This window comes from Sinohyriopsis cumingii, chromosome 17, assembly GCF_028554795.1.
Source record: "Sinohyriopsis cumingii isolate HCF-2022 chromosome 17, ASM2855479v2, whole genome shotgun sequence".
Taxonomy (NCBI): domain Eukaryota; kingdom Metazoa; phylum Mollusca; class Bivalvia; order Unionida; family Unionidae; genus Sinohyriopsis; species Sinohyriopsis cumingii.
The window spans coordinates 98,337,738-98,409,826 of NC_142977.1; the positions used below are offsets into that span (position 1 = coordinate 98,337,738).

The 72,089-nt window shown below is 37.0% G+C and overlaps 1 protein-coding gene across 1 annotated transcript; it reads right to left on the reverse strand.

Moving 5' to 3' along the window:
* Positions 1-29,363: 29,363 nt before the first annotated feature.
* On the reverse strand, positions 29,364-51,623 carry LOC149779514 (uncharacterized). The gene is made up of 2 exons (XM_089940225.1): positions 50,760-51,623; positions 29,364-31,983 (listed from the first exon to the last, which is right to left on the reverse strand). The coding sequence occupies exon 2, from the start codon at positions 31,938-31,940 to the stop codon at positions 30,525-30,527; it is 1,416 nt and encodes a 471-aa protein (XP_089796351.1). The 5' UTR covers positions 31,941-31,983; positions 50,760-51,623; the 3' UTR covers positions 29,364-30,524.
* Between the last annotated feature and the right edge of the window lie 20,466 nt (positions 51,624-72,089).

Here is a 72,089-nt window from a genome sequence, read left to right on the forward strand (position 1 = left end):
TAAAGAGCATCAATCAAACATTCTTATAGCTAAAAAAAAGACAAAGGCATTTTTTTCAAAACACAACATTTTTTATTCAAAAATCACTTAACACTAAACAACAACATTTCTAACATTTTTAACAATAATCCAACATAATAACATCAAACATTTTTTCTTCAAAAAAAAAATGACAGACATTTTTCTCAATTCACACTCTACTTTAAACAGGGCTGACAACGTTGTGAATGAAATTGTGATTTCCACTGTTGGAAATCATTAGGCCATTGATGGACACTACGTTTCCTAGCTTGAGACAAAAGATAAGCATAATGGTCACAAAACCATCGATCTACTTTCACATCGTTTCTTGAAGAAGAACGAGGATCAAAATGAGTTACTAAATGTTCTAAGGAATAACCCAGGCTGCGATGATGCAGAAAATATACACAATATTGTCCACACACCAAGGAATATGTGCCTTGTAATTTCACATTATTGAATCGGGTGGTCTGAGCATTTCTTCTCATAAAGTCAATGATATCGTCTTCCAAAGGGGGCAATCCGTACGAATCGAAATATTCCACACATCCTTCATGAGGAAAGTAGACGGCTACCCAGTGGGTTCATGGGAGATGACTGTCGTCCGTGTTGATTACGTAAGCTAGATGGTCTTGAGGTTTGCGATGAGGGAGTTCATCTTTAGCACAGACGACAGGATTCCAAGAAGCCGTATACGAACTGTGGTTCAAAAGGTAATAAATTTCCCAGGTATCCATGTTTTGTGTGTTTTTTTCTTCTTCACAGGTAATAATAAGTCGTCAATTCGATCCTGACTTTTTGCTTGAAAATGTCTGACAAATAACCGTTTCTTCGTTTCGTCTCCTCACTCTGATTCAGGAGAGCTTCGATACGATGGATCTCTTGAGTGGTTAATGGTGGACAAGAATGTTCACGCAAGTCTTTATACCACTGGTGCCACACGTCTTCGTCCGAGATGAGACTCCAAGCTTCGTCCAGATACTCGTCCAATTTTTCTTCTTGACTCAACATCAGGCATTTATCGTGTTGAATTTGACTGGGATGATCGTTTTGACATCCATAGCAATTTTTCTTGATCAATTCCGTCATTTTTTCGACCAAGTGTTTGGCAAAACAGCAGACTAAATGGGCTTCTTGTTCTGGCCATCTTGACTTCATCATGATATCTTCTTCGTCTTTGTCTTGGGATTCTTCTTCCACGGTCTCCTCACATTCCATCTCCAAAGTTTCTCCACTAGGTAAAGAGGGATAACAGTCTTCCATGGTTTCTAGTAATCTAGAATGACTTCTCTCAAACTGTTAATTTCTATGGTATTATCGAATTCTGCATACAGAATGACGTTCACCGTTTCATCAGGGTCTCGGTCTTTAAACTGAATTTCCACACGAATCTGGCCGGATTTTATAGGGTGGAAATGTCCCTCGTCGCTGCCTTGGTCTGGAGTGAAATCAAAAGCCCACAAAGCATAGCCTCCTGCATAATCCTCGTACGTAATACCGTGACTTGTATTGGTTCCTAACTGTCCGGTGGCTTCGTACAAGGACAAGTACGATCTCAAGTAATTCTTCTTGGTAAAGTCAGGTTCAAAAGGTCGGGTACACAAGGTTTTGCCATCGCGACTGACTTCGATTTTGGACACGCCAAAATGTTGAAAGTAGAAAGGATTTTTTTTCGGCAGCTCCGTTGAAGGCTGTATTCTCGACGATACCAACGATCAAACGTTTGGGTAACTGTCCTTGGAACAGATGATCTTCGATCATGGATTGCAGTCCCTTGGGAATGGTGAAGGTTTTCACTTCCACGCGTCGTATGGGATACTTGGCGGTCGTTCTGCTCAACGTCTGACTGATGTCGTTTCCCACTTTAGGTAACACTTCCACACGGCGTACGTAGAGTCTGGCTTCTTGGATTTTGGTTTTGTAACCGTCACTATCAGCCATTAAATGGAAAGCAGTACTGCTACGATTCAGTCTCAGGCAGACATCCACCCCGTTCAGCAAATACTTTTCTTGCAACCACATGTCCAAATGCAAACGATCCATCAGTTCTAAACTTGTGTCGACTCCCGTGATTCTCTTTATTCGTTCTAGAAATCCATCACTGTTGTCTTTCTTTTCATCAGTTTCCAATATTTCAAACTTGGTAGGTTCGTCAGCTTCCCATACCACACAGGCATTGAGATGAGTGTTCTTGGCATCTATTCCGTACGTCAAGAGATTTTCCAGGTAGGCACGATAAGGGTAAGTATCCATGCTGCTACTGACCAGTTTGTTATTCAAGTACAAGTCCACTCCACTGAACAAGGAATGCATGAAATTGTTGACAGGAGCTACTGCTTCATCGTCTATAGGACCTCCAGTCTTATCTAGAACTTTGACTTTCAGGTACAAGTAACTGCTATTCAGATCGATGTAAACTTCGGGCTGTCCTTTGATTTCAAACTCGATGGGAGCGGAATCCGTCAAAGAGGAGACGGGGTGAAATTCCACCCACTGGGATTCTTGCATGGTCATCATGGTGGGGGGCATGGCAAACAGATCCAGTTCCGACTTGGAACAAGCGCAAGACTCTCGGTGCATCATTTTTTTTTGTTCTTTCTCAATAATCGAAAACGTCTAAGTCTCGAATGGTTCTTCTTTTCTTGGCCTTTCTAGCTTGAAGTCTGGTGAAAGGGTGTTTTCTGCGTCGTCTCTTTCTGCCTTGTCCTTGCTGAATGCCTGACTCGGTAGCGTGCAGGGCATTTATAGGTGTTTCTCGGCGACCCAAAATGTCTTTGCCCGTTTGCAGCAAGACATTTTTGCCTGCCCTCATGAAGGCTTCTTTAGGGTTTTGTTTGTCGATGATGACATTTTGGAGAAATTCTTTGCCTTGCGTCAGTGCCGCATCTTTCAAGGCGTGCAATCCGCGTGTCACCATCGGTTTCAACACCGGGGCCACCGAACGAAAGGCCGATTTTAACGTATCTCCTTAACCGTGTCCTCGCTGTCGAGCAACCCCTCGGTACACTGGATACATGACTTAAGAGTCGTGAGAAAACCGTTTACGAAAATGGAGTTTCACCGTGACTTTTCCTTTGGTGAATGAAATATTTTGTCCCAAATCTCCTTTTATGGTAATGTTGACCTTGTCCAAATACGACTTGCTGACAGGCAAATAGTGAGGATGGACAAATTCGCGGTGGACGTGGTAAGTGTTTCCACCTTCCTCGTCAGCGTTCGTGGCAGAATCCACTTTGAAAGGAATGACACGCAGTAACGGTACGGAGGTGTGTCCCACCACGTTATACTCCACCACATCGGAGTACACGAACATCAAATTCAGTCCTTGATTCAGTTCTACTGGGATACGAAATAACTTGCTAAAAGACTCGTTGTCGTAAACGATGGGTAATTCGTTTTTTTTCATCATGGCCATTCTCATGTTCATGTCTCCGCCCAACATGTCAAACAATTCAGGACAAAATAAAATGGACATGATTTTACTCCGTTCAAATTTCATCGCGAAGCGACGAGCTGCTTTGTGGTACTCCATGGTGACACTTTTGTTGACATGCTCCAAAGCTTTCAGAAACACGCCATTAAACCTGGTGGCTATGGTGCTGACCAAATGTTGACCACTAAAATAATAGCCTGGGGGAATGAACAAGTGATAGGTGGTGTACTTTTGATTTTGTGTACGGGTTTTCTTGTCATATTTGACATTGCTATCCATCCACTGTTGCATTTGCTCGTCATGAACTTCCACATCAAAAAAATTTTGATTGGGAAGGACATTGAGGACTTGGGTCGGGTGAATGATTTCTACTAAAGCCACTTCCCAATGGGCTTCGTGATCTAAGGGGATGCCCTGAGGTAATTTGGCCGTGTAACAGCACAACGTGTTGTGGGGAAACACCTCCATGGAACTGTCACTGGGTAAGGTTAAGTAAAATTGGTTTTGGTGACTCATAATTCCAGAGTTCTGTGGCTGTCCGAGGGGTTACTGGACGTCAGAGGCGTGTCTCCGCCCAAAATGGGGTTCTGGTTGTGGTTGGAGTGGTGACTGACACTGGCACTGGACACAAGGTTCCCATGGTTCCCGTTCGAGGAGAATTTCAGGGAGGGATTGGGAAGCAGGTAACCGATGCAACTGCTCAATAAAATGGTCCACAATTGTTTGTCTCCTTGTTGCAAACTCAAATTGGCAATGGCTGCCCCGATGACACAATACACCACGAAGATTTGGCAGAAAAAGATGATTTGCGTTTTAGGCACATGTTCTCCACACCACATCCACAAGGGTTGTTTTTGTAAATCTTGCACAGAAGAACTATGTGAAGGAGTGGTCGACGTAGCTGCATCTGTGTGAAAGGGCATGATGGTCACTTCTTTTTATAGTCGATGACTTGCGAAGCCTCGATCCAAGAATCAAAACTGGGTGGATATCCTTTCCAACGTACTTTGACTTCTTTGACACGTCGTTTGCCCACTTTACGGGTTCTGCGTTCGAGAATGCATTCGATGTCGTACACGTCGTCTTCTTTTTTGGTGACACGTTGTAACTCGGGCAAATAAAACGTTCCTTTGAGCACTTCTCCGTTCATGTCTTCCAATTTATAGACGGCAGGATGACGGCCATGCACTCGTCCAGTGACGCGAAACAATTCGGTCGTCCAGTTAGGTAAGTAACCTTTGTCGAAAGTGCGTTTGGTTTTACCAATGCGCACCCAATCTCCTACGGCCAACTCTCCACTTTTCTTGGGGACAGCCCTCGTCGGGGACGTACCAAACAGGCGCTCAAACACCAACACTTCGTTGTCGGAAGTCACCTCTTGCGGGGCACGTCCGGTGCTTCGATGGTAAGATTGGTTGTACGCTTGCACCAGGTGTGGTAAGATGTCGATGTACTTCAGAGTGTGGTGATGCGTAAAATATTTCCACATGCGTTCTTTCAAAGTGCGTTGAAAACGTTCCACGATGCTGGCTTTGGTTTCGGGATTCTCGGTGGTAAAAAAATGAATGTCACGTTTCTTTAATTCTTTTTGGAAAGCTTGGTTCAGAAATTCGGTGCCTTTGTCCGTTTGCCATCGAAGATGGTGACGACCGCTTTGTTTCAACACCCGTTGCAGGGCTCGCACTAACTCGCTGCTCGATTTGGAAGTCAAGGGCACGACCCAGGCAAATTTGGAAAAGACGTCGATGACACAAAACAAATATTTGTAGCCACGATTGTAGCTGGCCAAATGAGAGACATCGGCTAAATCGGCTTGCCATTGATGATCGATGCCTTCCACTCGGGTGCGACTTCTGGCAATCTTGCGTCGAATGGGTTTGTATGAAGTGTAGGTAGCTTGTTCTTGTAACCATCGTTGCACTTGAGGTAAACGGAGACTTTTCAGTCGCGTTTTGGCAGCACGATACAATTTTTGAACTCCTGAGTAACCTGCAGGATGCGAGAGATCGTAGTAAATGCTGGCTAAGACTTTTTCCATTTTTGGTGTGTTAATAAGTCACCCACTCTTCGGTGATGCTACTTTGGGTGGGCCGAAAGGGTGGTTTAGAAACGGATTTACGTGTCCGATGGGCTACGGGAGTAGAAGTCGAAGGTAGTGGTGGTGGTGGAGATGGCAATGGAATGGCTTTGGTTTTCTTTTCTTTTATCACTTCTGGTTTCCCTTCTTTCTTTTTGACTTCTGTCGAAGGAGGAGTGGACATCATCTTTTTAACCCAAGCTTTCATTTCTTCTCGTTGGGGTGTGGGGGACGGGGTCAACAAGGATGCTGCAATCTTACTCGAAATGGGAGCTGCTGACGGTGTTTGAAACACTTCTCGCATCTCTTCTTCCTCAGGTCTTCGTGGGGTAGCATCTCTGGTGACCCCTGGGGATGGTAGTAGTGGTGGTGGTGGTAGTGGTAGTGATGATGGTGCTGGACTTTTCATCAAGGTCTTAAAATCTTTCAAAGTGGGTAGAGCTGTTTCGTCAAAAGCTTTCTGGTGAAAGAGTTGCAGTCGTTGCAAGAGTTGACCGTACTTTTGCGATTTTTCTGTTTCGGACAAATCTTGGCGATCCATCAAGGACTGCAATTCGTGTTGTAACTGGGACATCTCGCTCAAATTGGGATTGGGAGGTAAATGCGGGGTGCGTTGTTCTTGCCACCGATGGTATTCCATCCATCGTTTGTAAGGCACTAAAGCTAGTTTTCGTCCTTCCATGGGGTTGTCAGGGGTCGATTCTGAGATCTTGGGACTTCCGAGGGCCTTTTTATCTTGCTCCCACCAGTCCTCCCAACATGGTTCCCAAGACTCCTTTCAGCAAGGGGCCTAACAAGAGAGGTAAAATGCCTCCACGTTGGACCAACATCTTCTTCTTTTGACGAATGGGAATTTTCTTTTGAACCATTTGGCGAAGAACGTGACGATGTTTGCTTAAGCATTGTTTCTGGTGTTTGGACAAAGGGATCGTGCCTTTCAAGACGTTCAAACAACATTCGCACACGGTATCGATGACCTCTTTGGAGGCCGATTGAATGAGTTTTTTTCGTAGAGGTGGAGAAGCTTTGGACAGGACAGATAACATGTCCCCATGTTTGACTAAACGTGGTGGCAGTCCTTTCCTTTTCTTTCCTTGGGGTTTTCTGGAGGGTGACATCTTTGAGTCTTCAGAAGCACCAAAAAACACTGATACCCTACTTGGTCACACACCTTTTTTATACTGGAACGCGTCGCCACTGATTGTCTTTACGTCGTATCAGTTTGAGGACAGGCATGACACGTCGTGCAGAGGTTCGCAACGGACTAAATCGAGCCAGTTCTTGCTTGGACAAATCCAGTAAACTTTGTAACATGCCCGATCTTTCTTGGACTTTGATTTTGGGAGAAGGTACTTTGTGAGCAGCAGCCACTGCCACTAAATTGGAGGGTCCTGCCAGTGCGGAAGTTCTTTTTGGGGTCATCAACGGAGAAGTTCTTGGTGTGATCAACGTCTCCAAGTACTCTTCAGTTCTTGGTGTCATCAACGGAGAAGTGGATGAACGTGAGGCTGTCGGAGACGCAATCACAGCCGTGGCAGGTCGTGGTTTGCGAGTGTAAGGTTGTGTCCTGGCCGAAGTGCCTCTCTTTCGACTAATTTTGTTCTGTGGACTTTTCTTTTTCTGGGGACTTTTTCTCTGTTTCTTTTTCTGGGGGCTTCTTTTCTTTTTCCGGGGTGGTGTCTGGTAAGAGGAGGGTACCGCCACTGGAGAAGTTCTTCGTGGGGACCTGGTCTTTTTCTTCTTGGGGCTTCGTTTGACTTTTTTCTTGGGGATAACTTTGGGGGCATTAGGATCCCATCTTAAGAGAGAGCGAATGATGACCCCTCTTAGAGTACCGCTCCCTCCAGGTTTCAAAATGATTTGTTTTTTGGTTTGAGTGTCGATGCGGAGATCGGCCAGTTGGACCAAAGCGACTTTGTTTCGATCGAAAAAGCGTTGGGTTTGATGAGGAATCTGAATGATTCCTTGGAGTATTTGACGTGCCGTCACCGTGAACCATCGTAAGACTTCTTTGAGACTAGCTTCTAAGACACGAGCTCGTATTTGTGGATTTTTTTCTCGACTGATGCCATTCAAGGCACGAATCAATTTGACGGGAAGATGCGACTGAAGGGACGTCATGTTCAAAATGTGTGTGAGACAGACGAAAAGGGTCTGAGGTTTTTATAGATTTTTTTACGTGGAGTGAAATTAAGTCGAGGACGGAGACGTGTACAGGCCCTCCGTCTTGGCACCAGTGGTGAAACAAGTGGGTACGAAATCGCAAATCCTCGGGGGTTGTAGGTTTCAAATCGACGAGCAAATAGGCGTGTGGAGTTTGAGTGGCATCGTCGTACGCCTGAGTCAGCCAAGGCGTTCCTAACTGTTTGGCTAAGACTTGCACTTGCGATTTATCTCGAGGGCTTTTAAACAAGACCACGTAATGCGCATTGAGACTGATGGTGCGATGGGCTTTACTTTGTTGAAACAAATTTTGGGTGATGTAAACGACACTGGCATTACGGTGATGCCCTTTGCGCGTGAACCACAGTTTAATTTCTTCTTCGTCTTCTCCTAACATGTCGTCGAAAATGACCAAATGGGTTTGACGGGAGTCAGAGACGATACCGTCGTCTTCTTTAGGAATGCCTTCCACAAACACGATGGAATCGCCTTGACTTTCTCGCAAGAGGCTGTACGCCGATTGCCACTCTTTGTAACACCACACGATCCGCTGAGGTGGCCGATCGATGAAATGATGTTTATGTTCGATCAAACGTTTGACGAATTCGGTTTTGCCTGAACCGCTAGGTCCAGCAATGAGCATGTTAAAGGGATGGCGAAGATACAAAGCCTCCCAACTGGCACGATCTAAGTGTTCGTCGATGACTTTGACAGTAGAGGAAGAGGGAGCAGAGACAGCAGAGGTAGCCATGGTGTGAGAAATGTCACTTGTGACACGAAAACAAACAAGACGAGAGTTTATATACTTTTTTCAGAACACGTTTATTGAATGTTTCAAACATGAATACGAAAGACAAAAATACATAAAAGCCAGAGGCTTAAGTACAAGGATAAAAGGCACATGATAACCATTAAGGTGGAATAAACACAAGTGTCTGTACAACATGTTTTGGGTAATGTTCTAACCAGTTCTATAGTAGGGGGTAAGGTCACACAAGTGTCCTCCCGAAAGGGTCTTTCAGGCCTGTCCACGACAGTTCCGTCCTGGGGGACGGGTTCTTCTGTCACCGTCACTAACACGGGTTGAAATGTAACCTTTTTCCTTGAACAACTCTCGTGCATACTGGGCCACTTCTTGGGTCCAAGCCTCAAAATCCCATTCTTTCCAGGCACGGACATCTGTCCAATGGGGATGTAAGTCACAAGCTACACACACATCGTCATACACGTCTTGGGTAGCTAAACGTTGACGAATCTTTTTTTCCCGTAGAGGTCGAGAAGTATCCAGATGAAAACGCAAGGCTTTGAGCAAAAGGAGTTTTTCGTGACCATTTAAGGCCATTGAGGTGGTAAGTACTGATTGTAAAGAGTCCACAAAGAATCGGCTGGTAAACGAAATCCCAGAAAACAAATCACTAAGACACACACCACTTGTCGACCCAAATTGAATGGATACAGTTCTTGTAATAATCGATGGTAATGATCCACGGTTTGAATATGGTCATTAAGTTCCTTCCACGGAATCTGTTCAATGACATGTGACATAAGTCGTGGCATGGCAGCCTGTTTCTATATATTCTTTTTTTCGGATGCAATACACGTACTTTCTAGCGAGAGATCTTCGTTCTCGAGTAGGGAATTTAAATGTTACATACTGTAACCGAAACGTCAGAGTTCGTTTAGAAGTTTCGTCTTCCGCTAAGCAGATTCCACGTAACAAATGTTGGTAATCCTTTAACTCGTCTTCCTCAATACGTTGCAGTAAGTGAATGTCGAAGTAACCAAAATTATGAACATGTACATCATTGGCGACCTCAAAGTTTTGAACAATGTCTGACCACTGAAACAATTTCTGACGAATCAGTTTTCTTATATCATTCAGGTACCAGTGGTTAAAGATCTGGTGACGTAACGGATGCAATTGTTCTTTACGTTTCACTTCTATTTTCATCAGCTCTCGGTAAATCCTTTCTCTCAACTCCTCAGGCAAGCCCAAAATGTTCTCTTGCAAAATTATCCATAAGTTTATACACTGTTTTTGGAATCATTGGGTAGTGGCCAATATCCTTGTTTACCTTAGTGCCTGATGTAATATCCACTCATAATCAGTCTTCTTATACTTTGAAACAGGGCATAATTTAAAAACGGTTCAATAACTTTGAGTTTGCGTTTCACTTGTATTTTGATCAGTTCTCGGTAAATGCGTTCTCTCAACTCCACAGGCAAGGCACGAATGTTCTCTAGCAATGTTGGTAATTCGTTAACTCTTCCTCTGGAATTCGATGCAGTACGTTTACAATGTAGTAGATAGAATCGTCCATACCAAACCATTCCTTTTTATAACCAGGGGGTCGTTGATCAATGTCTGTCCAATGGAACACTTTCAACTCAATCAGTCCTTGTATAGCATTCAGGTACCAGTGGTTCAAACACCGGTGACGTAACGGATGCAATTGTTCTTTACGTTTCACTTGTATTTTGACCAGCTCTCGGTAAATGCGTTCTCTCAACTCCACAGGCAAAGCACGAATGTTCTCTTGTAAAGTATCCATGAACAGATTATGGTAAGTTACTTCAATGTCTCGGTCCCACTAAGGGTAAGTAATGACAATTTGGTGACCATCGAGCATGTTCTACGTAGGCCGAATCTTGCGGTTCCCAGTGGTGAAGTGACACACCGCAACTGAAGCACTTGACTTTATCTCCTTCGCCCAAGTAGAAAAATCCGGCTCTGGCTAATTCTTCGGGGGTCGGTCCTCCCAGATACTTAGGCCATTTTCCTTTGAACGATTGAAGACGATTTTCAAAGTCGCAGTATTCCGACAAACGCACAGGAAACGAATATTCGTCTTTCACAGGTTCGTTTCGATGAGGGTTGGGTGACATGAACAGGAGTTTGCTCAGGGCTGGATGACATCCGTAGGGGGGTAGACGTGAAGGTGAACATTCCCCTTTAAAACGAAACCCAGTAAAATGTCCAAGAGGACGAGCGGCATCACTTTCGCATCCCTCAGGTTTGACACGCACAGCATCACTTTCCATGATAGGGGTAGTGACACTAAAGTTCCCATGATGCTTTACGGCATCGCTAAGGTCACAACGTACAGCATCGTACCCATCGCAAGGCTCACAATCGCATTCCACTTCAGAAGCCTCACACTTGAATTGTGCCTTTCTGAACAACTTGTTTTGTGTTTCTCTGAAAGTATTCATCTTGTTCGCTCGGTCTTGGTAGTCACAATGAACTATCGATCTTGCCTAGGGTTCCTTTTTATATACAGACCAATACCGACGTGTCCATACGGTAAGGTGAAATGATTGGGAAGTCGAACTCGCTTCTGGTACACGATTTGATAGACTTTTTCCAAGGGCCGACTGACGATGTGGTGAGTGGGTAAACGTACAATCTTGTTCGGTTGATAGGTGGTCACTTTAAAGTGTTCATCCTCTCCCGATTGCAAGGCTTCTTTCAATACCCCAAAGTTGACCACTCGACTGGTACGATAATTCAGAGTCAGTCCTTTCACTTTGCACGTCGTGTGCACTTCTCCTTGTTTGTCACGGTATTCGTAGCCGTAATTTTTGGGACCGCCACTGACGAAACTTAGAATCTTGTCGTCGGGATGCTCGTCTGTCCAGGCTCCTAAACGGTCTCCTTCGATGTTAGGGTGCTGTTGACTCGGGTGATGGATGTAAATGCAACTGTCCATGTCAAAGTACAGGACGCGTTCCCCTAACAGTTCTAAAGCTTCGTACAATTTTAAGCGAGCATGGGCTGTCACGTAAGCCGCAATGATGACATTTCCAAAAGGGTCGTCTTGTACAAAGTCCAGATCTTCTTCGTAATTGACCAAGATCAAATCCTCACGAACGACGTCCACGTGTTTCATGTATTTGGTTTTGTCGTGAATCATTTGGAAGTAGCGGGAAGGTTTCTGTCAAATACTCCGTCTTGGGTAAACACGGTCGTTGTGCCATTTTACCCCACAAGCAATTTAACATCACTTTGGCAAACGATCGCCTGCCTTCGTTTTTCTCGATGTGGTCTAAAGAGATGCCTTCTTGTTCATAGTATTTCTCTTTGAATTGTATTTGGTCTTCGGGAGTGTGACACCAGGACGGATAGCCGCTGGCTTCTTGCTTCAGTTTCAAAAAGGCATCCACGTAGTCGGCGAAAATGCCTTTCTGACTGGGGTCACCCTTGCGGTATTGTTGTGTCTTGGGAAAGTGGCAAATTTCGTACACTTCTAACAGTTGGTATCCCATGTCCAGAGCTTTGAACAATTCTAAGCTGACCCAGGTTCCCGTCAAGGCACGTTCTTCCTGGGTGTGCTGACAAGGTTGGTCTTGGTTGCACGTTTCGGCACAAGTACGGCACAATGGAAACATCAGTTTGCCTTGACAATGGTGAGGTAACACGGGATGGTACAAGTCGGTGGGAGGCAAAACTTTGCACTTGATCAAACCTTCGTATTGTCGAATGTTTTTTAGGTCGATGTGTTCCGTTAACAATTGTGGGTGCCCTACAGGAAAGCGACAATATTTGCACACGTAGGGATACAGCGAACACACGTCCAAGTATTTGATTTCTTCTCCTTTCTCTTCGTCGGCTTGGTACAGCAAACAGGTGGCATTGGTCCTTCCTCCGTACAAACTATCCCTCGGGTTCAGCGGGTCCATGAACTGGTAACTTTCCACGAGGCGTTTAAACTCGGGATCGGTTTTCATGCGGTGAACGTACTCGTGTTCCCACATTTCCACCACTTGGTATCCTTCCTGTTCCAACTTTAGGCGCCGCTGACAAGTGTCCTGGTACAAGTCTTCCATGGTTCGTTGTAAAAACTGGTTTTTAGTGCTACGAGCAGGGTAACAGACGGGACATCCGTGAAATAAACAACCGTTAAACTCGTACACGATCTTGGGGTTTTCTAAGTCCCAGCCATCGACCGAATACGTTCCGATGGTCTTTTCACCCCCTCCGTTGCGGGCATGCTGAATCCACTTGTCTTCCTTGTCACACAAGTAATGTAACCAACGTAGGGCTTTGACCGAGTATTGACGTTTGACAAAGTGGGTCGTTTGAGGGCTGATGACAGCCACGGTGTTTTCAGGCATGAATCGTTGTCGATACACTAAGGAACACGCTTTGGCAATGGTGCAAGCTTCTTTCAAAAGGATCAACCCCTCCGTGTTCCATGAACAGTTCTCGAAATTTTCCACAGCAACGCCGTAAAATGTCCACGTCGGAACGACAATACTTTAGCATTTCTTCCTGAAAGTCGAAAGGGTCCGAGGCGTGAGCCTGGTACCAAGCGTAGAAAGCTTCTCGTTGTTCGGTACGCATGTTGTCCGGGTCGTAATAGTGAGCCTCAGGCAAATGGGGTAGAACGGCGTGTTGGTTGGCTTCCGTATTGAAAAAGTGTGGAAAGTACCCTTTAGCCATTTCTGTCATTCCAAACGTTTTAGGCATTCGACTCAAAGGCATGGCCAAATAGCTCATCGAATCTTTAAACTGTACTTGTCCCACTTGCATTAAAATGATTTTGGCTCCGTTCAAAGTCACTTTAGGACGCTCGGTGCCTTGTTCCGTATAGTACCTCAAAAGAAACTGTCCATCGTATCCGGAGAAATTGTGAGCCATCACCGTGGCATGACGATGACAATCTTCGTAACGTTCGATGTCCTCTTGGCTCCACGTCTTGTCGATGGGGTCTAAAACCCATTGTGCAAAATCGGCTAACGTGTTCAGTCCCCGAAAGATTTTTTCACGCCCTCCAGGAATATTGCTGCAGTGAGGGCAATGACTGAAGATAGGTTCTTGAATGCACTTCTTGCACGCTCGATGAGCCACGCAGAAATTAGGAATGTGAATGCCGGTCTCTTGCATGCATTCGAAATCGAAAAAGATGAAATTGCCTTTCTTCTTGTGACCGTCCTCTTTCTCTGGTGGGGGTTGGTATTTTTGCACGTAGCATTGGTGTTCCAAGTCCACGACGTGGTGACAAATGTGACATTTTTTCTTTCCTGAACATACGTGTGCCTTGGCACTATTGGTACGTATGCTTTGTCCACAGGTAGGGCACAATCTCAGCAGTTGACAAGCACATTTCTTCTGTGAACCTTGTGTTTTCAAATGTTGTTGGTAACAGGTAGGGCTGACAAACATGCGCAGACAAGTTGAACAAGGCACTGGTCCTTCGCTCAGACAGGGTGAAGAGGCCAAACATCCTGGGCATTTCATTCCACAATGTTTGTGTTGCTCTCGATTGTTATAACCATAATCACATTTCTCACAATAATAAACATATCCCAGGAATCCGGTGATATTGGTAATGGTATCGAAATGGTCATCGTGATAATAAACATGAATGTATTTTCCGTCCTTAAAATCTTGGCCTCGAAACAACAGAGGCCCGCGCATTTCTTGAGGGTGCACTTTCAAGGTGTATCGTGGAGCTAGGACATCTTGCAATTTTTGCATTTCAGGAATGCCACAGGGTGTGTCTTTGGACAGGCCAGCTTGTTGTAACAGGAGTTCTGCTTCGTTTCGTTGTTTGGCTCGGTCCGATTGTCGAATAGTTTTCCAGGCTTTTTTCCTTTCTACCGTATCGTTCTTGTTAGCATAGGTTCGTCCCACCACGATGGCACGGGCTAAACACATCTGGTCTTGAGGGTTGTTAATTCGGACGAGACTTGTTTTGGTGTTGCGAAGGTCGTCCACCAATAAGATCTTTTTGCGTCCAGTCCCTTGAGGAGGAGAGACGTGGGTCATGTCCAGTGTGGCTTTTCCATCGGTGATGTCAAACTGGTCATTAGATTGTTGTACGTGTTGAATCTTGTCCATGACTTTGGAAGCGGTCAATTCTGCAGGGGTGCTAAACTCGATCCAAACAGGGGATTTCAAACCGTCGTGTTGTATAGAAAGTCTCAAGCGATCGTCTTCTTTGGGTTGACATTGTCGCTTGAGTGCGGTGAGCAAAGAATCCCACACCCCAGTGATGAACACTTCTGCTTTCTCTAACGGTACTTCAGCCTTGAAATCTTTAAACTTCACCGTGTATTTGTAAGCCGTGGTTCTAAATTTTCTAGAGGAGCGCTTTTCCGTCTCTCGAATGGAATAGTATTTTTCAGGGTTGACTAAGGGTGGTAAACTTGGTTTAGAGGGTTCGGATTCTGGTTCACTCATGTCCTCTTCAAAATCTCTGGCATGAATTTGTGCCAAGACTTCAGCTCTGGTACAAGGCGATAGATCACGTTTCTGCCTCTTACTTTCTTCTTCTTCTTCTTTCTTCTCGAATGAATAGGATCGTTTCATCTTGAGTGCAAAACGTCAAATGACTCAAGTGTAAACACCATAGACTAATTTATAGTCATGGCAAACCAGCGTATATAAAAAGGGTGTGTGTCTTGTTCTTTCACTATTCATTTCACTCTCAAGCTGAGCACAACGATGGAAGAGACTAACCAAATCGAACGTTTCGTCAGAGCTTTGCGAGGGGTCATTAGAAAATTCTCTTCAGACCAGCCGACTGACTACTCTCCTTCCTTTCGAGATAAAAGTCAAGATACTTGCTATATCTGTCAGAAGAAAGGGTATTGGTCTTCAGAGTGTCCAGACCGTCAAAAAAGAACAAAAACAGGGGCTAAAAAAGACAAAAGTCAAGATACCTGTTTTTGTTGTCAAGAAAAAGGACATTGGTCTCCAGATTGCCCAAAAAAGAAACAAGAGGAGTCAGAAGAAAAGAGGAATTCTTCAGAAGAAGAGAGGGATTCTTCGGAAGAATAGAGGGATTTTTCAGAGGAAGAAAGCAGACAGGTGAAGAAAAAGAAACAGGAGAAGAAAAGAAGAAGGGAAGAAAGTGAGGAGGAAGAAGAGAAAAAGAGTGTGACGGTGAAGAAATTTAAAAAACAGAGAGACTAAACAAGGAGAAAGAAGAAGTCAATGAACTTTTTATTAAAGTGTTGTGTTGTGAATTGTGAATTGGATTGTAATAATGGATAAAAGAATAAATTAATGATATAAGGTAAGTGTCTTTGAGTTTTGATTTTAAAATAAGAAGCTACACTCACGCACTCATACAAAGACACGTACTATGGGGGGGGGGGTAAAATGGGTTGTTTTTGAGTTATTGGCAAATTGAAAGGGCTATCTCTTTTCGAGAAATGTGGGTGGCCCTGAAAAGGGCCTTTTTTGGTGTAGGGGTGAGTTTAAGCAATCAACTTTAACTGCCTTAAGCCTTTGCCACGGCCAAGGCCTACTTCTGGACTGCGTAATGTTGATGATGATTGGGTTGAAATCACTAAGGGTGGTACGGTAGGCTTAGTCACAGGGTTAACGTGTTTAGCTCGGGAAGGTCGTATTCTCTTCGGTCGTAATAAAGAAGTCTGATACATTTGTTTCAGACTTCTTAACTCAGCTAAAATGTCCAACAGTACGTAACCGTTTGATTTTCACCCTCTTGTTTCTTTGCTGCTACTTCTTCTTGCTGTTGTTGCTGTTGTTTTTTTCTTACCTCTTCTTCTTGCTGCTGTAGGAGAAAAGCTTGTTCCACTTCCTTTTGTCGTTGTATAAATTTCTCCAATTCTTCTTTCTGTCTCTGTCTAAAATTCTCCAATTGCGGTAATGAAGAAGGTAACTAAGGTTCCGGAACAAATTCTTGCGAGGTAAGAAAATCCACAAAATCCCAATGTACCTCTTCTGAAAGTAAGTCCGGGTTCCCTTGGGCAGTCTCCCCTGCTGGTGCACTCCAATGGATCGTTTTCTGAGTTTCCGTCATGTTGAATCACTGTCGCATAGATTGACTGCACACAAGCGCTAGCGAATCTATATAGACCACGTGACGTCACAGACTGCTCTCTTCGGATTGGATGCGGGCTGACTGAATTTTGTAACGCGTGTTCGGATTGGTGAATGAACTCAATCCGTTTCAATCCTTCCTCTACCTATAAATAAGCGCAGTTCACTGCATTGATTCACCTGTTCTCGTCGCTTCAAGATGTGGACCACAGTCGAATCATCCACCCTTGTGTCTTCCATGATATTTAGGACGGACATGCTCATGTATGTCCGGTCCAAGTGGACCGTTGTCGACAAGTCAGACACCAGTCTGTGGATACGAAGAGTGTACGTAGAAAGACAAGGTTGCCTCAAATGGACACTGATTTATGGCCCTCGAGTAAGACGCAGCTTGAGGACAAGAAGATGCCGCAGATGCCCTTTATGTTAATGGATACATTAACATAAACCCAAAGGCCCTTTTCAGGGCCACCCATATTTCTCGAAAAGAGAATGACTTTCCATTGCCTACCCCTTTTTTTTAAATTTAAAAAAAATAAATAAAAAAAATCCCATGTTCAATTCCCCCCTTGTCCCTAAATAGACCCATACTTTATTCCCCCCCCATGTTCAATTCCCCTTGAGGCTAGAGTGACCCAAGACTTTTTTCCCATGTTCAATTCCCCTTGAGGCTAGAGTGACCCACGATTTTTCTCCATGTTAAATTCCCCTTGAGGCTAGAGTGACAGACGATTTTTCTCCATGTTAATTTTCCATTGAGGCTAGAGTGACCCAGGGGTCTCTATAATGATAATTCCCATTGAGGCTAGGGTGACCCCATTCACTACTTATATATATATATATATATATATATATATATATATATATATATATATATATATATATATATATATATATATATATATATATATATATATATATATATATATATATATATATATATATATATATAATAAGTAAGACTTATGCTGAAATGTATGTACCTGTGTATTGAATATTGTTCATATTTGTATGTTTCCCAGTACAGTCACACATAGTCATTCATGTTAAATATGGGGGGGGGGAGAGGGGGAGGGGGGAGGTATTGCATTCTTTCTTGCCTATCACGTTGGCAGCATGTCTACATGTCTTTGCTCCATGGATATTCATTGGCTGAGCAAGTTTGAATCAGTAAAAGAAAGAGTCGCAGACATAATTAACTGAATCCATTGTCAAATGGCTATCATACATAAACAGTAAAGTACGGCCAGTGTAGTGTCTTTGCGTAAGAAAAGTCCCAAAACCGCTGTGTCAAACAAAAGTCCTTATATTTTTACTCTTTACTTTAAAGTAAATTTTAGAAGTTTGTATATAAATATGTAAATATTGAGCAGCATGATGTAATTTCAAATAATCGGTATGGTTTTCACCGGTTGATTTGATAACACATTTACGATACAATTGTTTTGTGCCAGACCAAGGGAAGTAGGTTAGACATTGTTATGTGATATTAGCAAGATTTTGACATAATGGGCTACAAGCAAAAACTAAAATGCTTGTACTTGGAGCAATATTTTAAAAGTTATTCATTTTCAAAGAAAACAACTAGTTGTTATGAAAACAACTAGTTGTTATCAGTGCTCAATCCCGAGATCCCCGACAAACTGAATTAATGCAGCCCCTCCCCCACGCTGGACATGGGCGGTCTTAGGCCGATTAGACTGATTTGGCCCAATCGGGTCCTGCGCTCACAGGGGCCTTGCGCGTTAATGAGTTTTAGAAATATATCTTTAGAGAGAAAGTAATTTTAAATTAAGAAAGAAATTTTCAAGTTCAATTTCATATATAATTTGTTTAAAAGTTTATTTCCAAATTCCGTGCTAATGGGGGCCCCGCGCGTAAATCCCGGGGCCCTGCCAAAATGATCCAAATCGGGCCCCTCGTTTACTAAGGCCGGTGCTGGGTCCGTTCTGGAACCGTTCATAGTACAATTTTCATCAAGTGTTATTCGATTAGATTCATTTCAAATAATACAACATCATATATGATAATCAAATTTATCTGGTGAAATCTTAAACTCGGTTATTGAAATGATACACGAATAGCTCAGCCGATTGCTGGTTGCATTTAATCCGGATAAGACTGGTTCAATGCTAATAAATTGGAAAGGGATCAAGAACCAACATACTATAAATACATGGCCGAAAGAAGCAGAGGTTATTCGACTCAATCCTATACATGGCCAAAAGAAATGTACAGGAGGTTACTAAGCTAAATCAGGTGGGCAACACCTTAGCCTGTGATGCCACTTGTCACGAGCATATTAATTATTTTCAGATAAAGCCTTCGAGAAATAAACTGCTTTTAAAAAGTTTTAAATTGAAACTGTATTGTGCCAATTTCTGATTACACTTATGACAACTGTACAGTGCAGTAGAAAGAAATCCAATAAATAAATATGGAAGCCAGAATAGCGCGTACAGCCAAATGTACATTCCCCACACAACTGAACAATAAAATTAATTGGGAAAGCCTAAACACTCGCCATAGCAAGCATAAATTGGCTTAATTATTAAATCTTTCTATCGGATTACCCGCTGTATATTTTCAACATGTGACCTTTACATATAGAAAATGAAATCAACTCCACGCGCACAATAATGTCATTCGGCCTCCAATGCGTAGAACAACATTATTCAGTGGTTCGTGTTTTTACTAACTATGATTCGAACATGGAAGTCGTTACCTTTACAATTCAGAACAAATCACTCAGTACATAATTTCAAAGCTTAATTGAATCAAGAAAACTAAATCATTATTTGCTACTTATATGTGGGTGATCCAATGTCACTGATCACGCATACTATGCTAAGAACAAAGCGTTCTCGTTGTAATTACGATTTTTATTCAACTTTTGTATCAAATAATAATGAAATAATAACGTATTGTTCTTATGTTGAAATAGAGAACGCAAAACGCTTTCTTTTAGCCTGTCCAGAATGTTCTAATTATAGACAAAACAAGACATAAATTCCCTTTCTCTCTCACAAATGAACTTTATTTATTTGGTAATCATGTGTACTCTACAAATAATACGTAACATTTCTGTGCGAAATTTCATCAGGATGACTAAATAATTTAAGTAGCTTATAAAATCAAAACCTTTCTTTGTTTCGTTTGTTTGTTGTTGCTGTTGTTGTTTGCCCTAACAAGTATTATTATCGAAACTATACCATATATACTTGCACTTGTAGACATTGACACAGTATCACAAGACAACACATAAATACTAGTATACCATCTTACACTACGTTTTGTTTTTGTTAAATTGTGACAAAACTTTGTTTGCATGTCACAATAGTCGATAGAAAAAATGCATGTCTGTACCTCAGTCGTACCACCCGGTTTTAGAAACAAATACATTTGCATCCGATTTTAGACAAATGCTTTTTAATTTTCTCCCTTATTTATTTTAAAACGCAGACGGCTTATTTATACTTTACAAATCAGTTAACTGGATGACGCGTCACACCAGTCTTAAGACATAGAGCAGCTGCTCATGTTTGGTAACAATAAGACAAGCTGTTTTCGTAAATTGAAATGTCATACGCAATTAGATACTGCCATCTAGTGGTATGTTGGTTTCAAGTAAACTATCTTAGATGTTTGTCAGAAATACGTAATGCCGTGAGCTGACTAACCAACCTATCGAATTTGAGTTTTTCCCTTACCAGCTAAAGGTCTCTGTTTACCATTTGTGCGTTTTCTTATAACTTGCCCAAAATTCAGAGCAACAGCGCAAGAGAACATTTACGTTATTATGACTGGACCGAATAAAATATTACAACAGGAAAGGTGAAATATCAGTCTTAGATTTACAGTCAAAGAGAAGAGAACGCATCAGTTATTCTAACACAAGTAAATTATTAAACGTGTTAACCTACTAAAAACCAGGTCTTGACTTATAAATAATAGACGAATGAAAGACTACGATTCATCTGCTCAATATTCGATGACAATAACTATTCCTTTCCACATTTATCTTCCGAAATGAATTCAAAAGACAGTAGATAATGGACGTGAGAAAATAAAATTTGAATTATTTCAAAAGATAAAAGTAAAAGTATGTGAAAGTCACAGTTTCAACTCGGAGGTTATATACAGTAAATGCATATCCGTTTAGGACTGGCCTGACAGATTTATCAATTTTTCTCTACTGTCAAACTGTGTGCCTTAATTCTTGACATGTCCTTTAATCGAGCCTATCAGATAAGAGATAGCATTATGGTTTTATACGTGTCAGACTATTTAACGCCAAAGATTTTACGACTTCATTTTCTTCGCTATGTGCGCGAAGTATATACTAGCACAGTTCAAATTTCGCCTCGTTTGCATTGGTTTGTTGATTTCAGACAAAACAGTTACGGGACCAGTCAAGGGGTGTAGATAAAGGACTCGCATAACTGATTCAGCTGCATTGTAAACCGATGCAAACATGATATTCAAAATTTCAATCATTTTAAATTTCTGTATGCTCATCATCAAGCTTATGTTTATTAGCATAGATAGTATATTGATACAAGCTTCTGTGTGGAGAAAATCATATTAGCCGCTGCACTGTTTTAAATCTACATGTGCTTGAAGCATGCGTTTTCAATTCCGCATCATAGAGTCAGGTGCCGAGTTCAGTAACGAGTTTTCCAATCTCAAGTCTGTGAATGGACTGAAATTCAATTATTGAAATATTTTGTCTCTATTTTTTTTCGGTTACAAAAATGATAAACTCCCAATAAAGTCTTGTTATTAAAATTGTACTTTTGCTGTCAACCAATGCTTTCCTTTCTCTCTCTCCCCCCCCTCTCTCTCTCTCTCTCTCTCTCTCTCTCTTAGGGCCGTAGAGAACGAACACGGACCCTGGGGTAAGAAACATTCGGGCCTATCATTGTTCTCGTTCAAAGAAACTTTTTTCTTTTATAAAATTAAAGTGTTGTTCGACCCGATCCTCCTTATCGGTTGCCCCTCCTTTCCTTCTTGTCGGCCCTACTCTCTGCCTCTGTTTCTGTCTCTCTCCCTCTCTCTCTCTCTCTCTCTCTCTATATATATATATATATATATATATATATATATATATATATATATATATATATATATATATATATATATATATATATATATATATATATATATATATATATATATATATATATATGGTTCCCATTCTTCCATTTCATTAGTATTAGTATCGTGAATCTTCTAGACCTCTCAACTGCTTGAGCTCGATATGGGTAATAAAATGACAACATTTGGTCTTATTTTATGGTAGCACGTGACCTTTATATATATATATATATATATATATATATATATATATATATATATATATATATATATATATATATATATATATATATATATATATATATATATAATCCAACTGTCATTTGATCTTCTTTTATGGTAGCACGTGACCTTTATATATATATAAATTAAATCCAGAAAATCACGGATTAACTTATAAAAATGATTTTGTAAGTTTTTGTTTTTTTAAAAATTGAGTACTCAAATAAACTAAACTGTAACTGTTTACAGTACAAAATTATATTAGACTCCGTACTCATTTCTGTATTTTTCTTTCGTCAGGATGGAAATTGAGTGACTTAAAATTGTTTCAAAATAGCTTTGAACTTTTATTGCCTTAAAATGATCTTTTATATTCCTATATTTTCAAATGTGATTTGTTTTTGTGTTTTATTTTGTTTATATTTGTTAATGAAAGCAATAACAAAGGGACTCTTCATTTAATTTTTCAAAGATGACATAAAACTTAATTTCTTTTAGTCATATCTTAGCTGTAAGTATGAGGGCAAAGATAATCTGATAATAATGTGCAATGTAGCAATAAAAATAAATGATCCATGTTTTATTTACTCAAAACAAACATTGCATGATGTCAAATAATAATTTATATTTTTTTTTTCTACAGTGTTACTATTTTGCTGCACAATGCATTAGTCCTAGAATCGACTTGAAAAAGTGAGGAAATGAAGGAAAACATTTTTGAAACAAAATCGTGTACAATCCTACCCTCAGTAACTACGACCCAAATCTCAGTTTTGAACCCAGAGACCAAAGTTTTCTCTAACATGGTTTTAAGAAATTCCTATTCATCTAGAATTCATTCTTTGCACCATAGCATGTAATGTGGGACATGACATCGACATATTATCATCTAAAACTGCTTATTGGCGTCTTGATCTTCACACTGATAATGGACACCACATAAAAAATTGCTCAAACAACCGATTGGAAGTTATTGTCACGTTTGCACGTGTATTCTTTATAATAAAGGTAAGACGCGTCTTATGAAAACATATGCGCAGCTTTAGCGGATTAGTGCTACGCTAATCGGACCGCTTCTTGTTGTCATTGTCACAAATTATTTGAATAATTTCATCCGCTATTGACATTCAAATAATCTGTACTAAGCCATACTTCGTGAAAATATTCATTTATTACTAATTTTCGTTTGTGTGTCAGACAGAAATTTAATAAGTCCAGAAGAAGCTTACATGTTATCCAAAATCGATAAGACAAAAATGTCATCACAGAGTTAGAATATGCATACCATAATATAATGTGCTTATCTATATAATTGAACTAAAGGCTATGTGCTTGACACGACATTAGCTTTAAGAGATGACAAGGGAGAGTAGTAGCGTGAAGGACGTTAGTTAATATGACTGACTGTAAGTGTCAAAAGAGCTTATTTTAACAACTATATTTTATTACTCCGTGGTTTGTCAAATTAAGAAAATGAATTATATATTATGTGCGAATATAAATAAAACACAGTAGAACATTAACGATAAACAACTGACAGTATCACGCCGGATCTCATACGAAATCCGCTACTTCATTATGTTCTAAATACTAATAGCCAATACGTTTGAGTATAAAATAAAATACTTTCTCATTCTGGGTCAATACCGGGTTTATTTCATTTCGTGGGTGAAAACTCAAGTATTTTTACACACTCGTTAAAACAGATCCACCATTCTCTCGATAAAGCATGTATCTGGTATTTATTTAGCTGAAAGAGACTTGACTGCGACCATTTATTTTTTGTACGTTTAACTATTTTTTATAGTGTAACAGCAAGGACATACAAAAACTAAGAACTGCGTAAAGAAAAGGCCAAGGTACTTCGGCCGAGGTTCCTTCTAATTTAACGAAATATTGTTCATCTCTTCCTAAGTAATTATTTTTTTAGAAAAATATTTGGTTTTGTTCTTACTTGATTGAATTCAACTTCCTATTATTAAAAATATATTCAAACGGTTTACTAATTTCCTTCGTCTGCAAATAAAATAAAATCACCAACATGCAATAATGTTATCACCTTTTTCATTTCCACTGATATTTTGTATCATTCGTTAGTCAGTTCCTCTTTTAGATCGTTAAAAAATACGTTAAATACAGTAGGTGGTAATACACACCCATGTCCTACACCTTGTGGACAGTCGAAAATGTCAGTAACATTAGGCGGTGTTCTAATGCTAGCCTAAACATTTGAAAGCATTGATTTAACTATTTTAATTTGCACTTTTTTTTAGCCCAACAGACTGTTGTAAGGCGCTGATCTGTCAGCCTTATCGAAAGTTTTTCGAAGTCTACCAATAAGCAACCAAGCCTTCAGACAGTTTTCATGGGGCATTTAGTGTTCAGAGTATGATGGGTGAAACCGTTAATGGCATTTGCTTTTGAGCGTTTTTTTCTGAATCCAGCTTCTTCCTCACCAATAACAGTTTGTACTTTTGCCCATTTCGATAACATGGAATTGAGAATAGAGGTAAAATGTTTGCTTATAACTGATAAAAGACTAATACTTCTAAAGTTATTTGGATCATTTGTGTTTCCCTTATTCAACCCTTATTCAACAAAGATACTATAAGTACAGTTGACCAATCTACCGGAAATTTACCACCAATACATTTTTGGTTAAACAGAGCAATAAGGGATGTAATTAAACTATCAACAACATATTTTCTTTTTAAATTCCTCGAGTATACCGTTTAATTCGGGTGAATTCCTATTTTCTGAAATTAATTATAGTTCGTAAAACTTCATTCATTGAAGAAGCAAACATAGCAGCCTTTATATCTCATTTTTATTTCTTCTCTAAAATCTATCAAAGGAAATAATTTGCAGTGTTTAAAGATAATAACATTTTATGATTACCTGGTGTTAGTCAGTTCCAAAAGTAAGAAAATAAAATGAACAAAACCAATATAGGATGGATTTACATTATTGGGGCTACAGCAAACTACGGTAATAAAATGAGACTTTTAATGGCTAATACTAATTCTGTATGTATTCCTGCTGAGACAAACTTTTCATGTGGACATTAAAAATAACATCATATTAATGACGCTGGCCACTGTTCCAAAGACAACATATTCGATTTACCATAAATGAATAAAATGTTACTAGACTTTTTGAAGGATGAACTGAATATTATTCCAATAAGAAAACCGAATAGTACTCCAATGATAAAACTGAATATTATTTCAATGAGAAAATTCAATAGTATTCCAATGAGAAAATTAAATATTATTCCAATAACAAAACTGAATAGCATTCTAATGATGAAAGTGAATAGTATTCCAATGAGAAAACTGAATAGTATTCCAATGAGAAAACTGAATATTGTTTCAATGAGAAAATTGAATAGCATTCCAACGAGAAAAACTGAATAGTATTCCGATGAGAAAACTTAATAGTATTCCAATGAGAAAACTGAACAGTATTCCAATGTGAAAATTGTATGGGTTAATATCAACAAGTTATTCATTTAATATTGATAAATATGAGGAAAAAAAAACAATTGCAAAAGAAATTGTAAAATAGTGTTTGATGAAAAAGAATTACAAATTACAAATTAACAAAGATCGCTTATTTAATCATTAGAAATTATACAGTTCATATGAGAATGAGATTGTAACATCCGAATACAAATAAATTGCAATATCTGGGTATGACGATATGATATATATATGGTACATGTGGCTTACAGTGGCACTTTAAACCTAAATGAATACTCAATCCACATTAAAAGTTTATTTCATTCGCTGTTTTAAAAAAGAACCTCGCAGTTTCTATTGTCATTTCATCTACAAACAATTTTGCCTGTGCCTTTCTTGACACTAAAAATTTAACATTTTAGAGTGGACCGTTCATTACAGAGTTGTACTTTTCTGCATTGGTACACACTGATATTTTAAAATAATGCACAAAATAAAAAATGCTCTAGCGATCTTTTAATTGTTGTTTTAGTTGTTCTCGTATCCCTAATCGAGAACATCAGAATGCAAAATATTTCATCCTGGTGGCACCTATCTACTTTATTAGGATTTTTTCTGTCCTCAAGAGTGCATTTTTAATCTTCTCATTTTTATATATATTCTTTGATACAAGTCAAACTTGTGTAAATAACACCAGCTCTTAAATTATCTGATTTTCACCAAGTTTCTTTGTCAAAGTTTATTAAAAATACACCAGGAGTGTCCTTATGTATCTTTCGTGGAATAAATGTTCCAACCCATTTAATCTCTACTTTAAGTCATCTAGTCCAATCTTTTTCTAATAAATTAGTTGTCATTCATTGAATAAACGTTATTATGAATATATAGGTCCTACAGGTTTTATTATTCATAAACGTCTGCCAGACGAATGATTTTCAATGGCTTAGATTAAGTGTCGATGTAACACCTGGATATCATTTGCACCTTGCACACGGTGTAGGAATCTTTGTTCAGGCCTAATTGATTACCTAAGAAATAGACGGATAATTAACAAATAATTCGCAAAAAGGCATGTTTTTATCGACACGGACATAAACGTGTGATCAGTGGGCACCAAAAATAATGCAGTATATGAATCCGAATAAAGCAGGACAAAATAAAACTAACAAATCAACAAAACAAAAAAAAACAATTGCGTTCCCAAACCAGCTGGAACCCTGAATGATTATTTAAGAATATATTGCTACAAACTGTAACATATTTCTGTTAAGACATAATGTTTTCCTTCGGTGTGTGTTTTTTTGTCTTTGTGGCCGACTCCACTACTTTGCGCTATTTGAATATGTATTGTTCTGTAAGGCTTACAAAAAAAATTCTTGAAATAAATGATCATATTTGCTTGCAAGAAACAGGGCAAACCATGAAATAATGCAAACTTGAAACGGTAGTCATCACCTCTGGCAGTGTAATTTGGGCACTCGTACATATTTTCTTATTTGTAAAACAAATTGTCATCTTGAACAGAAACTGTTACACCAGTCAGAAAATAATTAATCTGAATGTATTTGAAAAATTAGTAAACAGAGCAATAAAACATGTAGAACAAGAGTAGGTGGTGCCAAACTCTTCCAAAAGTATGCCATTTTTGTTATTTCTTGATTTCAGTAGAAACTTACTTGTCTTTAGTCTTTTATTCTGAACTTCGCTTCGCGTTTTAAATAATTCTTATTTGCTCCTTTGTTTACTTTGGGTTTTTCTCTTTTTTGTTTGTTGGGGAGGTTTTTCTTTTTATAAATACAATCATTATACGTTATGTTTACCGACTAACAACCCCGCAGACATGAATGGAGCCAATATAATATGATGGAAACTTAAATATTTGAAGCATTAATTCTGACGAAATCCAATACTTTGACACATTACCATTTCTTTTTTAGACTACAGGTGCGTTGTTCTATTGGCAGTACTTCGGGTCACTAGGAGCGTTGTTATCCGCAGGAAAATTTAATGTATGTCGTTAACAGGGTCAAATAAGATTCTCCACTCCTCTGATGTATTGTACCGTATATAGGTGTAGGCGTTTATGATAGTCAAATTTAATTTTGTAAAAAAAAATTTAATTGTTTAAGTTTTGGCTTTCATCATTATTCTAAATATCTCTTTTCAGCTGGAACATTTGAATTACACAACTGTGAAACGTGATTTAAAACGTCATTTGTAAGAGTGTAATTATAAATATTGCTATGTTTCTCTTTTGTAACATTTTATATCCTCAATCAGATTTTTATTTTTTAAACTTATCTGCATGCAGAACTAAATTAATAAGCACAGTAGGTCAATTGCCCTTCATTGTAAATGTGTATTTTATGAGTCACGAATGAATGATCACTCTGTTTGGCTTCCGGTATTTGGCTGACCCCTCCATGAACCCTTCGACATCTATCTATCTCTCTATCTATCTTTCTATCTATCTGTCTATCTGTCTGTCTGTCTGTCTGTCTATCTATCTATTTATCTATCTATCTATCTATCTATCTATCTATCTATCTATCTATCTATCTATCTATCTATTTATCTATCTATCTATCTATCTATCTATCTATCTATCTATCTATCTATCTATCTGTCTGTCTGTCTGTCTGTCTGCACTGGTAGTGATAGAAAGATATCCAGGGCCTATAGTAATGTGAAATTTGGATAAACGTAGTACACACTGTGGCAGCGAATTCGAACTTTTCATGAGGTGTGTATGGTAAGGGCCGTATCGGTTATATTTACCATAGGTAATAAAGACATATTTTGACACATCTAGAATAAATCAAAGACACAAAGTATGCTGCAATTCAATACCCAAAATACTTCTGAAATGTACTTAATATAGACAAGTCAAGAATCAATTTTCTCAACATATATTTTTATATACCTAACTAATATCGCCCGTTCAGTTGCGTAGATCAATAGTACACAGTGAATGTGCGCGATCCGGGATAAACATAAGTGTTAAAAAAATATGTGACCGGTCCAAAGTTCGCTAGAGTTGAATAGCTTTTAAAATGCACTTATTCTGTATTGAATGATACTTACTGTTACCTTATTCCAGAAAACACAGTAAATCGTTGAAACAAATCAGCCTCATATACATGTACAAAACGTTCCTTGAAATATCTGTGTATGTATGTATACAATAATATATATGTATGTATGTATCTATGCATGTATGTATCTATGTATGTATGTATATATGTATGTCGGTGAGATACATATGTGTGATTTGGATTTTTAACGTAGCTTTAACAATTTTTCATAACAGTCATATCGCTACGTTGTCTGCAGTGTGGCAGTTTATTGTGATGTCTAACACTGCATCATGCCGCCGACACGTAGCACGATGTCCCACCTAGTCACATTATCCTAACACCAGGCCGATCAGTCCTAACACTAACCTCTTAATGTTCAGCGCCAAGCGAGGCAGCTGCTAATACCATATTTATAAGTCTTGGGTATGACTCGACCGGGGTTCAAATCCGCGACCTCCCGTATCCCAGGCGGACGCTCTAACCACTAGGCCACCGGAGCAGTATGTATGTATGTATGTATGTATGTATGTATGTATGTATGTATACATACGCCTGTATGTTTGTATGCATGTCTAAATATTTTAGTTCATCACTTTGTTTGCAAGTTTTTAAAATATATCGATTGCAACCAAGCTTCTTGTGGAGCCTGATACGCATTTAGATTACCTTTAGGACCCTCCATAATTGACCTAATGTTTGCGTTTGCATCTTAAATCAAGGTTTCTTCAATTACACCATATAAGAATGGAGCGGGGGGCCTGGTAGCGTGAGCGTGGATTCATATAGGTTTCTTTATTATTATTATTATTATTTCTTGTTCTGCCTTCATTTAAGTGCGTCTCAAAAAATTACTTCTCGCCACTTCTTTGTCCTTCTGAGGGCCATTTCTCAAAATAAGAACAATCCTTTTCGAAAAGACTGATGGAAATTAATTAACAATATTTACAAATGGTATACTCACTTGAGAAAACAATAGAAAAGGAAATAAAATACGTTGAGTAATTACTAAGAACAATTTCATAAGAAAGAACATATCTTTTATTATTCCTTGAATAATACTATCACAGTCGATGGTGAGAATTTTTCATGAAAACGGCAATGAAGAAATCAGAACAGCACAAACTATCTGGTTAATAACAAGTTCTGTATATTGTGTTTCCTTTTATCCTACCAAACTGAGTGCGACTTAAAGGAACAGTGAATTAAAATGAGATATCAGAGATGAAGGTATAATACTCCAAATATAAGATGTATTGCATAATACATACAAGATACGAAAAACATAACTGATTGCTTTTGAACACCATATTTATTATACTGACCAAATACTTGCTTATAATTCGAAACCAATTGCAAAGAACATAGAACCGGATCTGACGTCGCATAATGAACCGGCGGATCCGGTTCTATGTTGTTTGTTCTGATTACTCCTAATAAACGGCACAGACCCAGATCTGTGCAGCTTGCATTTTGGACTTGACTTTTACACTGGTACATGCAGTATTCTTTGGTTTCTTTTAAGGTATCTTTTAATACTAAGGCGAGTTACTGACACTTTGTCTTCAATTCGGCTTCACAACTTTACTTCAGTTTTCATGAAACCAAAACTGATTCTTGCATTATTCTTATTGCTGAAACGACGACAAAGTTTATATGAAAAGTAGAAGTGGGTACATTTTGGGAGGAATTTAATCCTAATTAACGGTTGGGTTAAATTATTTCTTCCCTACATGTAAAGATTCCAATACTGGTAAATGACATTATATCTGTGTGTGTGTGTGTGTGTGTGTGTGTGTGTGTGCGTGTTTATGTGCAACACCAGAAACAATGCACCTGGATAAAACCTCGTGCGGTTCGTTTAAAATGGTCAGCGAAAGAAATAAACCACTATTATGGCGTGCAGTTCGTGTCCCTGGTTAAATATATGATAGGAATTGTGGGAGACGATCGGGCAAATATTTCTATCTGCTAATGCTTTATCATTGGATAGTTAATTTGTATATACATTGTTTAGCTAATGCTTGCATTTTTACAAAATATGGTTTATATGATCACATGGACTGTTCACAGTCCTAATGCAATCCTACTGTACTATGTTGCAAGTCGTAGGGAATTCAATCCAAATGCAAAATCCATGTTTCAGGTCTTAGGGTACTCAACCCTACTTCATTACCCATCATATTGGTGTATACTTGGTTAACCACTCATTGCATTTTTGAATTGCACGTTCCCTAATGATCAGAGGAGGTGTCTCAGACTCCCTCTCCTCGAAGGGTATTGCGTCCCTATATCGAATGTCAAATCCGGGGGGAGTAATCTCAAATAAGTTCTCCCTCTTTGTGGGAACATCGTATTTGCCTACTCCTGGAATACGATATTGCTGACTTGTAAATACTGAATGCCTCCCTGAGTTTTCATATTGGCCGGTTTCCGCAGTCTGTATGTTAGGTAGCTTCCGATGACCGTTAAGTCCACCGGAAGGAAGTCGCTCTGGCAACTCCGTGGACCCATTGGAAGATTCACATGATGAAATTTCATCACGGCCATCGAGATGCTCGCTATCAGCCTCTCTTTGAGATAGAACTTTGACATTCTCAGATAATGTTCTATTTTCAGGTAAATGTCTTTGAAATGGAAGAATATCCAACTGTTGTACGTCGCCCTCCTGCCCTGAATGGTATGGTAAAACGATCATAGTTTTTGAACGCATGAGATTCATCTCTTGAATTGTTTCCGTGACAGCGAACTGTGCTTCTTTAGACATGTTAGTGAACACATCTCCCCCATTTTCCGCATGCGTATTATAATTTTTGTGTGCGCTCTTACTCCTTAATTTTGTTCGACTCAGCGGCCTTTTGGGTACGGATGAAGCAGTTTGGATCTCGGCTGGACAAGACTTGGCCGTTTTTCTGCTAACGCGGCTCGTGGATATTTTGATATCTCTAACTTCTTGTATGGGATCTTCATTCTCCTTCTCCTCTTTTAGACTCTCGCTAGAATAGGGACGCTTTAAATCATTTATATGGGTAGCATTTTCAGTCACTTTATCTTGACAACTGCCTTCATCTTCGGCTATATTCAAATTAGAGATCTTCCGAATTTCATCGTTATTTTCAATGATTTGTGTCTCCACATTGTTACAGTCATCCGTACTTCCGATGGATTCGGATTTTGAATCAGTATTCTTGTTTTGAATCACTTCAGTATCTCCCGTTTTATTTGCTTTTGGTTGCATGTTCCTTTTAGTCTCTGTATTTGCGCCTGAATTTCGTTCTTTAGCTGCACTCGGTCTTCTGGAAGTACTATGAAGGGTAGAAGGTCTCCGATTGTTAGTATTGACCAATGACGTCTTCTCTCTGTATTTAGACACCATTCCGGCCAGTCGAACATCATAAACAGTTCGCCCAGATATATGTGAGTGCGGTAACGACATTGTGCTTGTGTTCTCCGTAATTTTCTTATGAAGCTTTTGGTACTTTTCTTCGAGAGTTCGCATCCATTGAGGATGACCCCCACCGCCATATTTTGCTGGATGAAACGTTTTCCCCATGTTGCATGAATTATGTGTGCTCTTCATCGTTATCGTTGTCATAGTAACATGCTCAATACCGTGCAAGACTGGTCTTTGTCAAAATCTGAAAAAGTTAAGAAATAAAAAAAGGTAACTCATAATAATATTTGCAATCGTACTCGAACTGCACTCACCAACATTTTTATCAACCTATTTAAATTTACCTTTGCGTTTGGGTACCTTCCTGTCCACACCAACACACCCATCCATCTAACCATCCATCCATCCATCTATACATACATACATACATACATACATACATACATACATACACATGCTTTGCTTTGTTCTGCTTTTCCTATCCATCTCCAATTTTATCACACAATAAAATATAGTCAAACACGTACACACATACACAGAATCTATTGCTGATTGGTTCTGAAATAGGATTCGAGGTGAAAACACGTTGACAGCGCAAAAGCAATAAACAACTACGCCCTTTTAGGAACGGCGTTTCTCTCGCAGAAAATCTGCACCTTATGGAGTGGAAACAATTTGAACTGCTTCGTTAAACATAACATTATGTATTGTTCATAGACGAAATGTAACACCAATAGTTTAAGCATTATTTGTTTTGAATTGAAATAATTGTTGTGAGAAACTTGACTGACTGGTGCAAACTTATGACGTCTAAATCTTATCTGCAACATGATTTGGTTTCGCTTCTTTTAACCTACTGTGTACTAAACCTGTCAATGTTCATGCTGACAATTTTGACAACTTTTTGCCGTTAACAAAGGAATTATCCGAAAATCCAGTAAATAGATATATCAAGGGCTTGTGTAATCTATTTTGTGATTATCTTAATCACATGCAGAATGAATCGAAAACATGCTAAAGAGGACAACATACATAGTAATAATTGCCCTTGATGTAATTAATCGTCATATGCATACATAGATTGTATACGCGGATAACCTCAATGTATACGAGTAGATAATAATAATATTAGTATACCTTCTGCCAATTACTTATTCGACATGTTAGCCACTAAGTATAGTCTCTTAATTGACCATTTACCTACTGAGTTACCTAATGATCCATTGCGTTCATTGTTTACTTATTTATTCCTTCTGTCAAGAATGATCAGTAACTGTTTCTTCATCAATTGTTCTGTCGAAAAAGGTTTTGCTTTTTAAGTTTCGATTTTAAATGTAGTTTTCTGTTATAGTCGCAAAAGGAAGAAAAAATTGATTATTCTAATAGATGTCTTGGAAATGTTGAAAAAGTGACCATCATGGGAAACGTGCGCGTGTAGCATTGTGTGTGTGCATGTGTGTGTGTGTGTGTGTGTGTGAGAGAGAGAGAGAGAGAGAGAGAGAGGGATGGAGTTCATGTGTATATTAGTCTTGCGGTTGCGAGTAAGGGAAAATCTGGCATCGATCCTTGACTGAACTGTTGGTCGGATTTATGAAATGCGATTAAACAGCTTAAATCCAATCTCTACCTTGACTAACTAATAAAAAGGATTAAAGAAACATTATATTAATAGTATCTGTGCATTTTTAATGTATCCATGAGATAATCTATTTCCAAGAATCTTTTGTAAATCAGTCACCGCCTGTTATAAGATTTAGAGTGAGAAATGTGGATTATGTATGGATTTTTTATAAATTATTTGCGATCAAGAGCTGATTTACCGCTTAAAATAGGTGTAGAATTCTAATGCATACGCATTTTGCTATAATTGATATCCTTTTTAATAAATATAGTGTGCGCAAATCTAAAAAATTGCAAAAATATAGAAGTAATCTAAGGAATGGAGACGTGTGTATATCACCTGTGTGATGTCATGGTGCGACGTCACTGGAAATGAACGGGAGTTAATTGTGGTTACTTGTGTCCGTTTTATAATATCTACGTAGAGCTAACATGGCGGGGCCCTGTGATAAATACATTTCGGCCTATATCTCAACTATCTGCTTAGTCACAACTTTGGAAACTGGAACAATAGCTTAGAATTCAATACTGATTAATACAGTGTTAACAAGTCTGAAGACGGGGTTTTCTTTTAAAGAATTCGTGTAAGTTCAACAGAAAGAGTGTTTTTCGAAAAGAGAAACTGAGAGTTTGAAGCATGATTTCTTATTTTCATGTAGCTCAAAACAACTTATTTAACTTTATCGAAACAATTTCCATAAGATTTTTAATAGATGGATGGTGACTACCCCAGCATCCAAATGGATTAATCCATCAAAGTTCACTAATGAGAGTTGGTGTCTACGCAGACAAAAACTCTGAAACCAGACTGAAATGAAATAAAGGTCTATAAATAACACGTCAACTGCACTCGGTTCTTTCTGCAACTCTGTCTAGGCCGACTTACATGTACACGTCATCATGACCTTCGCTTGGTAGCAATAACATTGCGTAATATTATTGTTCCTTTAACATCTGCAAATCAGTGTAAATTAATATTTGGCAATACACCCAGGTAAGTAACAGGTATAATACAACAACAAAAGAATCAACTATGTTGCCAACTTTGATTTGAAACATAGATCAAGGCTAGATAATTGTTATCCAGTTGGCGTATCAAGCAACAGCGTTAAGTTATTAATAGGTACCTCAAAAGAGTAATCATCCAACCAATGCAACGTTTATTTCGTCTGCAGTGGAAAGAAATGAACTTGCATGAAAAGCGTATGATATACGGTTAGCAACACGCTTCAATGAAATGCGTGCAATTTAAATGTTCTATGATTATGTTTTATCCATAGAAAAATGAAAGTATATTGTTTTTATCAAGTACATAATATCACAATCGAGAAATAACTGCGTCAAGATTTCTTTGTTTCTATCAAAAATATTTAATTGTATCTTTTATTTCTACAAGCCATTATATTTGTTACTGCGACAGACTTGAACTCTTTAAGAAGTCAATGACCTCAATGGAGTCAATCAAAAATATAAACACTCTTGTGTTATCTCTAGCGCTAATTGGGAACTTCTTAATCAACACGCGATTGTTTCGAATTTCAGGCTTTGTGGAGACGGCGGTTCTGGAATCAAGGCAACTAATAAATAATTGGAACGGAATGAGGCATAACGACACAGACACTCCTTGGAGATGATAGATTAGTTCATAAATGAAATTGTACTTCATAAAAATGATATAATGAACATGCACCAGATTTGGCAATGTTGCTGAGTATATATGAAACAATATCCCTTGTAAACTGTTGCGGTTTTTTTTTTTGGGGGGGGGGCTTTTTTCTTGCATTGTTATACTGAGTCGGTAACATCGATACGGTATTCTTTACTTTTTCTAAGTTATGTTGTGTTGGTAAAACTGATAGAACACTTACCTTTTGCATAGTTATATTGTGTTGGTAATATTGATATGGTATTCTTCCCTTTTGCATATTTATATTGTGTTGATAATATTTATGTGGTATTCTTCCCTTTTGTATAGTTACATTGTGTTGGTAATATTGATATGGTAGTCGTCCCTTTTGTATAAAATCACTGTGTTGGTAATATCGATATGGTATTATCCCTTTTGCATAGTTACATTGTGTTGGTAATGTTGATATGGTATTCTTCCCTTTTGTATAGTTACATTGTGTTCGCAATATTGATATGGTATTCTTCTCTTTTTCTCTTGGCATATGTATGTAGATTGATTTATTAATTCTGAGTTTATGGATTTGTTTTGTTTGTAAGCTGTCTGTTATATATTAACGAAGGCAATAAAGTACTCAGTAGGTGGGTCATATAATATAATCTTTACTGCATATTAATCTGTGTGCTTTTTGTAAAGATAAATATGACAAAATTAATTAATTCTGATAAGAAGCAACGACAGACACATGTAAATCTATAAAAACCGACGTTAGCATATCCCAATCACATATGACAATTCAAAATGCAGTGACATATCCTAATCATAAAGGGCAATTTAAAATGAAATAGCATATCCAAATCACAAAGAGCAATTCAACATGCAATAGCATATCCCAATCTAAAAGGGTAATACAAAATGCAGCAGTATTCCCAGTAACACAGGACAATTCAAAATACAATAGCATTCCCAATCACACCGGGGAACGAAAAATGCCTTAGCATACCCCAACTGCAAAGGGCAATTAAAATGCAATAACATATCCCAATCACAATGGGCAATTCAAAATGCAATAAAATATCACAGTCACAGAGACCAATTTGAAATGCAATAGCATAAATCATAATTTCAACTTTAGATTTATAGGATAAAAACTCAATCAGTATTATTCTTGAATCTATAATAATTGCTACAAACGAACTAACAAAAAACAACTGAAGAAGACGAAATAAAAAGAAAATGAAAATGCAGTCATATTGAAAAGAAAATGAAACATAGAGCACATTATCATCCTTTTCAGGGACCAAAGCAACACATGTAAAAAGAATATAATTACAGTCTTCCATAGTAACTGGTTGATAAAGTAACCATTTTATTTAAATATTTAATAAATACATTGAATGACTATGGTGTAGACTTCATAAATTCAGTACCAAGTATAACAGATCAAGAACTAATAATAGTTTAAATTTTGTGCAATCTTCCGAATATTTTTTAAAAGTCTATAAATGGTCTTGACCATATTTGGATGCATCTATCCATGTAACACTGACTCAGTTAGCAAGTCCTCGACCACATCTTAAAATCAACATGTTCTATTTTCACAATTCTTGTGGCTCAGTCAATTCATCAGAGATGATGACCACAATTTAGTTAGCTTTAATATTCACAACAGTACTGAAATAATATATCCTTTATATAAATGATTTTTGCAAGACGAAAAAATAGTCTTGCTCTACTAGAAAAGTAAAGCCTAGGATTCCAGCATTAAACACTTTTGGAAACACGTCTACATTAGCTAAATGCAACCGTACATCTCCGAAACCAAGTGCTTCTTAGAATACTTTAAAATTTCTTTCCTATGAAACTGTATAGGAGTTTACTATAAATTATGTGAATAAAATGAAATACATAATTTTTCCTAATTTACAATTTTAACCTAAAAGTAAAAACAGTTAAGACTCTGAGTGTTCGAATATGAATTCTCTCTTACACATTCATCATATGCAACGTCATTTTGTGCTGACTGTTATGACGTATCGAATAGTTTAACATTAATTAAAATGATTTTTTAAAAATCAAATTACTTTGTGTAAATCTCCACACGTCTGCACACTTCTGCACGATATGATAAAACTGGAGAAATAAAAATATCAAACAAATTTCATACAATACATGACACTATATTAAAACTTTATACACGTACTTGTTCAAGGATAATATAGACTCCAAGCATTGTACCACCACAGTTCCTGGAACTTCTAACAACGAGCCAGTCGTCGTAAATATAACTTCCAAATATACAAATTTACAATCATTTTAATTTCAGTTCCCTCATAATAAACTCCTTCAGTATTTGCGACCACCTTTCTCAACAATTATTACTATAGTCTTATATGTATTGATTATTAATTTCCATTTCAAAAAATAAAAAAGAAAGTGCAACACTGTCAAGGTACGATATTAAAGATATCTTTATCATACAAATGTCAATACCATCAGCACATCATTAACAAACATTTAAAATTAAAGCGGCGTTAAATATTCCCCATGTTGTACGCCAGTTTTATAATGAAAAGAAAAGAAAAACATTTTAATTTAGCTTCCTATTCACAATAGTATTAGTAGATCGTACTGTTTTGAGTATTTTAGTTCTAATACCAGTTCCAACAAGCTTGTACCATAACAGAGCTCTTGCTATATGACTGATTGCCTTTAAAAATCAAGAAATACACTAGACAGTTTTTGCCGGAATTAATAAAATGTTTAGTGAGCGAGCGAAGTGTAAGTATTTTATCAACAGCATGCATATCTGACCTGAATCTAACTTGAACCTCAGTATATATCTCATTTTCTTCCACCCGCTCAGTTCTTCTATCATTCAAAATACGGGTACTTCCCTATTATACTAAATAAAATAATTCCGAGCTTTCAATGTCACTAACTGTGCCCTTTCATTTGTCATGACACAATAAATAATAGCAATAATAATAATAATAATAATAATAATAATAATATTAAATAATAATAATAATAATAATAATTATTATTATTATTATTATTATTATTATTATTATTATTATTATAGTTGATTTACAAGAAAGTTGTATTTGTCCCAAGTTAATTTTGAATATTAGAAACTTAATTATAACTAAATTCCGTTAATCACTTGTTTGACACATGTCACGTTTGCCAGCGTGATGACCTAATGGGATATTGTGAAAACTATTCGGGCAAAATCCAACCTTTGGAAAAATTTTGGATTAAACAAATGTCATTTTATTTTATTCATTGGCGTACGTTAATGTGTTAAGTACACGTATTTGCAAGATAGTGAATCATCCTATGATTTTAAAGAAATCAGTTGTCTTTTGATTGAACTTTACTTCTTGTTTCATGTCTGCTAAATGTTTTCTCTTTTGTTGATTAAGCGTATTTATGTTTTACTAGCCCTCTCTGATAAATATATTGGCATCCCACTCAAAGTTTCTAAATCTCGGTTTTGGCCGACAAAGTTTGCCTGTCCTGTGTAGCTAGTAAATTACAGGCTTCAGCGTTAACACTTCCAAATGTTATCAACACTCTCTCTAATGTCAACACAATTTCTTTCACTGGGTTTCAGCTATAGTCTAAGATTAAACGTCCCACTTTAGTTAAAGCTTTTCGATTACAACTTATACAATAATTTACATACACATAGCACATTCATTTACTATACTGTACTGATCATTTTATTTTCGGGCGCTGATCTGCTATTTTCTTTTGAGCTGTGATATTTTATTTCTTTTATGTGAAGGTAATTATTTTCTTTCCTTCAAATTATTTAATGAATATAATATAGTGTTATTTGGCTATGAAAAGATAAATCAAAGTGACATATTGTTACAGCTATCGACCGACGGAAATTTAAATAAAAGTGTCAGTCTTCCCAGAAAATTAAATTGTTGGTCCCTCTAATAATTGCGGTAGGGCAAATGACGATGCACAAAATCGCATTTAGCCTAGATTTCTTTTGTATTTTGTATATATAGTGTCATACCTGGAATCTTCAAAATTAGCGCCTGGATGCATTTTATTTGATATTACATCTCGAATCATGACACTTGGTGATAGGATGGATCTAGATGAGCACTACTTCATCATTGCAGATGTAGGTCAATATGACCCATATTTTACACTACACTGACCGGGGTTAAATTTTGTATCTCATGTTCCTTTCTCATGTAGTGTTTATGATAGAATCGTTGAACTGATAACGATATCCATCTTTATTACAACCATACCCATGCAAAACAAAAGGAAAAACAAAAAGAGATACTCTGTTCGACATATATTTAGTCTTTTTCGTGCTTCGATTTAGATTGTGTGGTGAATTCATGTCCATGTGATATTTTGGCATACTGTAATTATGTTTTATTACTTGGAATTACAATTTTCACTGCTAGAATTTGACACATATTCCTCACATATCTACTACTGATCTTTATTTCATCTACCGTAGACGCTTGATAACAATATCCTCAGAACATATCAATCCTGCAATATAGAGTATAGTGGTCTAAAGAATATATGGTTCTCCCACGGTGAATGAATTCTAGCGAATAAAGACCAATGACATAACCCAATGAACCCGTATCTCTGCTGTTCAGAAAAGTAAATCCACCAGCACATTTATCATTACCTATTCTTTCATTAAAGAATCGCCAAACCTATTATTTTGCAAAAATCTAAAAGTTTGCAATAATTTTAATTGACCTGCTCCAGTTTCAATCTCTAAATGTAACCATCGGTTTACGAAAACGAAGATGTTGTATTATCCTTCATGAATGTTGATCAGTGCGAGTTTTATTTTCCTGCATGAATCTGAAAATAAGTTTTCCGTTCGTATATTCATCAGGTAAATAGTAATTATTAAAGCCTTATAATTTGCTTCATGATTTTATCGACGATTCTTGAGATTATCCAGCAAATTGCTTTTACCTACTTTTGGAAAAAACAAATAAAGATTTTAAAAAATTAAAATATGAAATATAAATATCATTGCTGGCACAGGAAAAAAAGTCCCCAAATTTTGAGTTTTTAAGAAGACTAATGAGTACTTGTATTCTTATTGATCTTCCAAAACTTTTCTATGGTTATTTAATCAGTTACATTAAAGAACAACTTTTTGTATATCTGTAATCGTGTACATCTGTAATCGTGTACGTACATCTGTAATCGTGTACATCTGTAATCGTGTACATCTGTAATCGTGTACATGCATCTGTAATCGTGTACATCTGTAACCATGTACATCTGTAATCATGTACATCTGTAATCATGTACATCTGTAATCGTGTACATCTGTAATCGTGTACATCTGTAATCGTGTACAACTGTAATCGTGTACGTACATCTGTAATCGTGTACATATGTAATCGTGTACATCTGTAATCGTGTACATCTGTAATCATGTACATCTCTAATCGTGTACATCTGTAATCGTGTACATCTGTAATCGTCTATATCTGTAATCGTGTACATCTGTAATCGTGTACATCTGTAATCGTGTACATCTGTAATCGTGTATATCTGTAATCGTGTACATCTGTAATCGTGTACATCTATAATCGTGTACATCTGTAATCGTGTACATCTCCTTATGTTGTGTACATTTGGGCCTTATTTCTTTGGGGTTTTTTTTCGTTATTACCAAACATTCTTCTGTATATTGTTGCTCTATGTTTCGCAACCGAAAGCATCTAACTCCTTTTGTCACTTCTTTTAACACCGTGTAAAAGTTGTATTAGAGGGTATATCTCCTGCTTCGTTTTGCTTTACAAGTTTTTCAACAACCTTGGATTTGGATTTGGACTCTTTCCTTTTTTTACGTAACTTTAACAATTTTGCAGTGATATCACAAATATGTATGCATTGTGGCAGTTTATAGTGATGTCTTGCAGTGGGGCATCATGCCGCAGACATGTAGCATGATGTTCCACCCAGTCACATTAACCTGACATCAGGCCGACCAGTCCTAACATTAACCTCTTAATGCTGAGCGCCAAGCGAGGCAGATGTTTGTACCATTTTTGTATGTCTTTAGTGTGTTTTGGCCGGGGATCGAACCCACGACCTCCTGCGTCCGAGGCGGTCGCTCTAACCACTAGGCCACCGGAGCGGTTCCACCAACCTTGAGAAACGCTTTTTGTGGTAGTCGATTTCTTCTCTCTGCTATCTCCATGTCGTTTATTGGCAAAGGGTTAAAGCTAAATTCAGAGAAGCAAAAGCCTTCGTTTTGTGGGTTAACATGAACACAAAAGAAGGATTTTAAGGTACCAATTTATTGCTACCATTTTAGCGGATGGGATGTGTGGGTGTTGGTAAGGGTAGAGTTATTGGGCCCATTTCCATAGTCGGTGAACCATTCAATAAGTAAATCCCATGCGCTCCTGCGACGATATATACTATCTGGTTTTCGCTCCGCTCCTCTCAAAGCAAAGCAGCTTCGCTAATTGTCTTAACATGACTGTCTGGTCTTTTGAATCTTTTTTTCTTGAACTGCTAAATATTCATGTGGACTGGTTTATTAATTTTCAACTTGTAATCAAGTCAGGTCTGTTTGGCCCAGAAACATTTAGAGTTGTTTACATGCAGGGAGTTCTGTAATATGATTTTCCATCTATAAATTTATCATTTATTGCCTTTGCACAGTCATATTAAATTTCACAATTGTCCAGACTTCCAAATATACCAATCATGTATGTCTGTATATATATGTATGTATGTATGTATATATGTATGTATGTATGTATGTATGTATGTATGACGGTGAGATGCATATCCTTTTCAGCTAGGTGTGAAATTTAAACATCAGTCATCTTTAAAAAAAAATCAAAAGTTTTGATTTCATTTTTACATATATTTTTGTTTTTCACATTATTGGTTATGTCATACGGAGGAAATGGGTACTACGTGCCAGTACAAAGTACACACCACGGTAGTCGAGAAGGTTGTCCTGGCCGTTATCGTACCCGCAAGCCATGGATTACGAGTTTGACACTCTACTGAGTTGCCGCGGCTCCCGATCGTTCAAGCCAATACACACATGGATAGTTTGTAGCACTTGTATTACCATTATTGTTTGGAGCAATATATCTAAGGCTATAAATCTGACATTAATGTCGGCACATACTATCAGTTGTATGTCAGCAGATAACCGTTCATTCTACACGACAGCCTAAGCAAAGACAGAATGCGTCGAGTATTCACCACCATTTGCGACATCAAATTCGAAGTAATACAGTTTATCAATAGCGTCATCTCTGCTATTAAACGATGAAAATACGTATATGACTCCTTTAACTGAAAGAGATAAACACAAAATTTAAAACAGTAACCCTTTTTATTGTGAAAGAAATAAGCTTTATTTCGAGTTGTTTGTAATTTTCTTAGGTTGAAAACTTAAAGAAGGGGTGATTTTATGGATAAGCTTCAAGTACAGCCGAATGTTTACTCCCTATCTCAAACAAGAATAGAGATCAAATGTTTAACGTTATGTATAATATTTGATAGGTTGCAGTGAAATGTACTTTCATGAATTTGAATTACCGGATTCACAATTCGTCTCTTCATTTTCCATAATAAATATGAATCGTATGAAATGTATTGGGAAAACATTTAAAGAAGATACAATATTTTGCGCAATCGTATTATTATTATTATTATTATTATTATTGTTGTTGTTGTTGTTGTAACAAATCTGTGACATATGCTGTTTGCATTTTGTCTCTGTTTATAGCTTTATTAGATTTTAGTGATTGTTTGGTTATTGGGAGTCGGTGTTGAGAAGATATTCTTAAAACCGAGTAATAAGCCATTCACTATGGGATACTTCATAATGTATTGTATACACGAGATTTTATGGTAGCATTGATTAGTTTCGTTAAAGCGGACCTTCCATAATTTTTAACTTAGGGAATTGTCTGTATATTCTCATATATAAGTGTGTGGTCATTTGTCAGTAAAACTAATGTTGTATATTAGGTGTTTGGGTCGTTTTTTATTTCGAGGTATGAAATATCAGCAGCTTGGAAAAGCGTACTGACAAGTCATACTAATGCGAAGCAAACACGTGTAAGTGTGAAATTAGCGTCGTTAGCTGATTAGAGGGGAAATATTATGTGTTAGTAGCGCATTTATTAACCCTTCTGTTGAGATCGACTATTGTCATGAGGTCTTTGGAAACAAGGAAAACAGACATCAAGTGTATCCACTCTTTCTGATTGGAATTCAATGCTTTCCTCTATTTCCATCATTCTATTTTCATACCACCGTCTCTCTTTCTGTTCCTGAGATCTTTTTATAAATCTCATTCTTTTCCTTATTTACTGAGCTAACTTCTTCTTTGATGTTTCTTATATCGGCTCCTATTTTTTCGCTTCGACTTGGTAAGCTTTGTTCTTTGTTTGCAAGACATTTGGAGAGCTTGCCATCCAATCCAAGGAGTAAGTCTTTCGCGCTAACTAGACCGGAGCGGTGGTCTAGTGGTAAGAGCGTCAGCCTTGGATGCGGGAGGTTGCGGGTTCGAACTCGGGCCGAGTCATACCAAAGACTTATACAGACACTTAGCAAGATGTCCCGCTCAGTCACATTATTCTGACACCAGGCCGACCAGTCCTAACACTAACCACTAACCTCTTAATGATGAGCGCCTAGCGAGGAAGTCTCTGGCATGCGTCTTGTGGTGAGAGTACTCTTTTCTCCGAAATGGAATACCCACCATGTACAAGAAATGGAATAACCATCATGCACAAGAAATGGATTTCCCATCATGTACAGGAAATGGAATACCCATCATGAACAGGAAATGGTTTGCCCATCATGTACAGGAAATGGAATACCCATCATGTACAAGAAATTGATTACCTATCATGTACAGGAAATGGTTTACCCATCATGTACAGGAACTGGTTTAACCATCATGTACAAGAAATGGATTACCCATCATGTACGAGAAATGGATTTCCCATCATGTACGAGAACTGGAATACCCATCATGTACAGGAAATTGATTACCTATCATGTACAAGAAATGGTTTACCCATCATGTACAGGAACTGGTTTACCCATCATGTACGAGAAATGGATTACCCATCATGTACAAGAAATGGATTTCCCATCATGTACAGGAAATGGATTTCCCATCATGTACGAGAAATGGATTGAACACAATATTATTTATATTAGCGATGTGCTCACCTACCAGGGAAGATTTCTTGTATCTGAAAGTACAACATCGATGAAAAGTATCTTTACTCGTACCATAAGATCATTATTTGCAAAATTCAACATAAACCTGAATACTGGCACGAATGCCAGGCCTTTTGTCCCTGACCAATTAAAAATTATTCTTTACAGTGATAAAGGTTGTAAAGATTTGATCATATTACTTTTAAACTCGAATGTACACCAACTTGTAAAAAGAGATGGCAACAAAATTTCAACTTCGCCAGTGATTATTAGCCAAATCTATATTCTAAAATATTCAAAAAAGGAGAAAACCTCAAAATTCAATGTTTTCAAGATAGTGTTATACACAGAAGCCTACCGATGAGTACACTTTTGTGTAAAATACATGCTAATACTCATAAATGTACGTTTTGTTGTGGCTCATCAAATACAAAAATAAACATGTTTTGGGAATGTAATGTGATTCGCAGATTAAGGAATGATGTTTCTCAGTGGACTGGAGATGTACTTAAAATATTACTTACTCCAAACGCCCAAAATTATTTTAATCGGAGAAATAGATGTAGAGCAACTGAACGAAAAACTTTTATTTTTATTCTTCTTCTTATCAAGTACAACTTGACACATACGAGGTGAACAGAGACACACCTGCACGAAATGGCCTTAAAAGCGTCTTTGTAGAATATCATACATTAGACAAATACACTGCAGTCAAAGAACACGGAAAACAAATAGCGGTAAATAAAGATAAATAACTAGAACATCTACGGTTCTATGACTACTTATTCGGCGAAGAGCAAAGAGTCGAAATATTAAGCTACGATAATGAATGCCTTTAAACCGATAGGTATCAGTTGAATAAAAACCATTTTTAATACGGCAAGAACAAAAATAAAGAAGTAAAGAAACGTCTTTTGTAATGAAAAATGTAATAACGTCAATGTAAATTCTTTTAAATGTGTCGTACAAAGAATTCAGAAAGAACAAAAATAAAGAAGTAAAGAAACGTCTTTTGTAATGAAAAATGTAATAACGTCAATGTAAATTCTTTTAAATGTGTCGTACAAAGAATTCAGAACAGCACAATATGCTTGCAGAGTAAATGCATTATGTGTTGAATGAATGAGCTGAGAGACAAAGGAAGCAAAGCAAAACAGACAACAAACGATGGAAACAGCCTTTTTGTCTATCAGAAGTATTTCCAGCTGAATGGAACATAATTTGATTACAGGGTACAGCTTTTCAAATTTGGCACAATTTTACAGAAGGCAGCGACCTTGAACAACTTGTGCATGTAAGCAGAATATTTCGCACAAAAAAGTTCACAAAATACAATCCACAAATCCGTAACTCGAGAGTCTCCTTGTTTTGGGTCAGACATATTAAATCAGGTCTTTATAAGAAAATATTAGTACCGGTCAAAGTACATAGGACTAATAAGTTTTAAAAATGATTTTAAAGGGTCAATAAAAGTTTAAATGAACTTCATGAAAGCCAAGAAAATATAAAACATACGTAGAAAGTGCAGAAAGGACTCCGTGTCGGTGCATAAATTAGTAGTGTAAAGGCGTATCGCGTTGAAATGACGAATTTTAAATGAATAAAAAACCTGAACCATAAAAATTCCAGCAGACAACCTTTCTGAAAAGGATCCATGGTAATACGAATTAAGTTTTGACAGCGTTTAAATGAGTCGTGTTCATATTAAGCAGCACGTTTAATTTTTGTGCGGCTTATACTTTGCGCATACTATTTTTTTTAAAAGATTGGTAAGAAACTGGGAGTTCAGGTATCTTAACAACATGAGTTACATGTGTGCCATTAGGCTTCAAAGCAAGCGTATAGATACTAAATCAAAGAACATATTAAAATATGATTAATTTCATGTGCAAAGGTTTATAAGATTTGACATGGCCAGGACACATTATAAGTTTAGACATCGTCAGAACACAGTATAAGGTTAGACATGACCAGAACACAGTATAAGATTAAACATGGTCAGGATACAGTATAAGATTAGACATGGTCAGGATACAGTATAAGTTTAGACATGACCAGGACAGTTTAAATTTAGACATGGCCAGAATACGGTATATGTTTAGACATGGCCAGAACACAGTATAAGTTTAGACATGACAAGGACAGTTTAATTTAGACATGGCCAGAATACGGTATACGTTTAGGCATGGCCAGAACACAATATAAGTTTAGACATGACCAGGACACAATACTTTTTCCAATTAGGACTTTAGTAAGTACGCTTTTAATCGTGAAAGTTAATAAAGAACATCAGAGCTTTTAACTTGCTCAAGAAGAAGAAGAAGAATATAATTAATAGTATTTGAAACATTGTAAAGAAAACTGGAATTTCCCAGTATTTGTCCAATTAGATATAATTGATTACAAGTGTATATAGTATGCTTTGTCTGTATTTGGTTCGAATCTTCAAAGAGGAAAAGGATGGCATGAAAACGCAATTATAAAGTCATGTAAATAAATGTAGCACTGCTTCATTATCACAAAAAAAACTGACATTAATGGACATGAATAGATTATGAAGAAAGTGTTTCGTCAATAATTTTTTTTCCAAAAAGGTTTTCAAGAATTATTTTAATAAAGTATTATAAGCATGTTTAAAGAGGAAGAGCTGAAAATTTATTTCATGTGTCCTACGATTATAAATGTTAATAAATCGTTGATTCCTGAAGCGAGTTTCAGACAGTAATCAAGAAATGAACTAAAAATTAAATTACAACCAGAATATTGGACGCGATTCAGAGGTATTCAAAATATACGGCCATCATTAAGGATTACAACTTTACAATTTGGATATAACAGTGTAGAGAGTAATGAAAGCGGTTTCAAATAACATCACAAACGACAACTGGTGATGCATATAAAAATGTATTAATCCCAAGGGTTTTACCTACGGACATTTATTGTTCCTTTTACAGGAGTTTTACTAATTTCGAACAGTTTATTTACAGCGTTAATGAGGACATTATCAATTCAACTCACCCTCAAGGTCAAGGTCCTGGCTATTTAAAAACTGTCGCCATATTTTAAAATGGGTTTTCCTTGCTGTGGTGCACAATCTTCAACCTCCCAGCTGATTTCCAGACAGTAACTATTTCAGTAATTTTTCGAACGTGGGGGTAGGGGGATAGGTTGTTACTTAAAAAGGAGTTCTTTCTCTTAAAGTAAATCTCATTTCATTTTAAAGAAGGAATATATATGATTGCATATTATTACATAGATGACAGACGCTCGTGGATGTTGGAAGCTGCTCACCCCTGTACATTTATACAAACTTCTGGCCACTCTCGGGTACCGAAATTTCCATTACGTGATGCTTTCACTTTGTGGGGTTAAAGGACCGCATACCAGTAAAGAAAGAAAAAACAACAAAAAAAAAAACAACAAACAAACGATATACCATTGTTCGAGTCCGCGTAAAAAGACCTATCTTTATCTAGATGTTTGCATGACTACATTTTAGATAACAATACCAGTTATGATTTGCAATGCTAATTTGAAAATGTCATGTAAACTTGCTGTATATATGTAAATGAATAAATATCCAACAAGTTTATTCCTTACGCATATCAACACAAATTGAAAAATAATTACTTTAAAAAATGTAAATAAAATTGCATTTACGTTGTTTAAATCGAAAAGAAGTTCGATTTAGTTCAGTCAGGACCAATTTACAAATTAATCGTTACAAAAGAAAATCGTTTCTTATGGTTTTCTTTCTTACTGAGCTCTTGTGTTGTCATTGGTATATCTAGAATTTGACGTGTATGTCTGTGTGTATTTTTCTCTGAATGTCAAATTACTGACTTATTAAGTCACTAAACGATACGGTTATTCTAACAATTAGTTTAAATGTGTGTGTGTGTGTGTGTGTGTGTGTGTGTGTGTGATGTGGATTTTTAACGTAACTTTAACAATTTTTCATATTGCTACGATGTCTGCAGTGTGGCAGTTTATAGTGATGTCTAGCACTGGGGCATCATGCCGCAGACATGTAGCATGATGTCCCACCCAGTCACATTATCCTGACACCAGGCCGACCAGTCCTAACACTAACCTCTTAATGCTGAGCGCCGAGCGAGGCAGCTGTTAGTACCATTTTTGTAAGTCTTTGGTATAACCCGGCCTGGGATCGAACCCACGACCTCCCTCATCCGAGGCGGACGTTCAAACCACTAGGCCACAGGAGCGGTTAGTTTAAATGTTTAAATGTAAATTACGTCTCAAAATCATTCCCAATATATGTTGTCAAAATAAAACCATGACTATATTCCATATTGGAATAGTGCTGAAATTTGAATATGGTTCCCACATGGCACAGTGGATGCGTAACTTTAGTGAGATATCTTCAGCACTCAATACCTCGAGAAAAAAAGCTATACTTTCCACACTTAAATTGCCGTATAACATAGTAGCAATAAAATCCATTTAACAAAGTGAAAGGAATACGATATACGACAGAAGATCACGACATACATGAATACCACCATGGTAAAATATATAATAGGAATAAATAAACATGTTAGAGACCGATTCCGGGGCTTATGATTACACAAATGCTCCATGCGCAAGCTATCGATGGACAAAACTGCCATCATTGTCGGTAACATTATTCTATAATTGAGAATTTGATTTGTCGCTAACAAGGTAAACCATGCTATTTGTATTCAGTTATGCTTCTATTTTGACATGAGAAAATGTAATATATCAGCTGCTCCTCACGTTGTTAACACCTTACACTAATATATCTTTTTGTATAATAAGCATTTACGTTGCATTTTTTGCATTCCACGTTACATGTATGTACTCGTTTCACCTAATACCCGCCAACGTTTTAAAACATAGTATGCAAGCAACTCGTTTTCTCTTTGTTTCATGTAGTTTTAATTAATCACTTCTTAAAACCTGTAAATGGAACTCTTTATGAAGGTGTTTTGTGCATGTCGCTAAAACATTTAGTCAATAGTTTTCAACGGTGTAGAATTTCCACTTCTTGTGCAGTCGAGAGCACTATAAAACCACTCCCCCTGCACAACAAATAACACACAAACAGTTCTGTCCTACATGGTTCCATCAAACTACAGAATTAGATTCAGTTATATCAAAATGACTAAAAAATATGGGAGCTTCGTGTGTGTGTGTGTGTGTATATATATATATATATATATATATATATATATATATATATATATATATATATATATAATCCATTCCTTTTCACTATACTTATGTCGTGCTGTCAGTAAAGTCACGTTGTGTGTAAATATGATATAATGATCTCTCTCTCTCTCTCTCTCTCTCTCTCTCTCTCTCTCTCTCTCTCTATATATATATATATATATATATATATATATATATATATATATATATATATATATATATATATATATATACAACTTCGCTAAAGGGCATCTCTACTATTCTTTCTGCTAACTTGACAACTCATGAACTGGGTTTATCTGTATAATCTGGAACCCTGTTTAATCCGATGACAGGGGATTCGATCGAAAAAGAGGTTTCCAAAACGTCATATTGGATTACAATGTTTCGAAAGGTGCTATTTGGCATAGTGGTCACTTTGAGTGGTCAACAAGTTTGTCTATGATCCGTGTATTTAGCTCACACCACGATTTATTGTAATTCTTATGTTGCTACTTCCTCTTAATAATAATAATAATAACAATAACAACAACAACTACAACAACAACAACAACAATAATAATAATAATAATAATAATAACAATAATAAATATTACCTCGCTTCCATCGTATCTGCATGACCTAAATGAGTGATTGAAGTTGTAACATTGCGTGTGTCTAGACTCTCTTCATGCCCAGTCTGTATACACGTTTGTATATATCGTTATTAGATAGGGATTCTGATATTTTCCAGTTTACAAGCGAAGTACAAATCACCTACCAAATGGACATGATTAGTGACCATAGTTGAATACATAAATGAAGTTATCTCCTCATGTCCATTAAATGCAAACATGGTTATTGGGTGAGGATCGTAACATTTTCCACGTTACGTGCCAGGGACATGATCCAGAGTCTATTTGAGATGTATGTCTGATTTTGTGACGTTCAAATATTTTTAAGGTCGTAAGGAGGGGATCCCAAGAGTTTAAAAACTATGGCCTGTGGAATCGTTTAGCTATGTTATTTAATGAAAAGATAGTTCTTTTGCTATTAAAAACATTATAAAACTGTATCATTTGCAGTTTCTTGGCAGCCTTTCACATACATACATACATACATACATACCTGTCTTCCTACCTGCCCGCCTTCCTATCTACCTACCTACATGCCTACACTCATACCATCTTCAGTTTCTAATAGCCTAGCTACATGTTAGCTGATCGTGCCTGTTCTCTATGGTTTAGATTGAAATGAAATTGACCAAACCAAATACCGAACTGTACATCGTTTTGATTCCATATCAGAATGATAAATAATTATATACTGATCGGATTCTGCTTATATATTAATATCTTTTGCCCACTCACCTCAATTTCATCACCGTTTACAGGTCAATTAGTACATCATTCCATCAGCAACCATGTAAATCCACCTTGGTAATCTGAATATAACATTTCTTTCCACTTCAGATCGGATCGGTCGCACACTTCACTTCAGAACAGAATGTTGAGAAGTACTGCTTTGATTGTCATATTTGTAAAAATAAAGTATTTAACCTAAACCCCAATCCTTTTCACATTTCACGCTGATATATGTAATGTCAACTTAGAGAACCGGAATGGCAATATGTTAAATTTTTTTGTCCCGTCTATTGATCTATATTGGCAGAGGATATAAGGGTGAGAAAATAATGTACATACACAACTTGTATTGATCCTCTTTCAACCCCATAATAAGGGCTTATTCATACTTTCATCGGGTGTATGTCCAAAGGCAAGTGTTTAACAGTTACTCTCATCGAGCGAATAGTAAAAGACGAAGGAAATCCGATTCAAAACTCCAATTATACGTGTTCCGCACTCACCCGTGTTTCCCCGTGTTACAAATAATCTAGATCCTTTACGGAAATATTTCGGCATGTCTATCGTTCTAAACAAGTAATAATAACGCTTTGAGTGCAACCTTAGAAATAGCTACCTTGGGCTACGCGACTCGATAATTAAAGCACACATTCACAATAGTCAAAGTAAATTGTGACCCAACAATAAACGGTGTATTCCAAAAAGAGTCGAATGAAGTCACGTGAGCCACATCGATAAATTTCTACAAGCTAATCAGTTGGTTATCATGTGTATTTATTTATACCTGGCAGTATATCCAGTCCGCTACCTGTCCCAGTCGTTATTTGCGAGGTAGAGCTAGTCTACTTTCGATAATTTGTCTGGCTATCGGAGAAGAAATAACAAATCACATTGGCGTGGTCGTATACTATAAACAAAGCTCTCACCACACGACAATTTAAGCTTAGGGAATTAGACATGAAAGATAAGAAAAGCCACACACACACACACACACACACACACACACACACATATTTGATTAAAATAAGATCTCTACTGTCCTACGTAAATATATCACAGAGAACACTTAAGAGCATGTTCTGGTGACCCCTCAATTAGCCAATGGAAATGCAACTTTCATCCTCAATTAGCCAACGGAAATGCAACTTTCAGAAATATGAAAGTAAATCAACTCGTTCGGGACATATTGATGCTCTTCATCTCTACTGTTCAGCATCTCAAACGCAAAGAAAAGGCTTCATCTGATTAGCTTGTCAAATTAGCGATTATGGTAATAACAAAAACCACCAGAGCATGACCCATAAGCGGTCAATATCATATATTCATGTAGGACAGCGTAGATCTGTTTTTAACCATATCCACAAATACACTTACGTACACATTGGGCTTTGCATGCCTGTACCTACCTAAGGTGTTATAGATTTAGACCAACTGTGAGATCAAATTAGTAATTAATCATCGTAATGACCTATATGACTGTAATTATTAGACTGCATTACAACTGAACATGTATACAATAGATCGCATTGTTAAGGAACAGTGTGATACTACTATATTACATATAGACAAAGATATCACACTACTGAGGGACAGACTGGTGTAGGTGTATTGCTAAATAAAGAAGTGAGGTAACGCATGTTACTCAGATGTTAGGGGACAATGGCGGGGACAAAAAGAGATAACGGAACGGGCCTAACAAGCAAAGGAAAGCTGTTTCCACAGCACATCACCCCTGGGGCCAGTGATATATATATATATATATATATATATATATATATATATATATATATATATATATATATATATATATATACACACACACACACACACACGAGATGGCTTTATTGAGGGAGAGTGTGATAATTCTATACCGAGTACATTTCAACTGATCTTTTGTTTTATAATAGAAATAGTGTAATTTTCAACAAAATTTCAGAAGCTGTGAGTGATTAACCTCCTAAATCTAATGTCTGTCTGAAATTTGATTTATTTAATTCAAATGGTACAGTAAAATTTTCCGACATAAGCAGCTTTCAAGGTGGTATTGGCAAACAACCCCACTCTCTAGGTCAGCCTTTAAAGTTGAATTTTGATGATAAGGTAAATAAGTTCAAAGTAAAGTGCTAGATCTGCTGTTTCAGGCTTCAAACTTTCTATATTTTATGTCAATTTTTCCGAAAATCCCCAAAATTATATACAAGCAACCACAGACATTTCTGTAAGATTATTGATAAACTAAACTTGTCGTGGCATTGACGTTTAGAGATGACCTAGAACGCCGCACTGGGAACAGTCCCATTTCAGATATTGGATCGATTTTACAAAATGTCGTGAAATAATTAAAAAGGGCATGAACGAACAAACGAAAATGATAGGATGCAAACAGAGAGGATTCTGAGTTGTCAGATAATCTCTTAACACCATTCAGCGCTTAGATCATTCAAACATGGCCGCCAATTTAACTGTTTCTTATCCTGAGAGCATCGATCAGCAGAGATCTAACTAGAATCTGCTTTTAATCAGATTACACAGGGTTTATGTATTGTGGTGTACTTTAAGGAGGTTACAAGTTACTTATATCTCTGGCAGGTATCAATACTGTCATGACATATCCATGCAATATTATATCATAGATCATGTTTTCAGTCCATAAATCCCAGGCTAGCTGTCTTCAATGACGTCCGCTCAACAATATTTTTCGAAGTACAGAATAGAACTTGTATAGATTCCAATTTGCTTTGAATTCCACCTTGCACACTGTAGAGCTATAGATAGTTAAGAAAAGGTTCGTAAGGGTTATGTAATAACAGAAACATATTTATATATGTCTCTTGCAATATAAAATCGCAATCGTCGTTTGATATACGTCTCTGTCTACTAATCCCTACACCATGTGAAATCCATCCTTTCCGCCAACTCGGAACAAAACACGTATGGAGTTTTGTGTATGTGTATCATGGACCCATAGAAAAGTCAGAATAAAGATATTCCAACGTACATAAGAACATGATATCTAATTAGAGAAAGCGTCTACCATCTATCAAACTTAAAGTTAGAGTTACAATTCGTGCATTCCAACTGCTGCCACCAGAGGCGGCGTTAGGAGTATGGCTGGGGGGGGGGGGGGGGGCCAGGGGCCGACCATGACCGCGCTGGGCCAGAGTATCGGTATCTCGATTGGTATGCTACTGCAAACACTGGTTATGTCTAGACTAGATCAACTTTCGCTATTTGGCGCACGAATACTAAGTTGACTTCGCAAGTTTGCGTGCATTACGTGCGGCCTGTACCAGCGTTTCCAGTTTTCCGGAGAATAGAGCTTGACAAACTCATAAGGAAGACCTTAGGCCTGAAGCGTGGGGCCCCCTCAAGAGCGGGGCCCGGGACGGTCGCCCTACCTGCCACTCCCAAACGCCGTTCATGGCTGCCACCAACTTTAAAGTGCAGGCTTAAGTTAAATTTGTGAAATCGAGGTCATAAACTCAATCTTCTGTGTGCATTATGCGGTTTTAAAAAATAAACTGGTGGCAATATTAGTCTGTTCAAAGCTATCCATAGTAAACTTAAATATGGTTAAAGCCTTGCTATATTCCCGATCTTAGTCTCTATTCCTTTCATTCGGGCGCTTTCTATTCGATTCACTCCCATTTTCAATTTCATTCTCAGCGTCTTTCTTTAGCAAGGCTTACAGGTGGCCTTTGAAAAGGTTGCAGTTTCTCTGCAAATTACAATTTCCCGTTAAGACCAGTGCACGGCATCAACGTTCGAGAAAGACAATCTATTACATGTTTAATACAGCTTGACTTCAACACCCCCACCCCCAAACACCCGATAATAAAAATAGCAAGAAACATTTGTTAAATTCGATCACAAACTAGTCTCTTTGAATAAGATATGGTTTCTCTTTCTTGTGAACGGCGATAGATAGGCATTTATTTTACACTCAATGTAAATCGTTGCAATTTGTTTTCGTGTGCACACCCAGCTTGTGAAAAAACTTTAATGCATGCGAGGAAAACTAGGTTGAAGAAGATATGGACAAAACTTTAATGTCCAGTTCAACACAAATGATGGTAATGTGGAAGATTTGGGATCTTATTGTCGAAAGCATGCAAGATATAATTAACCCACTTCAAAACGTAGATTACGTCTCAAATGGATGTTTTTTAGTCAACATATTTAACTAAACCGATGATCGTGAATTTTAAGATACGGGTGCCGGCTGACGTAAATAATGCAGATTGCTGGTAAGAGGATTGTGTATTACAACTAGAGTATGAACCACAAGAAAAGCCTACTATCATACATGTTTTATTCATATATATCCTAACCGTATAAGAATAAATATTATTACACATGTTATTTAAAACAACTTGAAGGAAATTAGAACATACATTACTGTAAAATTAATGCGAACGCGCTTCCTTTGAATTTGCATTATTTTGAAGTCATTCAATTTGTTGCTGGAGAGGGAGACAAGAGGAAAAAGTAATCAACCTTCAAAGATGAATTTCTTTCAGCTATTACTTCCAATCATTGGCGTACTAAGAGCGGTGCGGGGGGGGGGGGGGCAGTCCGCCCTGGTGACAGCCAGAAGGGGGAGGGTGGCAATGTGAGAATTGAAATACCAGTACCAGTTTTCTAACAAATGAAAAATTCGCCAAAGTAAAAGTTATTTCCAATTTGCTTATAACAGTAGTGTACTGTTTACAAATCCACTTGCAAACATAATGTATTTTTCGGTGTGTTTACTAGCTACGATGTCGTAGCCTCAACTTGATTTTTTTGTGATTGAGGCTATGAACTGATTCCATATCATGTAATGGAGCAATAAAAATCATCACTAAAGTCAGAAAAAAATAGTGTAGAAATCTACTACATAAATATAATCATGTTGTGAAAGAAGTTTGGCTTATTTCGAATTTATTAAGCCCTTAACCTCACCGTGTCCGCCATGACATATAACGCTAGACCCTCGCCGTGACCCCTTTTCTTTAGAAGGCTTGCCAGACCATATTTGGATATTCTACGCTATGTTATTATCAATCGAGTGGCGAATAATGGCTTTTTGGTGGAATTTCAAAGTTGCCGATAAACCGTATTTACTTTTAATGCGCAGAATTTCAGACTCAAACCGCGCCATATTTTTACTACGATTTGTTTACGTTTCCAATAAAGGCCTCATGGTCCTTAAATGGCACACAAACAAACGAGGCTGAGAACAGAAGTAATCATTCTTTGAACTAATATGGCGGACGATCTAAACGAAAATATCGGCTAAGAAAGGTAACCGAGATTTTACAACTATTTCTACAATGATTTGCGATACTTCCGGTATTAAATAAGAGGATTACTCAATTTATTGCATTATATGCAAGGACTATGTTCAAATTGTTGATATTAGACTGAAAGAGCGGTGGGTGTGAATCACACCCGGCTTGCTCCATTGACACATATATGCTCATGTTAGTACCCCGTCCACGAGGTATGAATAGGGGTACTAATATTAGTACTATGTGTTTACATTTTTAAATTATTTGTGCGGATGCAAAAGGAAGGATCAGCCTTGGGTGCCAAATACTTTAGGTACGCCCCTGCTTCAAATGCTTATTCTACATAATGAAAATGATAATATTACGAAATAAGCCCCCCCCCCCCAATCTGAAATGCATATTTTTTATATTTTAGGTACACTTACCTGACATTACCTACACTGGGGCTATAAATTTCATTGCACTTCAGTCTGAGATGGGATATAAATCCATGTGTTTATAAATGCAAGTGACAATAGGATTATTAGATTCCTGTTTTTAAGAAATGTAAGTGACAAAAGTATTGGGGTTGATATCTACTCGAAACATGTTTGCACTCAGTGATTTCACATTTGTTCATTTAGTTTCGTGCAAAAATAATCAATCTGAGCTTCCATTCGAAAACAACTCTCAAAGGTGCTTTTATAAATATGCTGATTACCTTTAAGTTTTGAATGAAGATAGTATGAGATGTTGATTCATATGATATGGTTAGTATGAGATGTTGATTCATATGATATGGTTAGTATGAGATGTTGATTCATATGATATGGTTAGTATGAGATGTTGATTCATATGATATGGTTAGTATGAGAAGTTAATTCATTTGGTATGGTTTGTTACGAGCCTAGGTTCTTACAAAAAGTAACAGGAAAAAAGTGAGGACAACAAGCTTTGTAAATTTTTTAAAATAATTTATTTCCATAGCATAAAATTGAGAAATAAAATGAGAAAAATAACTTACAGTATTTCGAATTAAATCCAAAAATAGTCCAAGAATTAAAAAATAGAAGTCCTAGTAATAAAATGTCCTAAATGAAACTGAGTTCGAGTCCCGATGAAATCCTAAATGGAAGGCAATTACGTCTGTTGTAACCTTCAAAGTGTAGACGTGTCAACAGTTTCTTGTTGAATCAAGAAAAGATTATTCCAATTTTGAATTCAGTATAACTTCCAATAAATGTCTTTATCCAAGAATTCTGTAGGAGCACTTATATTTTTCCAGGGAAAAAATCATATGAAATTCAATAAAATAAAATATCAACTCAAACTGGTCCCAACATATGTTTGGAGCCCGACTAACTAATCTCTATAAAGACAACAGTTATAAGACTAACTACAAAGCAAAACAGATTCCCGGATGGAGGTCAAGAGTTCATCTTTCCAGAAGGAATTGAAGTTTGTTCCATGATAATTATCACGTCGTCCAGGTATGGCCTTGACTTAACTTAATAATTCTTACTTTGGGAAAGAATTAAAAGAAATAATAAAAAAGTTGTTTGCCAAAACTATCACTGGTTCTAATCAAGGTCAGAAACTAGATACAGTGTTTCTATTATTAACTGTTTATAAAAAAAACAGTCAGGTCAAACAAAACTGAACTGAATTTCTGGACAATGTCAAATCCGGTAAATAAAGTTACATTACAACAGCATGTAATGGAATAAAAAAATTAAAACTAACAAACAAACAATTAAATTAAGTCAAATATACATAATATGTTAGTATGATATATTGATTCATATTATATGGTTAGTATGAGATCTTAATTCATATGATATGGTTAGTATAAGATGTGAACTCTTAGGGTATCGTTAGTATGAGATGTTAATTCATATGGTATGGTTAGTATGAGATGTTGATTCATTTGATATCGTTAGTATGAGATGTTATTCTTAGGGTATCGTTAGTATTAGATGCTGATTCATATGATATGATTAGTATGAGAGGTTGATTCATATGATATGGTTAGTATGAGAAGTTGATTCTTAGGGTATCGTTAGTATAAAATGTTAATTCATATGGTATCGTTAATATGAGATATTGATTTATATGATACGGTTAGTATGAAATATTGATTCATATGATATGGTCATTATGAGATGCTGATTTATATGATATTGTTAGTATAAGATCTTGATTCTTAAGGTATCGTTAGTATGAGATTTTAATTCATGTGATATGGTTAGTATGAGATGTTGATTCATATGTATCGTTAGCATGAGATGTTGATTCATATGATATGGTTAGTATGATATGTTGATTGATGGTTAGTATGAGATATTGATTCATATGATATGTTAAGTATGAGATGTTGATTTATAGGGTATCGTTAGTATGAGATGTTGATTTATAGGGCATCGTTAGTATGAGATGATAATTCACAGGGTATAGTAGATATGAGACGTTCATTCATATGCCAAGGTTAATATGAGATGTTGATTTATAGGGTAACGTTAGTATGAGATGTTGATTGATATGATATGGTTAGCATGAGATGTTGATTCAGATGATATGGTTAGTATGATATGTTGATTGATATGATATGGTTAGTATGAGATATTGATTCATATCATATGGCAAGTATGAGATGTTGATTTATATGGTATTGTTAGTATGAGACGTTGATTTATAGGGTATCGTTAGTATGAAATGTTGATTGATATGATATGGTTAGTATGAAGTATTGATTCATATGATATGGTAAGTATGAGATGTTGATTTATAGGGTATCGTTAGTATGAGATGATAATTCACAGGGTATAGTAGGTATGAGAAGTTCATTCATATGACAAGGTTAATATGAGATGCTGATTTTTATGGTATGGATAGCATCATATGTTGATTCTTGTAGTATCGTTAATGCCACAGGATGATTCTGAAAATTGCAACTAATGAGCAATGTTCATTGTTCATTAACAACTTAAATTATTGTGATTTAGAATAGTCTGTCCTTTACCTACTCGTTGATTAAATTTCTAAAAGCCCGCAATATTTCCTTTGATGACAACCACCCAGTACATTTGATTTAAATATATTTGTTTCATATACAAACGTATCTTAAATTAAGGCGGGTGAAAGAGTTTAATAACTTTAAAAAAATTGAAAACATGTCTAAATATATGGGAATAAATAGAATTTCAAATATCATTCATTAGGATTTAAAATTGGAATCTCACTATTAAAGGTGGACTCTCTATACGACTTGTCTAGTTCTGTCAATACTGCCATGGGGTCATTGGTTGTGACTCACTCCAGCACTTACTTTTACCTTTTCAGAAATATCCTCCTTTCATGGGCATTCTTCTGATTTCTTTTGAAACATTAGTCATTGTAGCAAACATACATATCCAGTGATGATGATATATGTATTCACGCTCTTCTTAACATGCTTTCGACCAGAACACCCCTTGTCAGAAGTTCGTGTACTACGTCACATATTTTGACGCACTTCACGTGACTTAACTTCCCGTGACACCTTGTACATATGGTCTGGTAAAATAATATATTGTAGAACAACATCAATAACGCATTGAAAAAAACAAACGTATAGGAAAACCTACACAAAGAAGCTCAGTTTATCCTTTCTACAGCTTTTGAAGTTTATCTTTATTTAGTTTTGGAAAGAGTTTGTCGTTAAAGCTAAATTAATACAATTTAGAAAATCGTGATGGTATTATAATAAAATTGTTTACTTTTAAGCAAAAATATTTGATTTAGTTTATCACCTTTTTAAAATTAAGTAGCAATTTGATATACACAACAACGTTATGTAGCTGACTGACTGTCTATTAAGGTTGGAATTGATTTAGACTACTTAGAAGGAATTGTCATTTGGATGTAATGATTACCCCCTCCCAAAAAACAACAACCCTCCGCCCCCAACCCAACGAGAATTAGGGAAATATTTATTTCAATTCAGAACAGATAATGATACTATTTTCGGCAGTTTATCTCTCTGTCTATATGACTTACTTTTGATCATTGTAAACAGACGTTGTGCTCATTATGTCATTGAGAGACGCGTTCTGTCGAGAACTGAAAGTTTATGATACTGCGTCAAAGTAGGGTAGAGTCAAATTCGGGGTCTCTGAAATGTTGAGGTGTCTGTGAGGTATTGAAATAAGGCACGGAAAACAGGTGTTTTTAAATTGGAAATAGCGTGTCGACAGAATTTCTTCTGTGTAATTGTTGTAGAACATTAAAGAATTCTTATTGTTATGTCATAAGCACCATATGTCACTTTGTTGAAAAGTTTCACACATTATATCTTAGAACAAAAAGAACTTCGTGCAGAATCTTTGCGAAGCATTAAGAAAGGATGAATTGAAGGCAGGGAGCCGACTAAAACCCAACAGACTCGTAATTTAAGGCCATAAAAGACAACAATGTGGCTTTTATAACCTTCTTCTTGACTGGAAGAAGAGTTGCGTTTTATTTAATCTCAGAAACGGTTTGATCTCGGAAAAATATACAGGCCTGCAAATTCAATATAAAATTTAGAGATTTGAACCGGTAGAACTACTTTAACTTCCTTACGGACTCCTTAATCAATGCATCGTGTTTTATTTATTTCTTCTAAATGTGTTTCTAGGTTCTGTATATAATGAGGAGCACAAATAACATCAATTAATCATCAGTCAATCAATCAATCATCAATCAATCAATCGATCAATCCATCAATCGATCAATCAATCCATCAATCAATTTTTGTCTTGCTTGTATCGTTAAACTGAAAATTTCGTATTCCATCGAGGACGTCACATTTGTTCAGTATTGTTATTTTCATTGATGTTCCCGACTACCATTTACATTATTAATGGAGGCGGACTGTAAAGTAATAAATACTACATCCATAAAAGTAGACAATTCAATGAAGTCCTCACACTCCATAGTCCAAATCTTAAGATGAACGTCGACCTTCAATAAGTTTTCTCCATTAAGAATAAAACTCATGGTAAAATCCAAGTACCTTGCTCATATTTGTCTTCTTCTGTTTGAATTGTACGCATTCTATAATCTTCAACCCGTTTCTTTAATTTCGTAGTCACTCAAATTCATTTGGATAAAGCTCGTATCATCACACGACTGATTTTATTCTGATTTTAATATTGTTAAGTTTCAGGAGACAAGACCAAATGATTAATGTTTAACCCAAATATCACCGAAATATAAAAATGTGTCCAGTGTAATTACCACAAAGAAAACAAAACTGATATCACTAAGATAATACTGGAGAAATTACATTTGCATTAGTGTAAGTTATTTTATTTATTTTTCGTAGGTGCACTAAATTCACGCTATCTATGTAGCGACACTGACATAGCGACACTGGCTGCACCAACATAATGATACATTCACTGCTACAATGTGATATTTGTAGGTGTTCTAACATCACTCTAACTACACTGTTTGCATGACACTGCCTATACTGTACGATATGATATCTGAAGTGAAGGTGCACTAACACCACTCTAACTACACTGTGATACTTAACATCACACTGCCTACACTGCAACGTTATTATATCTGTAGGTGCACTAACATCACTCAGCTACACTCTGATACATAACATCACATTGCCTACATTACTGAAATAGCAGTAGCTACTTCGCAACACTGTACTTACACTGCAACATCTTCACTAGCCAAGGTTCCTACATGTTAATCCGAGCTACACCGTTGGCGGATCGAGTAGATATTTCTGTGTTTCGAGTTTGTGAATTTCAATTTGAACACTGTTCCTGCATGATCGAGACAAGGTGAGGACGCAAATATAATGGACTCATAAATAAGTAAATGGCTTCTCTCTAGTACGCAGTCATACTTTCGATGTAAAATTTACAAGTTTGAAGTCAATTGCCTCCACTGTTTTCGGCCGATATACAATGCACGGCTGTCACACGCTAGTGGTTAGTTGGCAATCAAATAGATATCGCTAGGACAAAGCACTAAAATATCTGCTCGATCCGCAAGGTGTAAATAGGGTTAATGTATCGGAACCTTGGTTAGCAAAGATGATAATGCAATACATCACTTGACATAACATTGAGCTACTGATATATTGTAGGTACACTTTCATCACACAACCTACACTGCGACACACTGATATTTGTGAGAATTCAATGTTAAAAGCACTATCAAATGAAGAAAAAAAGATTAAAGTGGATATGCCTGCTTAAAGATGGAACATGAAGAGAAATAGTATATGTACTCCAAGAAATAGAATATGTACTCCACGACATAAAAACGTTTAAAAAAATAATATTATTTAAGAAAAGACAGACAAGCTGGAAATCGCCCCCAGATCTTCCTAAAACTCCCCACTATAAATCATTAATCACAAGACGCAGAGAATAATCACCAAACAACTAACATTGTGAATATCGTTACAAAATGCATGTAATTATCATTTCGTATTCAGTATATCTAGATTTCATTGACAAATAACCGCATGTTTACATATGACAAATGCACATACGTTTGACAAAACTGCCGAACTATCTATCAATAGAGATGGATCGGACTATTTATGGTCATAAAACATCGAAAACCCGTAGTACGATATAAAAAAAAAACAACAACAAATAAATAATTAGGAATTAACTTTCATTAGACTTTAAAATCAAGATTGTCACCATTGCACAAATCCTTGGTTCCTATCAAGGCGTGTACATCATAGCATTCAAATCAGTGAGATGACTTGAAAGCATGGAACTTAAGAAACGGAAAATATGCACTATTGTTTTTCAAAGGTTCCTGTCTAAAACAAATGTGCCAAATACAATTGTTTTAGTTGAATACTAAAACCATTATTTATTTTCTGGTGAAAAGTTGTACATGCCGAATTAAAATGTGTTCAGTACAAAGTTCGTGTCAACTAATGGCAACGCACGCAAAGAAGTATACAGGGAGCTGACTGAGATCCCTAATAGGGCGATAATTTAGGTCCAAATAAGGCAGGGGTGTCTTCATAGTACCTTGCTTTTTTACTAGAAAAGTTGATAGATTCACTGAAGATAAAAAACGGTTTCTATGTATGTATGTATGTATGTATGTATGTATGTATGTATGTATGTATGTATGTATGCATGTATGTATGTATGTATGTATGTATGTATGTATGTATGTATGTATGTATGTATGTATGTATGTACGTATGTATGTATAAGGTAAACATTGGATTAGCAATATCCAAACTATACAGAATCAAAGTAAAGCTAGCTGGCAAAAATGGCAGACGTTGCCGAAATTCCAAGAAATAACGGAAGTCAAACCCCTGTAATTCAAAGCTCATATTCGCCATAAAACAAATGAAGAATGGTTCCGATTCTGCAATAAAGCCCCAAAAGGGTATACAAAACAAAGACAAAGGCAGAAAAAGATAAAATCCTAAAAATGCAATGCTGAAAGTTTGTATAATTGCAATCTTTTCAAAAGTGCAAGACTTCTGATTGAACACCATTACAAGATGCTTCACACTGTAAAATATCAAAATGCATGAAACAGCAATATATCAAAATGCTTCACACTGTAAAATATCAAAATGCATGAAACAACAATATATCAAAATGCTTCACACTGTAAAATATCAAAATGCATGAAACAGCAATATATCAAAATGCATCACACAGCAAAAAACCAAATCTATTACACAGCAAAATATCAAAGATAATCACCTTGCCAAAGTCTATATCATGCCGCTGAGTGTGCCAATTAATTATGTAATTCGATTAGAGATAAATTGACCTCCGACATGCATCAAGCTAGACTACATACGCATCTCATATCAAGCTCTGAAGACATTCATCCAATTGAGTGGCAAAGTCCTTCGTTGAGAACCAACTGAAAGTTAAGAAAACTTACCATGCAAAATCTGGATTAACTTCTGTATGAACTCTTTTATCCATAGAGCAGTTCAATGTTGTAACCTTCGGATACATTCCTGCAGTTAAAATGTGTTTTCGCGCACTGTATGTAGAGGTTCACCAATACTCGATTTGTTGTTTTGGCTCGACTATATACCATGTATTGTTTTGGAAATGCCATTTTATTTCTGTATAATTTATTTTCCATTGACCTGCCCTGTTGATAATATTTAGATTATGAACAGGCGATGGGATGGGTAGTGTTTTGAAGTAGCTAATTTCTGTCAGACTGAAGATTACACGACTATCCTCGTGGTCTCGTGTAATCAGACTCTACTGTGGCTATCTAAGATCTTGGCCAAACGTAGGGCGGATGTGTCATGCATTCACGCGAGAATCTGGTTGTCTAAGTCTGATGCTTTCTCTTATGTCCACCCCTCCTCGTCTATTATTCTACAAGTCTTCCTTTAGCGAGAATTGAAGGTAACCAATAAAACGGCTTGGAGTTTTCTGTGCGTGTCCTAATTTTCCTGTTTGCAACACCACCCATCATCAACATTAGGGAAGACAGCCTATGACATGTAAGTAAGTGTAATGATTTCTGGCTCAGTTTAGATAGATAGATGGATGGTGGATGGATGGATGGATGGATGGATGGATAGATAGATAGATAGATAGATAGATAGATGAGAGACAATTGATGCATACGTTTGCTAGAATTGATACAAAATAACAAAGATTAGAGAATAGATTGTTAAGTTCTATCTCTTTTAGGAACCCACCAATAGATAATCCGCGTAGGCCACAAAAATATAACCTTAACAAATATAAGCACTGGGAGAAATAGATCTCTAATACATATAGAAGACATGTAATAAAATGGAGAATGAATTTAATAGATTTCTTGATGCCTTTGAAATAGTGAACAAACGTAAAAAGCCAGTCAGAATGCTAGATAGACAAAGAAATACTTACATAGGTTTGCTGTATTTGATGGGAACAATTACCAATATTTGTGAAAATAAATTACGTCTAAAAATAATATTATTTAAAGCTAGTACACATAATTTTGTAAGAAGTGGCTGAAATAGCTTTATTCTGAATTATCACTACACGATTGTAAAAGATCAGTCAGTAAAATAGATAACGCAATAGATATATTGCCTGAAAAGTGTTCTTAGTTAAGATATAAATAAATAACTCAACTTAAAGTTCCTTTGCTTTTATTGGGATTTTGAAACTTTTATGGAGCAATAATCGGTTCCAGATAGAACCAGAATATACCATGGACAACAGCAAAACACAAAACCATCGGGATTTTGTTTCTACAGTAATCAATTCACAAAAACGTTAACTTCTACATTAAAAGCTTTAAGCCGATTGTTCACAGAGGAGCAGACTTCATAAATAAAGTGTATTGAGCAGTCATAGTTAATTGCATAAACTATTTAGAAAGAACATCAGACCAAGAAACGTTCCTAAAATGATTTTGACTAATGTGAATAAGAAGCGCTATAAATCCACCAAGATATGTCATGTTTGTGAAAGGAGATTAAAGAAATAAAACCACGCTCTTGAGCTCATTTAAAAACATGTTGATAGGTTAAAGAAGTACTATTTCAATGGTAACATTTAATTGAACTAATGTAGTCTAATGTACATGGAGTCCACGACTTGTCCAAAAGAACACAAGAAAGGTCATTAGAGAGTTCACCAGAAACAACTCTTGTAATCCTTACCAAAGCATTGGAAAGAAAATAGCATGAATTAATTTAGAAATTGAAGACAAAAGAATGAAACTACTAATACAATTAAATATATACTATTAATATTGTTAAATATTAATTCTGCGTAGTATTATCAAGCATTCTCTTTTGAGAATCCAGGGATAGCACTTTCTGTTCTGTTTGCTGTATATTTTTCAGTCTCTCTCTCTCTCTCTCTCTCTCTCTCTCTCTCTCTCTCTCTCTATATATATATATATATATATATATATATATATATATATATATATATATATATATATACATATATTGAGAGAGAGACATTTTAAACGGAAAATTCAATACGATCATATGTGTGATAATCTAGCAAACCATCATACTTGCTTATGAACAATAATACATCGATCATATATGTTGATACATCCATACATCGATCATATATGTTGATACATCCATACATCGATCATTTATGTTGATACATCCATACATCGATCATTTATGTTGATACATCCATACATTGGTCATATCCATTGACACATTTCATCATTTATGATTATTTGTTGATTAAACTATGCTTTAATCCTATATATTTGTTATTTCCGTTGATGACCTATGTGTGCACGATTAGGTCAAGATGTTTAGCTATTTTAATCTAGTTTATATCAGAGGAGGAAGTAAGAGTGTTACCTAGAGAGCCAGAGATTCAGTTATCATTAATTGGCAGCAAACATAAATATCCCATTCACAGGCCTCCAGGTTTTACCCTGATACAGTCGTCACAGATGGGAAAAGTTGTACTAGGCCAGAAAAAAAGTATTTACGACAGACAACGGAAGCAAGACATTCTAAACATATTGTACTATTTCAGGAACGCTAACGGAATTGTACAGCGCATTGATGGGATGAAAAAGATGGATGCCCAGACTAATGTCACATCACTTTGGCACAATAGAGAATACGCGATCGAGGATCAGGAAGGGTATGTATCCGCTTGTCAATTTCTTGTTGTTAAAGCGTAGAGGTACAATCCATTCCTCTACCGTAGCTATATTCCAATACCTATGTTCATATGTACATACCAACAAAAACGACATCTGTTGCATTAAATGGTCAGTTTTGTCCGCTTTATATCCAAATGATAAATGGATGATCGAACAGGAGTGTGCCACAGGCAGCAAAATCATTGTAGTTTACGTCTTCAGCGAAGAAGTCATGCAACATACGATATACCTCTTGTTGCCAACTGAGAAACCAAGTGAGAATAAAGAACGTCAGGCACCTGGCACGCATAGCGACGACAAGGAAAGAAAGCATATCTGCCACCGGTGTCTCCGTGTCTTTAGCCAGACCGACATATTGGAAGCACACGCGAAAATCTGCTGCGGTAAAAAGGAAAAGCACAAGCGTGTGTCGTTATCGGAGCCAGGAACTAACATAGTAACATGCCAGAATCATCATCACCAGATGATCGTCCCATACATCATTGATGCGGAGCCTGAATGTAACAGTTGAAAACCCTGCTGGCTTTCCGGATAAGAGCCGCAGAAAAATGTTGATCGTGTCCCCTGTAGCTTCTTCCTCTGCTATACAGTTGGCAGCTGCAATGGAGTCTCTAAGGAGTCAGTGTCATACATTGACAAAGATGCTGTCGTCACTTTTATTTGAAGCAATTTCGAAATCCAAAACATATTTTACTGGATGCAGATGATCTGGAAGTCACATACTTGCTACATCTGCAACAAGGAACTAAGTAAGGATACGGTGCAAGAATATCGGCAATTACCGCGGAACACTCAAGAAAGCATTTAACTGCAACCTGCAGATCTACCCCGAGAAAACACAAGTACTAGTGGTGTTACTTAACCTTTGCAACTCTCACGGACACACTATCACGGAGGCTATCGGAACAGCATCGTCCGGAAATTTTAATGCCATCTCAAACAACAGTTCACCAAGATAGAGCTGGGACGTTCTCCTGAATACCACAAGCTCGAGATGCTAAATGTCATGGATAAGAACATGTTTTTGCTCGTGTTGGCATCCTTGATGATGAGCCGGCGGCATACATACAAAATCAAACAAACTAAACTATGACAACATAGGGCCAAAATTCTCATAAAACCTGCGTTTTCCCCATTAACCTCTATGGCTGAGCCATGATGGAGATCCTACCTAGTGGCTGATTTACGTGGGTTGATCCTTCCTCACAAACACAAGTGGTAACTATATCAGCAGATGCACTCAAAGGTGACATTCTAGATGTTGACTTTGAGTGTACAGATTAATGTCATGACGCAGACTACAACTATTCACTAAATCCAGACACTAGACCATACGTGTTCAAGAGGATTTTCTTAGCGACTATGCGCGTGCTGTAATGAGCGAACTGTGGGTAAGTTCACCGAAAGCACAAAAATAGTCCCAAATCTGCGCAGAGTAAAGAGTCATATACAGAAATATCCAGCGATGCGTCAGGCTAGTGCTGTTCTTCAACAAGTTTCACAGTGTAAAAGAGTTTGAACAAAGCACGCAGACGGCTTCCGGCCTACAGCTTAACCAAAATCTGCGAACAAATACTGAGTCTAAACCTGGAAAAGACTTCTTAAAACTGATGAACAACTCTCTTTTGGAAGATTATGAAGAACCTAAGGAGTAGAGTTTGAGTGGGTCATGTGCGTAAGGCCTGAAAGAAAGAATGACAAGCTGTGCCACTTGATTTCTGATCCGGCGTTTCAGTCGCGAAAGATCTTTGGCGGAAACCTTTTTGTTGTATATAAAGCCAATCTGAAGCTAAACAGTCCCATTTGTACGGGGCAGGCAATCTTTGACCTGAGCATGGACCTGATATACGACTTGCTGTACACTCAGCCTGTTACTCAGCATCTACCGCCGATGTATTCATCTATATGGCAGAAGAAGCTTCAGTTTATGGCATGAACGAATCTTCTAAAGAGTACACACTCTACAACACATCCAATGATACGTCCATAGGCAAGTTCATGGACGAATGCGTTGGAAAGTACATCGCCAAGTTTGTCGGCTTCGGCCAAGATGTAGTCTATATTAAACGTGGACAGAACAGATGCACGTAAGGAAAAAGGCATCTACAGGACAGTCGTAAAGGACAACTCTACCTTGACTTCCCCTCCCCCTATTGTATGGATTCACCTGAGTGGCGTTAGCCGACTTGTCCTTTTCGGAAGTCAATCCATATAGCATCTCGTCAATATTGTTGCTTATAGTAACTTCCACACTTCTTATAAAGTTCTTGTTATGGTTAGTTAAGCAGTAGGACAATGGTGGGTCTGTGCTTACGAAACCTATCCTTTCTAACAAAGCCTAATAGGCCTCTGCTTGACGCATGGCCTCAATGATATTGCTTTCTGTTAATGTGTCCCTAGATTAGTCTTCGTCTTCTAACTAACAGAGTGTCATCCACGAAGTATTCTCGTAAACTCCTAGGCACCGACGTTGTACTTTTGTGTCAGGAACCACAAACTATTGCCGGCATGGTGACTGACATAAGCGAACTAGTAGGGTCAGTTCCTTATATCGGACACAATGCTTAATCGTCGAGTAGAAAAGCGTGATGGTTTTCGCGAACTTTTTAACGAATGCACAATGTATATCATCGAGATCGTATCACTCGGAGTTGACGAGGACTATTCATGTGTCTTTTTGTGTGTAAGTATACTTTTCATGGCATAAATCGCTCCCACATTTGTGCTTGAAATCGTACGGCTGTAGTCGTTAATCCTTGGCACTAAGGAGAGGCAGTCTAAAATGCATGGCTGGTAGTATAGCATGTGATTGTACATCTTCTCGAATTTGAGCGCCACTTACAAGCGGTTCCTAAATCCTTCAGCGATAAATGCATTTAGCGACTGCATTGCTAGCACCAACACGTATGGCGGCAGTGTCGCTATTTTATATATCTTGACAGATGCGTTACTCCGCTCTTTTCCTCAGACAATAATAATTGAAAATGTCCCAAACAATAGTATCAATACAGGTGGCCTTCGCAGTAAAACGGGGAACGAAACTGTATCCTGCTAACGCATAATTCTTAGCCTCGTCGACATTATGGCGAATGGGCTTTAAATTCCTCTGAGCGACAGAGCTCAAAGAGGAACCATTACTGCCCACACCACGAAGGCTTCTCGCAGCAGTTTAAATAGCGATCATGTCCGACACAAGCGGGATAACAGAAATCGAGCTCTTTGCATTATGAATAATGGACATGGCAACAACAAAGAAGAGACGGCACAGGCACCTGAAAGCCATCCTTTTAAATCTATTTATATATTGTAAAATGGTACAATATGTCGAAGTGGAATTTGATAAATTTTATGTTTGATGACCATTACAACAGCAATGCAACATGTGAGAATCATGTCCTGAGATTTAGAAAAATATGGGTGGTGCAGCGTTGGATTTTTGAAAAATTAAACTACGCTGTTTATGTCTGATCCAAAATTTTAAACGTATTGGGTAGAGTGTTGACTGTTATTATTTTATTTAAATCTCTTGTGAGTGTATGGTAGGGTGTTCGATTATGAAAAATGAAAATAATGTTTGTGGGTACGTCGCAGACAGTCTGAAAGCATCACGCCAACACTACTTATGTTTGAATTTATCTAAAGTTCAACTAAAAGACTTGACATTAAATTTTTCGTCACAGGAGATATTGATCTTTCAGAAAGTATGACAGCATGGATCAAATGTACTCTTCAATATTCACAGTCTCTTTAAAACAAAACCGGATTGTTTGTTGGTGTGAATGACCGTCTTGTGCAAATCACACCCATCTCTTTCATCCTGCACAGTTAATTTGAGAAATAGCTATAGCGCACGCAAATATGCAATGGGTCACATCTCAAGACCAAATTCAGGACAGAAATAAATGCAAGGCAGTATTCATTTCCTGTAATCTAATCACTGACGAAAACTAATATACATTTAAATAGGTAATTTGGAGACGCACGGATCAAATCACGTACTTACAGTAATGCTCAACTCAAGCAACGCCCTCTGTTTGGCCTTCAAAACAGAACTCATTACTTTAATGTGAAGTTGGTATAGTATAAATTTGTAGCGCTCATCGAGGAAAAACAACTGGCTTGGATTTTATGAATCTGTTTGGGTAATAGACTCAGACTTTCTCTTGGTACTCAAACATTGGAAGTCATCGTTTCAACCGAGAAAAACTTATGAAACGTGCATCAATATTTTATGGACGCACATGAGCCAGAAGTAAAGTATCATATAAATATCATTCTTTAGTTGGAAGATATATGATCTCCAGTGATAAATCGAATTCTTGTTTTTTTCTTCTAAGTTGCATGAAGGTAAAGCTTGGGATATACACGAAAGCAAAATTGCACTGATTTTTTTTTCGCGGCACATGCAAAAAGAAAGTTTAATTTACTTGTAAAGTTGAATTAGCAATGACTTTTAAAAAATTACTAAATATACAGAACAAAAATGTCGATAGAAAAATGCAGTACAAAAGTATTATATCCTCAAAAAAACGTCTAGTTGCTTGATTTGTATGTTTAAGTATGTCACATTGTCTGCATTAATGTTTTGTTATGTTATCTTTACACACTAAAGTTTGTGATAGACCCACGCATCAAGATTTGCAGGTGACAAGTAGGGAAAACTTACTCCAGGAAAATAACCAGAAAATCAGTCAGGGACGTACTCTACGACATTAAAATTTATTTTCATAAAATCGGGTCAGAAGGTTACAACCTCGCTCGGGATTAAAAGGATTATTCTGAGCTATTCTTATAACTGCACGCATAACTTCAGGTATTCATATCAAGTAATTTTCTGACGACTATTTAAATGGCAAGTTTAATACACAAGAGAAAAATCAATGACATAAACGTTCATTGTCACTCTCTTTTACCAACAACAACTTGTAATGTTAAAATGAATGCTCTTTTGGAGTACTGTATGCATCCGGTGATACATGTAGTAAGAGCTCATTTTTTCCTGGCACTGAATAATCACATTTAAAATACACATGTTTGATAAACAAATTGTCACATGTTCTGATTATGACTATATGAAATAATCCTGACATACTAACACAAAACTGCACAGCCATGGAGGTAGATGGAAGACTGTTAGATCGCTTCTGAAACTGAAAACTGGTTGCAAATATTATCGAAATCGCACAGGACAGGTGGTGGTTGGGATTATAATTTCTTTAGCCTACTAAGGGAATATTCATTTTCATATGATGGACGTCGCTTATTTCGTACACATCGTATTTGCAGACATGGTTGCGTTTAGAATCATTACTCTTAACGAAGAGATAGCTAACTTCTTACTACAATACGCATAGGGAAATATACCAGTAACATTTATTTTCAGCAATAGTCTTTTTAATAGTTCAAAATGTATAATTTCAGCTGCGTGATA

What these genes read in the sequence shown, in the direction of transcription:
- LOC149779514 (XM_089940225.1), bottom strand. Translation starts at nt 31,940, where the DNA reads ATGACAACGATAACGATGAAGAGCACACATAATTCATGCAACATGGGG.